The sequence below is a fragment of the Zingiber officinale genome, chromosome 2B, assembly GCF_018446385.1.
Source record: "Zingiber officinale cultivar Zhangliang chromosome 2B, Zo_v1.1, whole genome shotgun sequence".
In the NCBI taxonomy this organism is placed as follows: domain Eukaryota; kingdom Viridiplantae; phylum Streptophyta; class Magnoliopsida; order Zingiberales; family Zingiberaceae; genus Zingiber; species Zingiber officinale.
The window spans coordinates 90,811,580-90,882,492 of record NC_055989.1 but is presented as its reverse complement, the minus strand read 5'-3'; the positions used below and the strand labels follow the sequence as shown (position 1 = coordinate 90,882,492).

The following is a 70,913-nucleotide window of genomic DNA, read 5'->3' as shown; positions in this document are numbered from 1 at the left end:
CCAATCGATCCACTGATCGATTGGGAGAAGGTTTGTCACGGGGACTCACCTAATCGATCAGCCGATCGATTGGGCATGAGCCAATCGATCGGCTGATCGATCCAGCTCCTGTTTATGCCCAAAACCGAGTCCAAAGTCCCCTAAACCAACATCTGGTCAACCGTGACCTGTTGATACATTATGCCTAGCATCCGGTCACCCTTGACCTGCCAGGACTCCCTCACCAAGTGTATGGTCAATCCCTTTGACCCACTTGGACTTTTCTCCTTGTGGCAAGTGTCCGGTCCTCCATGACCCACTTGGACTTTCATTAGATGTCTGGTCAACCCTCGACCCATCTGGATTTCCTCGTGCCAAGTATTCGGTCAATCCCTTTGACCTACTTGGACTTCCCAACTGTCTAGCTTCACTCACCAGGTCTTTCCTTATTACCTAGCTTCACTCACTAGGTCTTTCCAACTGTCTAGCTTCACTCACTGGGTCTTTCACCTGGCTTCACTCACCAGGACTTTCCAGTCTGCCTAACCTCCTAGTTAGGACTTTTACCTGGCTTCACTTACCAGGATTTTCAAACTGCCTAGCTTCACTCACTAGGTCTTTTACCTGACTTCATTCACCAGGATTTTCAAACTGCATAGCTTCACTCACTAGATCTTTTACATGGCTTCACTCATCAGGATTTTCTTCTGCCTAGCTTCACTCACCAGGACTTTCACCTGGCTTCACTCACCAGGATTTTTCAGTCAAGTATCTAGTCAACCTTGACCTTCTTGACTCTCCTTCACAATCTCCCCACATGAACAATCTCACCTACAATCTCCATGTGTTGTCTACATGTATTGTCAAACATCGAAACTCAAACATCAAGACTCGAGCTTGAACCAATTCAAGCTCAGTCAACCAGGTCAACCTTGACCTAGGGAATATTGCACCAACAATCTTCCCCTTTTTAATGTTTGACAATACCTTTAAGTTAGGCTAATCTCATAGCCTCAACTCTCCTTCATGTCAATGTAAGAATGATGGTTTCCTTCATTCTCCCCCTTTCCTAGAGGGCAAACTCCCTCTTTAGGTAATGAAGGTCTAACTTAACCACACATCCTCCCCCTATTGGCACACATCAAAAACTCTCCCCCTGAAGAGTTATCCAACGTTGTTTACAACTTCACTCATTGTTCACGACACAATAACGAAGGTCCCATACCCTTCATTATTCTTAACGCTCATCCTTGAGCATATACCACTTGGTATATTCACACACGATTCAAATGAAGGTCTCATACCCTCCATTTCCATCAAATGCTCATCCGTGAGCATACACCACTTGAATAATGAAGATATCCACTCTCCATTATATTCAAATGCCCAACCATGAGCATTTTCGCTAAAGAAAGTTAACCACCTTCCAAGGTGTATGAAAAATATATTTTCATGTCCTTAAAGAGTAACTCCCTCTAAAGACATGCACGTAACTTCTGTCATTGCACCAACAATGACTTGGAATCCCTAAACCTTTAGGAAATCCAAATTTTGAAGTTTTGAGGTTCAAAAATTTAATATTGAAACCAAACCTCAACCTAAACCTCTACTTAGTCTTCCTTAACCAATCCATCCTTGTTTTCATCATGAAAACTCCCCCTAGATATATATAAATGTGTTTTGAGGGGTTAGGAAAGGTTTTATAGACTAAAAATGGTTTAGAATGTTGAAATCAAGCTTTCCCAGCCAAAATCAGCATTCCCAATCGATTGGAGTTGGGTCTCAATCGATTGAACCCAGCTGAATCGATCCACTGATCGATTCAGACTGCATGGATCGATTGGTGGATCGATCCATTGAGCTTCCATTCGCGAGAAGCTCACTCTCAATCGATCGCCTGATCGATTGAGACCCTTCAATCGATCGGGTGATCGATTGAAGTTCTGAAGTTGCTGAAATTCCATTTCAGTCAACTTCAGAAACCCCTAGAAAATTCTACAAAATTCTAAAAATTATGAAAATTCATGTAGACATTATTTAGGATATATATTATCAAGAAAAAATAGTTTTCTATGAAAATACTTTCTATTTTCTAAGATTGACACAAATTTAAAAACTTGTAAAAACTTTAGTATTTTCTTCTAGTTTGTGCCTAACTTTTCAATGATGATTACTATCAAAAGATAGTCTTTACCAAGGTTTTCCAAAAGTATTTTAAAATTATTTTCAAAACCAATATCCAACCATATTTTTTGAGCTCAATGCACATGACTTGTACATTAGTTTTCCCAATGATTGGAAAACACATAACTATGTGTTTTGATGAACCTAAAACTCAAAGGAATGCAGTAAATTAACATCTTGAGTTTTGTTCATCATCCTAACATCTCACTTGCATCTAATGTGTACGAAAACATATACAAGTCACCTTATAGTTCTTTGTGAGATGTAAAATTTTGGTTTTGCCCTAATCTAGGGATCATGCATATCTATCTAGACATTTTGAGGTTATGAACATCCACCAAGGATGTTACTTGTTTATAAATGTCATTTATCCTTAATTTCAAGGAATGTTAAAAATTATGCATGATGCGATATGACATACATCAAAGATAAATAATTTTCAAAAGAAAAACTTCCTAGAACTACATGATGTATGTATGACATGACATGGTATTTTTGTGTTTTTTATAATAAATCATGAGTGCAAGAATAAATATGATGTCATGACATATGATGGGCAAACAAAGCGTGGCAAATTAGCATAAATAGAATACCTAGGTTAACTATCTAAGTATCCTTAAACCTTAGCTAATCTTAAAATTTTAAACTTAGATTGCCCAATATTTCCAAGAGAATGCCAAAACCCAATTTTGACATTTCCTTTGCTTTTCCTATATTGTGTCAATTTAAATTAAGCATATTCCTCAAATTTTGGCACACATTACTCTTTTAAAGAGTAACAAACATTAAACAAGGCTTAGATTTGCCTTTAACTTCCTAAGAACATACCAAAATCTCAACTTGATAGTTCTTATGATTTTCCCAATTTGTGTCACTTAAAATTACATCCAATTTCTCAAAATATGACACATTTTACTCTCTCCAAGAGTAACCGTCAATCCTTATCATTTTCAAAGATTAACAATAACCTTGAAAATACTCTTAGAGTGTCAACTTCATCATGATTGGGTTAACTACCCTTTCAATTAAAGTTGACACTCTCTAACCCATCTAAGGAGTAGAGAAAATGCTCCTAGGAACCCAAAACCTATTGGTGCTTCTTGGATGCTTTAGGTATTCACTAGGAATAGTCTCCCTAGATACCTTCTTAGTGACCTTGTTAGGCTTCTTAGAAGCCTTGGTCACATTTTCTAGATCAACTCTAGGGGTTTCTTCCCTTGTGACCTTCTTTGTGACTTTCTTGGACTTCTTAGAAGTCTTAGTCACTTTTGTTGCACAAATACTCTTAGGAATAACCTTCCTAGTATTTTTGACTTGACCATTTGACCTAAGATTGGTTCCATAATTAATGGAACCATGTGATAGAAGGCACGTCCATTTTAGTTTTAGGTTTGTATCCCAAACCCCTAAGGCCCTTGGATAACCCTTGTTGTGCTAAACCTAGATTTTGCTCATTTTGCCCTTTTAGGATACTTTCCATCCTTTTTAGGGTCTTTTTCATTTTATCAATCCTTGACCTCAAGACTTGATTTTCCTCCCATAACTTCCTAGATTTAGATTTTTCTTTAAATCCTTGAGCATTTTTATTTCTAGGCTTATAACTATGGTCTTTAGGGTGCGTTTGGTTCAAGTTATTATGTATAACCTTGGTTATGTGATTACCAGATAATCACATAACCAAGGTTATGGGGAATATAACATAACCAAATGTTGTTTGGTTCAACCTAGGTAATGCAACAAAAACTTGTTTGTTTGAAGGTTTTAATGAATACTCTAGTTTAATATTTTACCATATTACCCTCAGTTACAAAACCAACTATACATAATATTATTATTATTATTATTTATTTTTTTTATGTTTCTTACTTTTCTTTTTCCTGTATATTTTTTTACTTTTTTATCTTTTTTTTATTTTTTTAATGTTTTTATATTTTTTATATTATTTATTATTTATTATTTATTATTTATTTTTTTACATTTTTTAATTTTAATTTTAATTTATTTATTTTATTTTTAAATTTTTTATTTTTAAAATTTTTAAATTTTTTTTTATTTTTAAAATTTTTAAATTTTTTATTTTTAAAATTTATATTTTTTAAAATTATTTATTTTTTTTTTAAAATAAATTTTTAAATTTTAAACCATTTTAAACATTTTTTTTATTTTTTTACATTTTTTTAGTATTTTTTACATTTTTTCTCTTTTTTTCATGTTTTTTCTTATCGGAGGGTATTTTTGGAAAAAAAAATTCGTTAACCCCGGAATCAAGAAAAACCTTAGTTTTTTGAGGTTTTCCGATTCCGGGCTGCATGACCCTTTTGCTAACGTGTCGGGCATAGAACATTACTTGGGAATTATCGAATACCTGAACCAAACAAGGTTTTTATTGATAACCTTGGATGGATAACCAAGGTTATCAAGAATAACCCCGAACCAAACGCATCCTTAGTGTTATTGCCTAACCTTTTTCCTATCTTCCTAACCCTAGGTGTAGTAGTCTTAGCATGGAGAGCCATATGTTTTTCTTTAATGCTATCATGCTCCCTATTTTTATGGTAAATAGCATTAAAATGATAAAAATTTGAATTAGCATGCTTCTTACCATAATTTAAAGGAGTAGGCTCAATAAATGATACATTTCGTTTTACCTAGGAGACTTCCCCTTTACTCATGCTTCCTCCCTTAGACTTGACTGTCTTCTTCCCCTTAGGACATTGACTTCTATAATGTCCTCTTTGGTTGCACAAAAAGCACATAATGTGCTCCTTGTTCTTCTTTGTTGTGGGGACGGTCTCCTTGGGCTTCTCCTTGCCCTTTGGTGCCACTTGGCCCTTCTTCTTGGCCAATTTAGGGCAGTTGCTCTTGTAGTGCTCATGTTCCCTACATTCAAAATATATGATATGATCTTTATTTTTAAATGAAATATTTATACCTTCACATGTAGGGATAACACTTGATCCTCCATTTGATGTCTCTTGATTTTTGGAGGATACATCATCTTCTTCTCCTTTTGACCCGGATGTAGAAGCTTCTCCTTCTTCTTGATCCGGCGTCACCGAAAGTCACTCCCCCTCAATCCTAGAGGTGGAGACTTCTTCATCTTCATCTTGTATATGGAACAAAGAGTATGCTCCCTCTTTACCCTTTTCATCGTATTCCTTTGAAGATGAGGCTTCTTGGACTTCTTCTTCGGAAGTTGAGCATCTCTCAACTTCAGAGTACACTTCCTCTTGATCTTGACTCACGGAGTCGTCCTCTTTGGATTCTTCTTGAATTAGTACAGTGGAGGAGATCTCATGAATGGTTGTCAATTTGCTCCAAAGCTCCTTGACATCTTTGAATTCTCTGACTTGATCCAAAATATTGCTTGCCAATAAATTGACCAATAGCTTGGTCACTTTGTCATTTGCCTCGCTCCTTTGAATTTGCTCTTGGCTCCATTTTCTCTTCTTTAAGATCTTGTCTTTTGAATTCTTTGGAGCTTCGAAGCCTTCCATTAGAGCAAACCATTGCTCTATCTCCACCATCAAGAAATTCTCGATCCTTGATCTCCAAAGATCGAAGCTCATCATTGTGAATGGTGGAGGCACCCTCGTGTTGAATCCGAGTCCATCTCGGAATTCCATCTTGAAGATGAGCTTCTTGAATTCTTTGTCTTTGATGAATTTGCTTCAACTTCTTCACCCTCTAGCTTGTTGCCCCTTCCGGCGATGATTCCGGTGAAGAGCGACCTCGCTCTGATACCACTTGTTGGGACCGAAATATAGCTAGAGGGGGGTGAATAGCTCGGCGCAATATCGTGCTCGTCGTTTCTTGCTTCTTGTGATGAAATGTAACGGAAAATACAAAGAAACAAATACACAACGCTAACACTAGGGATTTACTTGGTATTCACCTCAAGAAGAGGTGACTAATCCAAGGATCCACACACTCACGCACCTCCACTATGAAAACGCTCCTTTTCGGTAACTACCGAAGGCGGAGAAGTCCTACAAGCTCATAGTACAAGAAGAAAGGAAAAGGGAAATACAATACAAGCAAAAGCTTACAAGATATGCACAAGAAACCCTAACCCTAGCTTCTTCCTCGCCTCATGACTTGGACGTGCACCAGCACAAGCCTCCAAGAACCTTCAAGATCTGGCGTGAGAGTTGTGGAGAAGTCGCTGTGGTTGTTGTTATCGCTGGAGAAGAAAGCCGAGAGAGTATTCTGTCGAGAGAAATACTCGCCAACAGCTAAATACGACGCCAACGGTCGAATCTCAATCGATTGTATTGCTCCCAATCGATTGGGGAGGCTTTGGATCGATCGGCCAATTGATCCAGAGCACCTCTGTGCTCTCGGGAATTGCCTGGATCGATCGGCCGATCGATCCAGGGCTTATCGCGTGAAAACACACCTCCCAATCGATCGCCCGATCGATTGGAGGCTCCCAATCGATCGAGTGATCGATTGGAGGCTCCCAATCGATCGAGTGATAGATTGGGAGGCTTTTTGTTCACGCGACACTTCTCCCCAATTGATCCACTGATCGATTGGGAGAAGGTTTGTCACGGGGACTCACCCAATCGATCAGCCGATCGATTGGGCATGAGCTAATCGATCGGCTGATCGATCCAGCTCCTGTTTATGCCCAAAACCGAGTCCAAAGTCCCCTAAACCAACATCTGGTCAACCGTGACCTGTTGGTACATCATGCCTAGCATCCGGTCACCCTTGACCTGCCAGGACTCCCTCACCAAGTGTCTGGTCAATCCCTTTGACCCACTTGGACTTTTCTCCTCGTGGCAAGTGTTCGGTCCTCCATGACCCACTTGGACTTTTACTAGATGTCCGGTCAACCCTCGACTCATCTGGATTTCCTCGTGCCAAGTATTTAGTCAATCCCTTTGACCTACTTGGACTTCCCAACTGTCTAGCTTCACTCACCAGGTCTTTCCTTACTGCCTAGCTTCACTCACTAGGTCTTTCTAACTGCCTAGCTTCACTCACTAGGTCTTTCACTTGGCTTCACTCACCAGGACTTTCCAATCTACCTAACCTCCTAGTTAGGACTTTTACCTGGCTTCACTTACCAGAATTTTCAAACTGCCTAGCTTCACTCACTAGGTCTTTTACCTGGCTTCACTCACCAGGATTTTCAAACTGCATAGCTTCACTCACTAGGTCTTTTACCTGGCTTCACTCACCAGGATTTTCTTCTGCCTAGCTTCACTCACCAGGACTTTCACTTGGCTTCACTCACCAGGATTTTCCAGTCAAGTATCCAGTCAACCTTGACCTTCTTGACTCTCCTTCACAATCTCCCCACATGAACAATCTCACCTGCAATCTTCATGTGTTGTCTACATGTATTGTCAAACATCGAAACTCAAACATCAAGACTCGAGCTTGAACCAATTCAAGCTCAGTCAACCAGGTCAACCTTGACCTAGGGAATATTGCACCAACAAATAATGCCCGATGACTTGTGAACTTTGGTGCAAGGTAACATGATGGTTGAAAATCAAACACAATTTCAAATCCTTTGAGTAGTTATATCATATTTTTAGAAGGCATTACAAGGGTGGTGGCCGGAAGATGAAGGACTGACATCTAGGCATCTCCAGCTCAATCCACAATGTGTGGGAAGCCAAAAATAGGTGTCGGTACCAAGACATTACACCGGACGTGGATTGGTTATTTCGGAAAGTCCAAATACATGTCCACAGATTTGTGAACCTGAAACCTCCATAGTATTTAACACTTGCAAATTGAAGGACCGACCAGGACATGAATCACTGACCGGGCATGTATGGATAATTGACATGTGACTATGTGTGTGCAGTGTAACATACCGGGCAACTAATACCCGACCGAGACATGGATGACCGACTGTGACATATAGCCGACTGGTACATGAATGATCAGCGAATGGCCGACCGAGACATATAGCTGACTAGGACATGAATGACCGGTCGGGACGCAAATGGCAGACTTGGGCATGAATGGTTGGCCGGGACATAGATGGTGGATTTGGACATGAATGGTCGACCGGGATATGATGATGTGCATGCAGCGAAACAAGTCAGGTTGCTAATACTCGACCGGGAAATACAGCTGAAGGATTGTAGACTTGGGCACGTATGGCCGGCCGGGACATAGATGGTGGACTTGGACATGAATAGCCGACCAGGATATGATAGTGTGCGTGCAGCAAAACAAGCCGAGCTGCTAATACCCGGTCAAGAAATACAGTTGAAGGAGTTGGCCGGGTAATGGAAAATTGGGTCTTCCGCAATGTTTTTATGAGATGTTCTATAAACATCACAATGGGCGGATTGTGGTCATGCAATGCATGATGGTGTTTAGTTTGCATGAGATTGCAAGAATAGTAAACGGTGATCAAGGAGTTTACCTCAACTGTAGAGAATACTCCTAGCCACCATGTATGGTTTGACATTTGGTTTGGGAGACTTACCTCCCAAATCAGATTTTATACATATACCTATTTCTGTGAATACTGAATAATACGTACTTTCATCGATATATGGACCCCCCTTTTATATAGTACTACAATGGACGACGTACACGCTCCTCAAGGTGTGGGCACGTTCTCAAAGCTATCCTATGAAAGGATATATCAAAAAAGTGTCTCTAGCACCATATCCTAACAGGGCATGCAAATCCCTAATGAGACAGTAGAAGCTTCCGTCGTATGATCTGCCTATTGACCATGTATTATTGTCGGCGGCATTATCTCCCAAAGAGATATGAGAGGGGTCACATTGTTTGGCCGAGTGGGGGCCGAGTGGGGGAGCCGCTCGGCCATGGATCCCTGCCCGGTCAACCTCAGCCGATCTTTTCCGTAATCCCTTAGCTCAGTTGATTATTTCCGTCCGACCGGACCAACGCTCCGGTCGTCTTAGCATTCCTCCAATCCTTAACGAGCATCTAATGTTCTTATCGTAATACTCCTTGCCAGATAGGCGATCCGCTCAGACAAATCGCTTGGCAGATCGAACACTACAGGCTCGATCGACGACTAGAGTCAATTTCCGTTCGACCAATTTGGATGGGACCGTTGACCACATTGAGCGCCTAGACTTTAACTTTCACATCGATTGTTATCTCTGTACTTGACCCATACTTGATGGGCCACCTTTATAGCCTCACCAATTTATTTACACAATATATCATTTAAACATTTTATTTTTACTTTATCTTCTATGGATTGCATGAATTTTTTTATGTATTTAATTAGTTTTTTAATATATCATTTTTTATTTTGTAGAGAGTATTAATAAATTAATAAAAATATTTTAATATTATTTTTTAAATTTAACGGTCAAATATATTTTGACCGATAAGTTAATTAAAATTAGAGTCAAATATATATTTATATTTATAAAAAAACTAATCAAATATATTGGTTATTATTTTTTTTAAAAAATAATAACTTAATATCTATTTGGTCAGTATTTTTAAAAGTTTATCAACCATTTATTTTAAAAAATCACTAGTCAAATTTATGTTTGACCGTTATTTTTTAAATAATTATCCACCATTTATTTGACCGGTATTTTTTTTTAAAATATCAACTAAAATAATGACGGGAAAAAATACTTGTTATGGAACGATTATTGACCAAGTCCTCATGAAATTTTTTTGGCAGATAACATGTGATCCTATCTGGAATCGGAGTCAAACGAAAGTTGACTGAGATGTCGTCGGTGTTGACGGAGAGACGACTGCGACACACCTAGCGTATGTGCCCAGGAAAATGGACCCCCCATGTGGGACTAAAGGACAGCGGTGATGAAACCAGCGGTACTTAGACTCTACGCACACTCAGACAAGCACACAAAAAGTTAGAGACTAAGAAACCAGGGAAAAAGTCCTCCGACGCTCAAGTCAGATACTTTTTCCCCAGAAGAACAGCGTACGGAGGAAAAAGAAATGTAGAAGACGAGTGTGAATGTGCGCATACCTGCTCAGGAGAGAGGACCTCCCTTTTTATATGACACTGCGCACCTCTGGAGCCTGACCGATATTAGAGAATGTCAGATGTCAAGGTATGTTGGGTGATAGAGGGCACGTGATTCCCTCTTATTCATTGAAAGAAAGTTCCATTCCCTGAGAATGGCCGACCACTAGAATATTCCCTGGTTGATGACAACTATTCTCTAACAGACAGTTACGATTCTCTGACACTATTGTCCTTTAGTGTTGTTTGTTCCTGCTCAGGTTGAGCTGCGGCCTGCCCGAGAAAATACTTGGCTAAGCTATCGTGTTGGGGCATTAAGTAAGGAAGATGAGCTGAATCATGTGAATTGAACAATGTAAACCTCAAGCGGATAAGAAATGATCGGTCAGTGACAAGCTAGAAACTATTCGATCTTGTGTCTCAACTCTAGATACCTGACCTGCCATTGACCGACCGGGATTTATGAATCAGGTAAGGCGGGGTGATCTAATCATCTTCCTCTTTTGACTGTCATATCTCCTTGACTTCTGACTATCGTGTCTGCTTAACTTCTGACTGTCACGTCCATATGGGACCCTTACTTATATGCTGTATGGACATGTATTACTAGCTAAAAAACAGATATTATAGTCATTTCTATCGGACTTTTGTTTCATAGTGGAGGTGGACTCGACTTTAGGTATGAAAGGAGGGGTTTTAGTGGATTAAGTAAAATATTTACCTAACTAATTCTTTGGTTAGAGCCCAGAAGCAAGATTCGTCTTTATCTCTCTGATCATCTCAACTTCAAAGAAAAAAAAGTTTTTGTATTTTCCCAAAGGTGAATCTAATTTTCTAAATTTATGAAAGGATACACTATACTTTGATTTTCTAAATATTGCACTGGCTAATATTATTTTAAACTTATTTTTATTATTTAATATCTAACTACAAGAAAATAAGGAAATGTCAAATAAAATTAATACAATAGGAATAAAATAAAATAATATTTTTATTATTTTTTTAGAGAGGACGACCTTAAAAATCTAGAATTTATGTCAAATTAGCATTATTAACTTGGAATAACCTCTTTAATTATTTATATAGTTTTTTAAAAAATAATTTTTTAAAATTCAGTTTTGATCAAAAGTTATTGTTGATTTTAAAATTTTAATTTAATTTTAAATTTAGGCTGTTACATCCATGATGGTCCTCTAAATTTGTCCATATTTTATTTTCAATTTTGGAATCTTAATAAAAATTTTAAAATTACACAAGCATGTTAATAAAAGTAAAAAAAAAAAAAAAGAATTTTCTCTATTTTTAAAATTTTCTATCTTTTTTTAATAGCTAATTATAAGAGAAAAAAATGAAACAAAATTTAAAAAGAAAAATAAAATTTGAAAATTTGAAAAATAAAAATAAAGTTAAAGCATTACTACCTTAGTGTTGTTTTGGTTAAACAACAACCCTTTAGTATTGATTTTCTCAAAGTATCAATACATTGGTACTATTTTGGTCAAAACAACCTCATTTTGGTACTGATTTAGTCAAAAATCACCATCTTAGTGCTTTAATGATGGAATATAACGAGATTTAATCTAATGGGTTCCTTTTATTCTTTTGGAGTCTTACATGCTAACAAACTCTTAGATTCATTATTACTCTTATTAGTTTCGAGAAATTATTCAAAAAAGTCAGTTTTTTTTTTTGGCACAATATCGCATCTAAATCTATACGCCTCTAATTTATTCTACGACTGTAATAATGATTTTCTTGCACTCTCCTAATGTTGTATATGCTAAAATTTCAAAATTTCAAAAACTTCTATGTTATTAATGAGTTTAACCAACAATCTAGATGAGTTAGTTTCAGTTCAAATCTTATCCAATATATTTGTTTCACTCTCCTGAGTTTCACTATGCTAAAAAAATTTCTAGATTTTGTTGAATATATATGAATGAAGAAGAGGTGGAAGAGAAAAAAAAACTCCATTGTGAATGAGATTTTAGTTTCATATTGGGAGTTTTAGAACATATTGGTTTGTTTATATTGATTCACATGCATTAATGATGTGAACAAATGCATGGGGTGCTAGCACGACCTGCGCGCACGTAATGGATGATCAATCGGGGTAAAATTTGCTCGACATATGTTGCTCATTGGTTTCCTATATAAGGTGGCTATGATCACAAGTAAAATATACTCCACCAATACTTAGTAGAAAATATTAGTGGAATCACGGTTAACCGACCACTCTGTCATATGACCTATGCATCTTTGGAGTACCAAGATGATGATATTTTGACGAAAATAATCTGCTGACGGAGATTTACGAGGTATTCGATGAATTTAACTACACCGAATTAAATTCACTTATCTGTTGAAATGACCTGAGCTGATAATCTCAAGCTGTCAGCAAGGGCTGGTGTCTACCAAGTGCTGAACGCAGGCTTGCAGTGGGCGACCGGGCGAAATAGGCTAAGGTCGACCGAAAGTAGAGGCTTAGACCGATCGAGCGAAACTTAAGGTCGACCGAGCGAAGAGGTCGACCGAGTGAAGAGGTCGACCGAGTGAAGAGGTCGACCGAGCGAAATAGCTGTCGACCAAGCGAAGAACCTGATCGAGTGAATTAGCTGCTGGCTAAGCGAAGCTTAAGGCTGACCAAGCGATTCGAAGGCTTCTGCCGAGCGAGTTGCTACCGAGCAACAGAGCGAAGCAAACAACAGGGCGAAGCCTAGAAAGCAGTCAGATGAGTGAACTGAGGGAACTGAGGCCTGCGATGAACGCAGTTTCCCCCAGCTCTGGCTATGGTTCGAGGCCTTCTGAGTCGTCTGTTTCCCAGGATACAAAGGTGAACCGTGATTCTCCCCAAACACTGAGGGTCACGGCGGAATGAATACTCAATTTTATCATGAATACTCCGCCAAGCAAGAGATGCACCGATAGAGGAGAAGGGGAACGTAGGTGGAGAGTTCAAGACCAAATTTAATATTTCTTTAATGCATCCGTTACACAAGCAGCAAAATGAGTTACGTGGCAAAATATTGGTTGTTCTGTTTAGGCAAATTTTACCCCTGGTCGGTCCTGCATTCAACGTGTGCAAGTCATGCTCGCACATGAGTCAACATAATTCAATGGAATTCAAGTCCTTGATTTTCCCAAGTGGAGTAGAAAGCAAACAAAGGCTCTCCATTTTTTCCCTCCTCCTCTGTCGTCCAACTCATGTTCGGCCGAGTGCCCGTGATAGCAATCAGGTATCGTTCAATTCGTCGTGACCATCAGTGCTTGGTCGGATTCACGGTCGATCGTTGTATCTTGGGAGGCAGACGACCCTTCTAAGCCTCAAAGCACAGCTAGAGGTGGGCGAATCTATTTCAAGGAAACTGCGACTCTCACAGGCCTCGGTCAGTTTTCCCAGTCGGTCTCTTCATCCGCCCGGTCGGCCAGTCTACTCGTCCGGTCTGTCTTTTGGCAGATCAAGACCTGGTCTGTCAAGATTGCCCTATTGATCTGGTCTGCCGCTTTGGTCTACTGCCCTGCCGCTCTGGTCTACCGCCCTGCAGACCTACCATGCCACTCTGGTTTGTCGCTCTGGTCTACCGCTCTGCAGACCTGCCCTGTTGATCTGGTCTGTCGCTCTAGTCTACTGCCCTGCAGACCTACCCTGCCGCTCTAGTTTGTCGCTCTGATCTACCGCTCTGCAGACCTGCCCTGTTGATCTGGTCTGCCGCTCTGCAGACCTGCCCTGCCGCTCTGATCTATCGATTTGATCTGTCGCTCTGCAGACCTGCCCTGTCGATCTGGTCAGCCCACTCGGTGAATTAATCTGATCTTCTGCACGTTACAGAAACTAGCCTCTGCTGGCAACCTGAGATTATCCGCTCAGGTCATTTCGACTGTAAGTTGAGTTTAATTTAGTGTAGCTTAAATTCAACTAATATCCGTAAATCTCCGATAACAAATTGTTTGTGTACCAACATTTTGTATATTTAGAATAAAATTAAATTTTAAATTTTAATAAATTAATCTAGATTAAAGAATTTCAAATTAATTAAGGAGGAAAACGAGTGATATTAATGTTAATGTAAGGTTTATTATCGTTATATAAATAAAGAATCAATTTACCATTTATTTTTCTCCATATTCTTGACGAGGAATTTGTGCCATTAATTGTTTCATTCTAATGTGGCTCAGTTTGGATTCCTTTTCGTTCTAATTCAGTTAACTAGCTTATATTTGCACTTTTGAATTCTTGATTAGTTTAGTTTTATTTTTATATAAGTTGATTTTTGTATATATTTGAATTACGAACTTGTATAAGTTGATCGAGACAAATTTAAAATTACAAAGACTTTTCCATGGATTGGAATCACTTGGAATTGGACATTAGTTTCACTTTTACTACAATATTGTTGGAGGAATCAGATGAAGGATGCAACTATATATAAGAAACGCATCCCCGCATGGAATATGGCAAACTATAAACTTGTATAAAATTTACAACACCACCTACCACTTAGTGACCTTATGCTTGATTCGACCAAGTATCAAGCATTGCTACTGAGAAGGCAATGCACTTAAAAAGTAAAGTTATTTGAATAATAATTAGATATTGTTGCTTGCTGGGCAGACATCCTAAGACATCCATGACATTGTTAAACAAGTTTAGAGAAGAAGCAGTTCAAATTGAAATTACAGATAGATCAAATCAAATTTATATGTTGAGTTGACCTGATTTGATAGTCTTAGACTGTCAAGTAAGGAAGGAAAAGTTGTTTGGGAGGATTGAGCTGAGTAAAAAATTAGGGTATCTTGTATGTCCGAATGCAAACTCCCGACTGTCAAGTCCGAGTGCAGACTCCCGATTTCGGAGTCCGAGTGTAGACTCTCGACTATTGAGTGCATACTCCCGACTCTTGAGACTAAGTGTAGACTCCCGACTACAGATTCCTGATTCCCGAGTTTGAGTGTAGACCCCCGACTCCCAACTCCCAACTCCAAGTGTAGACTTCCGACTCCAAGCGTGCAGGAAGGAAGATGCCAAGGCCCGCTTTCAAGCATTTTTCTTAAAATAAATTTGTCCTCCTCCGGCTATGCTTTGAGGTTATAATGAACGTTTGGTTTCTAGAATTCAATGGTAGAACCACGTACACAACTAAGCACTGATTGTTCATGGCAAACTAAGAAAGTACCCGATTGCTATCACGAACAAACCATTGAGCGAAAATGCATGATGGAGAGAAAATTTGGGAGAACAACTGTGGAGGAAAATCTTTGCTATTAGCTCTTTTTTTGCTCTTGGTCACAATCTCCTTATATAGGAGCTTATACCCTTACTGTATTCATTGTCCGAATTAAAGTCATTTAACGCCCATTAACCCGTCTAGCTCATATGTATGGAGGTTACAGATTCTTCATTAATTATTGATTAATGTATATGTTACATTTGAGCAACAAGTAAAAATATTCAGGTGATAAAATGTTGGTTCATTCGCTTGGGCAAATTTTGCCCTGACTGGTCCAGCATTCAACACGCGTACAGGTTGTGCTCGCGCACGAGTCAACTTGGTTCAATGTAATTAGGACCTAGATTTGAACTCCTGCATACTCACGTGTAAGAGAGAGTCTCTCCTCATTCATTTGTTCACAACTACAATGCTTGTGAAACAATATAAACCAATCAATATATCTTAAAACAGTTGGATTGTAAAGATGCTAGGGGGGTGAATAGTGATTGTCCCTTTTTCAGAAAATCGAGAGTAAGCAACGGATAAAAAGATAGCGAGAAGGAAGCTAGAAGGAAGAAGACAAGCACGCGCTAACACAAGTAATTTTTTACTTAGTTCAGAACCTTCGATGACTCCTACTCCAAGGCCCGCACTTGTCGAGTGTTTTCTTTGAACAATTCACTAATAGTTCAAAAAGTTACAATAATGAAGTACAAGAACTATAACGAAAGGTTACCAACAACAAAGAAAACTAAGTAGAGCTTGATGTATGGTTGTTGGTGGAGCATTATAGCATTGCAGGAGCTTTTTCAGAGTAGCGCGTAGAAATGAAAGTTGTAGTAGATGATGTTCTGAAGCTGCTAGTCGAAAACCTTTATATAGGCTCATTCCGGGAGCTTGGAACTTAATCCGTCAAGTTTATCCACCTTCAGGCGCCTGGACCGTTGACGTGTGATAGGCCAGTCGTCGCGCTCCAACTCAGCTTCTGGATGATTTTTGTGGTCTGGGCGCATGGATCAACTCTGGGACCCCCGGACCGCCCGGGAGCCTGGACAAGCACCCACCCGGCAAAGCTGGTTCGGGTGCCCGGACCACTTTTTGTCTCTTTTCTTTCCTGTAATGAAAAGTTAGTCCAAGCATAAAAATTATCCTGCAAAATAAAGTTAGCACAACACAATAAAGTGGTAGTAGTAATTAGATATTGTCTCCTCAAGACCAGGATCTAGTCAAGATCCCAGCTTAGATTTTCCAAATGGACTTAAGTTGGACTGACCCCCACAGTTCCCTCAATCGGGAACGTGTCTTCACTAGATCTCTCCTCTAGTCGCTTACCTTTTACTTACTAGTTGCAGTCGCTTAACTTACCTTTAGCCCACCAGGTCTTCCCGCTAGTTGTCAGGTCCCCAGACCCAACTGGACTTCGGCCGGTTGTCAGGTCTCATGGACCCAACTGGATCTCCTGCCAGATATTGAGTCTCGTGGACCTATATGGACTTCGTATTAGCTATCGGGTCCCGCGGACCTAGCTAGATTTCAGCCTGGTGTCAAGTCCTTCAGACCTGTCAACTCTTGCACACTTGGTAAAGTATTTAGACCATAAACACTCTAACTTTAATCCACTTGTCATTTATCAAAATATGAGTTAGATCATTAGTGCAAATTGCATCAATAATCTACCCCTTTTTGATAAAATGACAACTTGGGTTAAAGTTAGAAAAGATAATATTGAAAGACAATATGAAAAATGCAAACATTGATCTAAGTTAATTTTGAATTTGATTTACTTATCAAATTTATTTGTTCTTTTTCTACATTAACCCTTATCCTCCCCCTTTGGCATTCATTAAAAAAAAAGATAAAAGAAAGACAAGCATAACATGTGATAAGTAATCCCATATTTTAATATAACTGAAAGTAAATGCTTTGTATGTGTCAGACTTAGAGAGAGGTTTGAACAAAAGTTCAGTTTGGTAAAAAAAAATTGCAAATATTTTTAAAAGCATTTTCTAAGTAAAGTTTTGTAAAATTTGTTTTCTAAATAGAGGTTTGTCAAAGACTTTTTCAAGTAAACTTTCACAAAGTTTTCTATGTAATCTTTTTCAAAGTAAGGATTTTCAAAAATAATTGTAAAAAAAATTCTAATTAAATATTTACAAAGGAATGATATTCTTAGTAAATATTTTCTAATAATTTTCTAAGTAAAGATTTTCATAGTAAGTTACAAAATAACTTGCTAAGTTAAACAAATATTTTTTAAGAAAGATTTTCAAAGTAAAGAAAAAATTTCTTAAGAAAGATTTTCAATGAAAAATTGTCAAAGTAATTTTAAAGATTTTTTTTAAAGAAAAATGCTTTCAAAATTTTTAGGTAAACATTTCTAAAAAAAATTTAGTAAAATGTTTTAAAAAATTTTCAAGTAAGAAATATTTTTAAAATAATTTTTCAAGTTTTAAAAATGATTTAAATTTTTAAAACTTTCTTAATTATGTATTTTTCAAAGAAAATAATTTTTCCAAGATACGTTGAAGGTAAGTAGTTCAAAGCAAATTTTGAAAAGGGGTTTCAAATCAATGTTTCAAAGAAATTCAATAAATTAAATTTTAAAATATTTTCAAAATATATTTCAGAACAAAATGAAAATATTTTTCAAAGTATTTGAATCATTTCTCCACTTAAGTTAACACTCCCCTTAATTTGTACTAAGATTTGGGTATGTTAAATAGTGCAACATATTTTCAAGGTCCTTTCTCCTGTTAGTACCCCAAGATAATTTTGATATGATCAACCAAGTCAGGTTAGGTCCTGTTGGTATTTAACCCTTGTGTCTAAGTGTGCAGGAAGTTAGGAGCACAGGAAGTCGAGCGAAAGACGCAGCTAGCGAGAAGGACGGCACGAGAGAGAGTTGACAGGCTCGGTGCGTCTAAAGGACGAGGTACTGTGGAAGAGTACACGGGCTGACAAGAAGGAGGCGTATGACATTTCGAGGGACGAGAAGTCAGAGCGAAAGTTTGCTCAAGAAGGCCGGAAGTTGTGCTCAGGCGAGCCCCATTCTGGATGGCTGAAATCACCTAAGCGAGTGGAACCGGAGCAAAAGATCCGGACCAATGCGAGTGGAACCGGAGCAGAAGACCAGGATTGAAAAAGTCAATACCAAGTTGACTTTTTTTCTAAGCGGTCGGACTTGGTTTGGGCGCCTGGACCCCCGGGATCCCCCGAGGGTGCCTCTGTTGAGCGGCTTCGCGGAGCGGGTTTAACCTGATCCGGGCACCCGGAATTGGTCTAGGCGCCCGGACCGAAAAAGTTATCGACACGACAGGTGTTGTGAACCGTTGCGATGCGGATAAAATTCTATCCATGTCCAGGCACCTTGAACCCTTCCAGCCACCCCGAACAGGGCTATAAATACAACCTTGATACAAGAAGCTAAAAATAACACTTGTAATTAATTCTCTTTCTGTTTAGCTTTGTAATTGAGTGCTTTGAATGTTGTAAGAGGTTTCTCCGTCTGAAGGAGACATTAGTGAGTTGTTCATCTTCCTTGGATTAACAACCTCCCCGGTTGTAACCAAGTAAAATCTCTGAGCCTCTTCATTTTTTGTTAGTTTTCTTTTGTACAAGTGTTTATGTGAATATAACTATAAAGTCGAGAAGAGATTTTTGTTTGTTTTTATTGTGTAGGCTATTAACCCCTTCTAGCCAGTCGTCAAGGGACCAACAAGTGTTATTAGAGCCCAACAGCTTCAGGGGGACTAACCTCTGAACGAAGCATAAGAGATAGCTAGACCGAGCATCAAACCATCGAAGTTCAAGGGGGAATTCGCGAGCTGAAAGAAAAAGATGGAGGTATTCTTTAAGATAGATTTATATTTACTTTTAATAATGAAATTTAGTTTTATAGCACTTGAGGGTAAAGAAGAATACCAATGGACGAAGAAAGAGCAAGCCGACTTCGTGACAAATGGTAAAACAGAGTTTCATCTACTGAGTGTTTCACCGCCACAAGAAGTCAACCGGATCGGAGCCTACGAGTCTGCCAAGGAGCTCTGGGAGAAATTTCTAGAGCTACACGAAGGAACCTCTAAGGCAAAACTCATAAGACGGGATATGCTCAAGAACCAAATCAACAACATCAAATTAGAAGAAGGAGAAACCGTTGCACACCTTCACTCAAGAATAAAGGAACTAATCACCGGACTCACGAATCTCGAAGAAAAGGTAAGCAAGTGAGATTCGCTAAGGTACGCGCTTAACCCATTTCCTAAGACTACTGAATGGACATCATTAGTAGATGTTTATTATATATCTAAGGATCTAGAATTAAGTACTTTAGAAGAATTATTTTTAATATTTGAAGTCCATGAAACAAGATGTGCAGATCTGAAAAAGGAGTCAAAGCACAGCATTGTCTTAAAGGCAAAAATAGACGAACGAGATTCTGAATCTTCTCTCGATGATGACGAAACGACACTCATGGTAAGAAAATTTAAAAAGTTATTTAAAACTAAAAAATTTAATTAAGTACAGGGTACAAAAAGAAAAAGAAAAGTAAGATGCTACCACTATAATAAAGAAGGGCATAAAAGATAACTGCCCAAAATTGATGAGCAAGGACAAGGACAAGGACAAGGAAAAGGACAAGAAGTCAGCTCAAACAGACAAGTATAGAAATCTAAAGGCGATGTGGGACGAAACGTCGTCCGAATTGGAGATAGAAGCCCTCGCCGGACTTGCGCTAGTGGCAAGTCACCAAGAAGATGAAGACGAAGCAAGCTCGTCCGAAATGAGCATCGAGAGCATCAATGAAGGGGGAGTGACATCGAAAGAAATGAGCACTTCAAGGGAGCTTCAGATTATGAGATCGAAGTCAGGTACGGTCTCTTCCTCCTGACAAGGTATTTCAGTTCATAAAAATATTATCAAAAAATTACTGTAAGTTAGAAAAAGAAAATAAAGAGTTAAAATCAACCTTAGCTATATCTTGTCATTAGAAGATCTTGATAAAATAAAAATTAAAAATTAAAAACAAAAATAGAATATTTGAAAGATCATTAGTTCAAAATATTAGAGGGTATAATGGTTTAAATTGGCATTATAAATACCATAACGACCAAATTAGAAAAATATCACAGAAATATATCCTTAAGAAATTTTTAATTAACCCAGTAAGTATGAACATATATTGGGTTCCAAAAACATGCTTAAATTAAACTGTTATGTTTTAAAATTAGACCTAGGGCTTTTAGAAAGAAAATTAAATGTTTATTTTCTTTAAAATGTTTTATCTAGAAGTGGTTGTCGTTCCAATAACTAAAAAGACCTACTACCTCGCCACAGCCTGGAAGCCAATTACTGAAATAAATATTTAATTGACTAACTGTTAAGCATTTAATTAAAAATGATATAATGCTTTCAAACAAACTTTTGTCAAAATTTCTATTAAAAATTATTTAGAAGTTAATTTTTAGCTGTAAAAAATTTTAAAATGCTTTCTATTAATTTTTTTTCTTCGCGGAGTTGTTTTCAAACTTCATATTTCTGTTAAAAATTATCATCTTCCAAAAAAAATGTTTTGTCTGCTCAACCCTTAGTAACATTTTTTATATCTTTCAAATTTCGTTATAATATTCTAGATTTTTCAAAAAAAATTGTAATTCTCTGAAAAATAGTGTTTCCCTTAGACTTTATTTTAAATTTATTTTTTTTAAAGGATTTTAAAGTTCCTTATTTTTAATATGATCAAAGGGGAAGAAGTAAAGAATAAGTCTAGGGGGAGGGTATCATTAATTTAATTTTTGCCATTAATTTTTGTAATTTTTTGTACATTATTGTTTGCAAAATTTATCTTGTTATTATTTGTTTATGGTTGTTTTACCCTAACTTAACTTGAGTTGTTCACATCAAAAAGGGGGAGATTGTTAGTACCCCAAGATAGTTTTGATGTGATCAACCAAGTCAGGTTAAGTCCTGTTGGTATTTAACCCTTGTGTCTAAGCGTATAGAAACTTAGGAGGACAGCAAGTCGAGCGAAAGACACAGCTAGCGAGAAGAAAGGCATGGGAGAGAGTCAATGGGCTCTGTGCGTCTGAGGAACGAGGTACTGCGGAAGAGTACGCGGGCGGATGAGAAGGAGGCGTGCGGTATTTCTGAGGGAAGAGAAGCCGGAGCGGAAGCTTACTCGAGAAAGATGGAAGTTGGGTTCGGGTGAGCCCTATTCCGGATGGTCAAAATCACCTAAACAAGTGGAACCAAAGCAGAAGAGATCTTGATTAATGCGAGTGAAACTGGAGCAGAAGATTGGAACCAAAAAAATCAACACCAAGTTGACTTTCTGGTCTAGGCGCCCGGACCCCCGCGATCCCCCGGGGGTGTCTCAACTGAGTGGCTTTGCGGAGCGGGTTTAACCCGGTTCCAGGTGCCCAAATCAAAAAAGTTATCGACACGACAGGTGTCACGAGCCGTTGCAATGCGGATAAAATTCTATCCGCGTTCAGGCGCCTAGAACTCTTCTAGGCGCCCCAAATAGGGCTAAAAATACATCCCTAATGCAAGAAGCTAAAAATAACACTTATAATCAATTCTCTTTCTGTTTAGCCTTGTAATTGAGTGCTTTGAATGTTGTAAGAGACTTCTCTGCCTGAAGGAGACATTAGTCGGCTTTTCATCTTCCTTGGATTAACAACCTCCTCGGTTGTAACCAAGTAAAATCTCTAAGCCTCTTATTTCTTTGATTAGTTTTCTTTTATACAAGTGTTTATGTGAATATAGCTATAAAGTCGAGAAGGGATTTTGTTTGTTTTTATTGTGCAGGATATTCACCCCCTCTAGCCGATCACCAAGGGACCGACACCTCCCCCTTAACCTAGCACCTTCTAATTATCTTTGTTAGCTATAAGAAGTTCTACCTAAGTGTTTAGGGGATTTAGAGAATATATAACACTTATTTTCAACAAATATATTATTTACATAAGTATGTTCTATATACCTATTATAATTGTTAAGTTTGATTAATTAAAATAAGTTTATTTAAATTAATCATTAATTAATTATTCTTAAAAAAAATAACCTTGGATTAAGTTAATTAAGTTAAAATTAAGTTTCAGGTTAAATGAAATGATTTGTTACTAACTCAGTAATAGTTAATCATTATCAATAGTTTATTGATGAACTTTTACTTAACTTAATTCACTTATTTGATTAATCAACTTAAATTTTGTATTAATTGATTGATTAATGAGAGTATTAGTTTTAATTTTAATTTACTTCATCTTTAAGTTTGATTAGATTTAACTTAAGTAAAATTATTAATTAAAGTTAATTTAAATTAGGATTAACTAAGTTTAGAGTTAGTTTGCAAGTTTGAATAAGTTATAATTATTTACTTATTAATTGTTTAATGAAGTTTAATATTTAATTTAATTTAATTTTAATTTATTTATTTATTTAATTAGGATTTAAGTTTTAAGTTAACTAATTTTATTTAATTATTTAATTTAAATTTAAATTTATTTTAAATTTTTAATTTATTTATCTCACTCAATCTAAGTTTTTAGACAGAGGGATCCTATGGTTTTGTAAGATGAGTTAAGTTGAATTTCAATGTATGGTTTAACTTGTGTTAGATTCAAGTTTAATTTTGGGTTCAACAAGCAGGTATTAACCATGCCTTCTAAATTTAGTCCTACCCACTGAATTCAGTACAAAATTTTGGTCTAACCAGCTAGGATTAATAAGATGTAGCTTCAGTTAGTTTCAATAAGTTAAATGTACCAGATCGAAGTCATATCTTTCTAGACATGCATAGACAGAGTTTCCCTAACCTACTATCATCCAAAACTTCTCTAGCATTGTTTGTCAAGTTAAATATTTGTCCTTAATTAACCTGGTCCAAATTACCCAGCCGGGTAAGTTATTATTTTGAAGGTGCCAATTAATTTGATGTCTTCCCTGAATTATTGATTTTACTTTTAAGTTTTTGTAAAATTAAGGTTAATTTTAGTTAAGATTTCATATTTAATTAATTATAATTTAAGTTTAAGTTTTAAATTTTAAATTAATTAATTTAGTTAAATTGTCCTTTTTTAAAGGAGTGTATTTAAAATTTAAGATTTTTTTTTTTAAATTTATTAAATTATCTTTCTTTAAAAGATTATATTTGATATTTAAGTTTTTATTAATTCTTAATTTTGAATTGGATTATTTATTTGAATTATTTTTCTTTAAAGGTTTATTTAATTTTGAATATGTTAGATTTAGTTTTAAAGTGTTTGATTCCACCCTTATATTTTCTTTATCTTTTAAATTTATATTATCTGAATTTGTTAAATTAGTTTTATCTACAGATTTAATAAGATTTAAATATTTATTTATTAAATTATTTTTATTTTGGATAGAAATTTCTAGATTGACATTATCTAGATTATTAAATATTTTATTAAGGTATGTATTATTTTAATCTATTTCTTTATTTTTAAGCTTTGAATTTATCTTAATGTTTGAATTAATTAATTTATTTGAATTGATTTGGTCATGATTCTTTTGACCAATTCAATATTAATGTGATAAAAATCTTTATTGACTTTATCAAAATCTAGATTATTTTATAGTTCTGAATTTTTAATTAAATTTGAATTATGTAAATCTAGATTATTAAATATTTTATTAAGAAATTTATTGATTTTATACGGATGTGACTTTGTTATTTCTATCATTTGAATTTTCAAATCTATTTAAGTTTAAATCTTTGTTATCATTTGAATTTTTAAGATAATTAATTAATTAATTTGAATTCAAATTCAAATTTGGTGAATTAATTGAGTCAAATTTTTATTATTTAAGTTATTTAATTTTAGATTTTCTAATCTAATTAAATCTAAATTATTTAATATGTTTACAGGAGTATTTTCATAAATATTTAAATTATTGTGTAGATTTATAGAAAAATTTTCTAAATTATTGTGTAGATTTATAGAAAATTTTTCTAAATTATTGTGTACAATATTTAAATTACTACTAGAAGGGGTATTTTGATAAATATTACTAACTTTAAGCGTGACCTCTAATTTTGTAAGATTCTTCGTTGCATTGAATTCGAGCCTGGATTAATTTTTGTCTTGTTCCTCCAGCTTCAACAGCTCCTCATGAAGCTTGGTCAGGTGGGTCCAAAACTCATGGGCATATTTAACCTTTCCTATCCTGAATGTAATTTTGTTAGGTAATAAATTTGAAATTAACTTTATTACCTTTTGGTTTGCTTCAGAGTTCTGAGAAGACCGCTTCAGCGCCATGCCACCATTGAAGTCGTTCATCAGGACAAAGCTTTCTATTTACATCCTCCATAAATTTAATTCGTCCTTCTTGTATATCTCATATAGAGGAGGTTGGTTGATGTTTCGCCCAAACATCTCTTTGTACTCCATTTCACTTACACAACACAATTTCACAGAGAAATTCTAAGACTAGGTCATGGGGTAAGTAATGTGGGAGGAAAAATGAATAAAGACGGGCTCGAATGGTGTTGCGTCAATTTCGAGAAAAATTAATAAAATAATAATAAAAATATTATGTCAAATTTTGTTAGCAGGGATATTTCACTAATTCTGATTAATGGTGAAAAAATAAAAATGAAAAAAGGTGTAAAAATATTTTTTAATCAAAAACGGTATATATATATATATATATTAAAAAAAAAGGAACCTCTGCTTGATTGGTGGTTTCACCAATTCAAAGAAGTCTCGCTCTGATATCACTTGTTGGATCGTAAAGATACTAAAGGGGGGTGAATAGCGGTTGCTTTTTTGAAAAATTGAGAGTAAGTAGCGGATAAAAAGATAGCGAGAAAGAAGCTAGAAGGAAGAAGACAACCACACGCTAACACAAGTAATTTTTTACTTGATTCGGAATCTTCAACGACTCCTACTCCAAGGCTTTGCACTCGTTGAGCACTTTCGTTGGGCAATTCACTAATAGTTTGAAAAGTTACAATAATGAAGTATAAGAACTATAATGAAATATTACCAACAATAGAGAAAACTAAGTATCGCTTAATGCCCGGTTGTCGGTGGAGTGTTACAACATCATATGAGCTTTTTCAAAGTAGCGCGTAGGAACGAAAGTTGTAGCAGATGATGTTCGGAAGCTATTGGTCGAAGGTCTTTATATAAGCCCATTTCAGGTGCCTGGAACCCCTCTGGGCACCTGACCGTTGCTGACATGGCAATCTCTCATCGAAACTTAATCCATCAAGTTTATCCCCCTTTGGGCACTTGGACCCCCTCTGAGCGCCTAGACTGTTGACGTGGGTTCGACCAGTCATCGCGTTCCAACTCAGCTTCTGGATAATTTTTGTGGTCCAGGAGCTTGGACCAGCTCCGGGCGCCTGGACCAGCTCCTCGCGCCTGGACCGCCCGAGTGACTGGCTAGGCACTCACCCGACAAAGCTGGTCCGGGCACCCTGGTGCCTAGCCAGGCACTCACCCGATAAAGTTGGTCTAGGCACCCAGAGTCTAGGCACCCGGACTACTTTTTGTCTCTTTTTTTTCCTGTAACAAAAAGTTAGTCTAACCATAAAAATTATCCTGCAAAATAAAGTTAGTATAATACAATAAAATAGTAGTATGATAACTCATTTATTTGGCATATTCTTTTTGGTTGATATTGGGCTTATTGAATTTAGTTGCATGTGTTAATATACAATTTTTATCATGTTTATACGTGGATGATTGTTTTGAGCTAAGTACATTTCTCTTCTAATTCATGATATTTCCTCATGATTTGATTCTTGTTTTGTAGGACACTTAAATTGACTCCAAGTGGTGCATGATCAAGGGTCAACAAGCTTGGTTCATACAGCAAATGGAGAAGCTCAAATCCTACTCGATTCAACCCATCCCAAGGAGCTCAACCCGAGTCCAATCCTTCCACCAAATCCTTAATTCAATTTAACCTAAACCCCCAAATAAGCCATTGTTCACCCGGTTCAAAACTGGGTATTTAAACCCAGTTTCTCGTGGATGAATAGTGACTCAGCTTGGCTACTGTTCATCCATGATTTCTTCGATCTACAACCCCCGATTCCAGATCCGATCATCTTCTCAGGGACGACCTCAGTGGGGAGCTTCAAGATATAATTCCCTATCAACTAGAGCCACCGACAATTGTTCTCCTGGTGGTACTCTACTTTCTGCGATTTTCTGAATCACCACAGATTTGGAGGTGTTCCTCCGATCTGTGGTTTCACTTCCCATCAGCAACATTTGGAGGTGTTCTTTCGGTGTTACTGAGCTCCTTCCGACGACCATCTACCATCCACGACCTCCATCCAAATTCAGAGAGTCGGTTTCAGAATTCCAGATTTTTTATCCATTGACAAGTTCCAGAGTGTTTCCATCTTGCCAGAGGCGTTCTGCGGGTAGCTGAGCAATACTGGACTAATCTGCAGCTGAGGGTTCTTCACTGATGATTGGGTTGAGGGTTTCATCTCCGGCCTCTTGTGTGACGGCAAGAGGGTTGATTGTAGAGTTGGTTGCAAGCTGGATCGGTTTCCTTCATCTTTATTTAATGTTTCCGTAGTTTAGAACAAATTTAGTTTGATGTTTGTTGAGTTTAATTCCATAGTTAGATTTCATATGTGTCATGTTATTGCATTTCTTATTTTATTCACTGCTTTTAGAGTAGATTTTATTTGAGTCTTGCTATTTCATTACTTAATTTAATTGTGTTGATGGTAAAATGCATAGTGTAGAGTGACAATGCATTGTGGATTAACTGTTGGCACTTAGTTCTTTGTATTTGTTAGACTTAGAATCAAAATCCAAAACCCCCATTTCAATAATAAAAACCCCAAAAATAGAAATAATATACAATCCTAGATTATCATCCTACTATTAGTTTCCTCGAGAGATTCGACCCTGGGCTCTTTATTGCAACATCATTGTGTAGTTAAGGGGTTCATTGAATATAAAACATGTTAATTTGATAAGTCCACACGTGACAATCAATTTGAACATTATCAAATTTTAGCACCATTGCCGGGGACATATACGATGTTTGGTGATCTTAGGATTATTTTACTATTTTGATTGGCGCCTTTATACTTATTTGTTTTATATATCCATGTGTTTGTTATTTTGAGCTTCTTGTGTCTGGTGATTTTGTTTGTATCATTGTTTCAGGTGAGACCAAGATATGTATTCAGTAGCCATGGATCCATTTGAAGCTTTGACGATGGAGGGAGCTGAACTTGACGATATTGATCACATGAAGAAGAAGCTCACTACCATTAAGTGTATTCCACTTCCGTGTTGGCTCCTATTACTGAACCGTATTCAACCACAAGAAATTCAAGGGAGTTTGTTCCATTCCACCTTTAATTTGTTATTATAGACATCAAGTTTTTACTTTGATGCATGAATAATCTCTTAGTTGATTTTAACAATCTTGTTGGTTGTTGAGTTATCTTGTAGGTTTTGTAAATAGTCTTTTTAGTTTTCAAAAATTAAATGTACCCCTTACATTTCTTTATATCATTTTAGAGAATTTTTAAAGCTAGTAAATTTGATTGTTAAGTTTTAAAATTTATTGTCATGATTGAATTCTTGGATTACATGAGGTTGCTACCTAATGATGGATTCTAAATTGATGAATTGAGATGATAATTTGAATACCTAGTGAGGATTAAGCTTTATTGCATGATGCACTTGTGTTAGTGTCACTCTAGAACTTGCTTTGATTCTTTCAAACCTATAATATCATAAATTGAATCATTCTTATGAAGGTGAATCTATTTGTTTCTCTTTCTTCCACACAATTTCTTGCTAATCTTCTTGTTAATCATCATATCATTTCATCTTCTCTCATTTCTTAATTTTTTGGGATGTGAATACTTTGAATGTTATATGATAATTTTCTTTTGTCCGGGATGGACAAAGGATTAAGTGTGGGGGAGATGTGTAGTGTTTTTGAATGTTTAGATGCATTTTCTAATGGCCAGAATTTTGGATGTTCAAAGTTATATTTGAGTGCAATGGACGTTAATGTTAGAGGCTATGGAGTTTGAATTCTGTGCAATTTAGGAATGGTTCAAGGTTTGGATAATGGTTGAGCAATGGCTGGTTTTGTGAGGTGTTTCTTGTGCAAAAAATACTGAAAAATCTATTGTAAATGAATGACTCTTAATATTCTGTGCTAAACTTAACCATTACCTGAGCTTGATCATGTCAAGAGCAAGCTCTCATAGGTTTAAATTTTGGAATTTGATATTTTGGTGATACACTCAAAACACTAGGAGACATATTTTGGGAGAAGGTTTTGAAATGCTGAAATCTGGGTATAACAGAAGTGCATTCTGTACCAAGCTATTTGAAGCTGTTCTATAGCCTTTAGATAATGTGTTTATCAGTGATCTTTATTGAGATAAAAGATGTGAAGTAAGGAAGCAAAAAGGTAAACTGCTTTGAAGAAACAAGGTGTAAAATTCAAGCTTTGGACATTGAGTGCTAAATGAAATCAATCCCTGAATTCTATCTTTTATGAACCAATCTGAAAGTGTTTTGAAATTTAGGAATTGATACTTATTTGGTTGCTGAATTTTGTGTACAACAGAATTACATAAAGGAGAGGCTGAAAAGAGCTCATAGGGATACTGTAGTGAAGATTTATGACTTGTTGAATTTAGACGTTGATGTTTAGCAGTTATACATGTGAAATGCATAGATGAATTTAAGACTTACTGCTGATCCAGAATTGGACATTGCTGTTGTACAGAAATTGCAGAATTTATGGGACTGTGAGTGTTTGGCTGGTTCAAGAACAACAATTTTAAAGTAGAGAAAGTTAAGAACGGTGTTTATATCAGCGACTAGGAAGTGAAGCATGGTGGAATCTGATCTTTGTAGGAATTCATTATCAGAAATGCAGGAAAGGAATTTAAGAATGTTGTGTAGAAATGCAGAAGTTACAAGATTTGGAAATTAAGTAGAAATGCAGTAAGTTGATGTGCAGGAATGTACTAGAGTATGTAATGAACTTTTCGATTGAAAGGAATTGAAGGGCAAGCTAATTGTGACTGAATGTTAAGAAGATAGTCTTTTGGAGGTTAAAGCTTAAATCTTTGGCCGGAAATTCCAAGAAGATCAGAAAAGAAGGAAATGCAGAAATTTCCACTATGAAGCATTTTTGTGTCATTTTAGAAAATCAGTTATAACAAGCTAGAGTTGCTAAAACCTGAAAATTTTTGGAGGATGAATTGATAAGGATCTTAAGAATCTAGATGAAATGGAATTGGAATTTTTGGTGGCTAAACGATGACGAGTTGATACAAAGTCAAGAAATTATGCAGAAGATGTTAAAATCTGCACCTTACTGTGTGAAATGGAGTTTAAAGCTATTTGTTCATGGAAAAAATTGAAATCCAGCTGTTGTTTTAGTGTTGATAAATGTTGATCTTGCTTCTCCAGAGTTTACCTGATTTTTAGATTGAAAATTGAAGACAAATCAGACACAAGCTGGAACTGGAAACTTAACACCCAATTCTGCAGTTTGGAGTTTGGTTACTGAAATTGTAGCTATGGGAAGTTCAAATTCGAGCTGAATTTTTATGCCATTGCAAGGGAAGTGGTTAAATCTTGCTGCAGGTCAAGTGTAAAAGAGGATGTAAAGAAAGAAAAAAAATGAAAGAGAGAAGTCGAGCTTGAATCCTGATTTCAAATTAGTTCAGTTTTGTGCCAAAAGTAATTTGCTGTTTTGATCCAAATTTCTTCTATTTATGATCTAAAATGAATGGAATTCAAATCCCTCTTGATTCAGTATCAAATGAATTATTTGTAAAACTTCACTTGCTGACAATTTTTGCTGAAATGTCATTGTAGCAGAATTTGGAAACTAAAGGACAGATAAACACAGAAACTGTGCCGGATCTGTGTGGCTTTAGAAACTAGATGTTTTGCTCTATCGAGTGTTTTGGTTGATTCTTGATGAGTTTATGTGTGCAATACGGACAAAATTTTAAGTGTGGGGAAGATAAGTAAAGATAAGTGAATGGTGAAACTGTGCATAAAGAGGTTGAAACTGTGCATATCAAAAAGCTGAAATTTAAGCAAGTTGTGTTTCAGTTTTGGAATTAATTTGGATAAAATTTATAATCTGATTCTGGAGTTATGGATTATTTGTAAAGATTGAAAAGGCTGCTATGATGTAAACTCCATCATTTTCGAGCTGCATAAAGAATGAAAATAGAAATGCATAAAATTTGTTTGTAAATCTATTTGAATAACTAAGCTGTACCAAAATTGTTTTTAGAGTGATCTTTGAGAGTTGAAGCATAATGGAAATCAAGCCTTTATTGAGTAAATGTTGAATGAGAGAATTTATAGCGATTAAATGTAAAATCTTGATCAGGAAATAGTTTGCTCAGAAATGAGACTGATTTCAAAATCCAGAAATTCAGCTTAGTGAACTCCAAATCAAATTGTTCTCTGACATTCACAAAATGAAGACATCTCTCAGTTAATCAATAAACAAGTGTTAGATATAAGTGAAGAAATAAATTGCAAAGGCTATCATTGGGAATTAGCTTCGGAGATGGAGACAACGCAGCAAGACCAGACAGAACACTTAACCTGCTGAATCTGTTCATTAACAAAAATAGTTCTAGTTTATGTTGAATTGAATTTCTGATTTCAAATTCATAATAATACAAACCTTTATTTGTTGAAGACTCAAAGAGTTAATCTATAGAGCTTAAACTACAAGGCTTGGATCCAAAGAGAAATCAGAACTGAAGATGATAGAAACTGTGAAGATTCAAAGGTTGGATTTGGATTCATTTGTGCTAAATTGAGAAAAAGTATTTTGAAAGATAGAAGGAAATATATGTTCATGAGTTAATGATCAATGGAAGCAGGTGGAAAAGAATTTACAAGAACAAAATAATAATTGAAATGCAAGGTTGCAGAAAACTGTCATTGTGCAGAAATTGTGTGCCAATTTTTAAAGTGATTCTGATCAACAATGAAGTTAGTGAAGCTAATTCAATTGAATGCTAAATGAAACTGTTACCTAAGCTCAAATCTGCAAGATTCAAACCAAAGCACTTCACCATTCATAATTCCAAAACATAAAGTGAAAAAAAAAAATCAGGTTCACTCTTTGAGTTTTGAGATTTTTCAAACTGATATGGATTGAATAGGAAGCTTACATTTGGAAATAGTTGTGTTGCATTGAGAAGTAAGATCAAGAAGAAAAGAAAAGAGGGAAGGATGACCGGAATTCATCTATATAGCATTCTTTGGTTTTCATGTCTTCCACCATCATTTGAATAATATTGTCTCTTTTCCTTGTCCTAACACTCACACTCGAATTTGATCTGATCCATGCTTTCCTTTTTATCATTATAACCTTCATAATTGTGTATTCTAATGCTTAGGCTAGTGGTGAAGAGTAGAAGATAAGCAAGCATATGGTAGTGCATGAAACATGAGTAGCTTGAGTGTGCTCCACCTTTTACATGAATTTGAGATTAGGATTGAGAGCCATTCAAAAAATTTCCTTGTGAGGATTAGTTTGTTGATATCATTCTCAATTTATTCATATTGGATTAAAATCATTATGTTGTTAACCAAGGTAAGAATTGAGTCCATGAATGTTTAAGTTGTTGAAACTTGACAATCCTAGGTAACTAATGAGAATTGTTAGGAGGTACAACATTAGGTTTTGTTTACTTGCACGAGACACGCAAGAATAAGTGTGGGGGATTTGATAACTCATTTATTTGGCATATTATTTTTGGTTGATATTGGGCTTATTGGATTTAATTGCATGTGTTAATATATAATTTTTATCATGTTTATATGTGGATGATTGTTTTGAGCTTAAGTGCATTTCTCTTCTAATTCATGATATTTCCTCATGATTTGATTCTTGTTTTGTAGGACACTTAAATTGACTCCAAGTGGTGCATGATCAAGGGTCAACAAGCTTAGTTCATACAACAAATGGAGAAGCTCAAATCCTACTCGATTCAACCCATCCCAAGGAGCTAAACCCAAGTCCAATCCTTCCACCAAATCCCTAATTCAATTTAACCTAAACCCCCAAATAAGCCACTGTTCACCCGGTTCAAAAATGGGTATTTAAACCCAATTTCTCACAGATGAATAGTGACTCAGCTGGGTTTCTGTTGATCCACGATTTCTTCTATCTACAACCCCCGATTCCAGATCCGATCATCTTCTCAGGGACACCCTCAGTGGGGGGCTTCAAGACAGCTACTGGACATAATTCCCTATCAACTAGAGCCGTCAGCGATTGTTCTCCTGGTGGTACTCTACTTTCTGCGATTTTTTGAATCGCCACATATTTGGAGGCGTTCCTCCGATTTGTGGTTAAACTTCCCATCAACAACATTTGGAGGAGTTCTTTCGGTGTTACTGAGCTCCTTCCGACGATCATCCACCATCCACGACCTCCATCCAAATTCAGAGAACCAGTTTCAGAATTCCAGAATTTTTATCCATTGACAAGTTCCAGAGTGTTTCCAGCTTGCCGGAGGCATTCTGCCAGAGTAGCTGAGCAATACTGGACTGATCTACAACTGAGGGTTCTTCACTGACGACTGGGGTTGAGGGTTTCATCTCTGGCCTCTTGTGTGACGGCAAGAGGGTTGATTGTAGAGTTGGTTGCAAGCTGGATCGGTTCCCTTCATCTTTATTTAATGTTTCCGTAGTTTAGAACAAATTTAGTTTGATGTTTGTTGAGTTTAATTCCATAGTTAGATTTCTTATGTGTCTTGTTATTGCATTTCTTATTTTATTCACTGCTTTTAGAGTAGATTTTATTTGAGTCTTGCTATTTCATTGCTTAATTTAATTGTGTTGATGGTGAAATGCATAGGTAGAGTAATAATGCGTTGTGGATTAATTGTTGGCACTTAGTTAGATTTCATTTTAGCATTAGATTAGTTTCCTACTTGCTTTTCTTTGCATTTGTTAGACTTAGAATCAAAATCCAAAACCCCTCATTTCCACAATAAAAACCCCAAAAATAGGAATAATATACAATCATAGATTATCATCCTACTATTAGTTTCCTCGAGAGATTCGACCCCGAGCTCTTTATTGCAATATCATTGTGTAATTAAGGGGTTCATTGAAAATAAAACATGTTAATTTAATAAGTCCACACGTGACATTCAATTTGGACATTATCATAGTAGTAATTAGATCTTGTCTCCTCGAGTTCAGAATCTAGTCAAGGTCTCAGTTTAGGTTTCCCAAATGAACTTAAGTTGGACCGACGCCTACAATTCTCTCAACCGGGAATGTATCCTCACTGGATCTTTCCTCCAGTCGCTTACCTTTTACTTACCAGTTGCAGTTGCTTGACTTGCCTTTGACCCAGCAGGTATTTTCGTCAATTGTCAGTTCCACAGACTCAACTGGATTTCGGCCGGTTGTCAGATCTCGTGAACCTAACAGGACTTCCCGTCAGATATCGGATCCCGTGGACCTATTTAGACTTCGCACCAGTTATCGGGTCCCACGGACCTATCTAGATTTCAACCTGGTGTCAGGTCCTTTAGATACGTCAACTTCTGCATATTTAGTAAAACAATTAGACTATAAATACTCTAATTTTAATTTACTTGTCATTTATCAAAACCTGAATTAGATCATTGTACAAATTATACCTACAAAAACTTCTAATATAAAACTAAAAAACCTTATTCACAATTCCTTTCCACCTCTTTTCATATCCAACAAACACAACTTTGTAAAAAAAAAGGTCAAAGCCTCCAGCAAGTAACGCATGTATGCGGACTTGCCTTGGCCAACATATCAATTAACGCAAATATGCAGACAAGCCAAAGTCTTTGTTGTTTGCTTGGTGGGCATCCATATATTCATGATACAACGTTGTTAAAGGTGAAAGCCTTCTGCAAGCAACGTATATATGCAGACTTGCCGAGAAGTAATTGATATGGTGGTGGGCATCAATTAAAGAACTGATAGCTTTAAGCTTCCTTGGGAGCTTAACTTGAATGCATAGCCCATACATATACACAGAACAAGAGAAGCTCTGTGCATCCACCAAAAGTAGATAGCAAGATGCATATGGAGGCAGCAGCGCAATTGAGGCACATACTGATGAAGATCTTGCTGGCGCCCGAGATGGTGGCACTGAGGAAGGCATTCCACATCTCAAATCACTTGGAGATGATTCGGGACAGCCTTTGGGTCATCAATTCCTTTGTCATGGATGGTGCTCTTTGCGCACTTGAGCAGTCTGATATGGCAGAATGGATGAAGGAAATGGGCGTGACCGTTGAGAATGTTCACAACCTACTCGAAAGGATCCTGGACTACTAGAAGCCGAGCAATGAAGATGAAGCAGAAAGGAAGAAGAAGAAGAAGAAGATGAGCAACTTCTTTCAATCGACGTGCAGCCGCCGATCCATCCTACTAGAGCCCCAAAAGACAGTTTGCACGTTGAATTACCTAGCCAATAGGGGGGCTAGTTTTGGCCTCTGGGTGGAGATGATGGTTTCCATGGATCCAAACCATGATGACTACGCCGCTATTAGGAGGCGATGGGAAGTTACGAAGAAACTGTCATAAAGCTCCTTCAAGAACAACGCCATTGGAGTAACGTGACATGATTGCCATAAGAGGTGATGAATACTCTGGAAAGACAACCTTGGCTCGAAAAGTCTACCATCACCCCTCGGTGTGCCGACATCATGTTTCGACAGAGAGATATGAGTCAGTGGCAAGAACTAGCTAATGAGCTGTCCATCCGGCATTACCCTTCAGCATCCCGGCATTTTAGTTTGATGCAGTTACATTATTGGCCATTTGAGAGGATATGGAGTTTTCTTTATGAGTTAATGTTTGGAGGATCTTCAGTTCCAGGTAATGATGAAGATGTGCTCCAGATATTGGTTGCTGAAGGCACTCTAACATATTATTGGCACAAGAGGAACATTGAATTCATGCCATTGGAGTACGGTGTAAATCTATGCTTCTTTAGAATGAAGGAAGGTTAGGGGAGGTTCACGGATACCACCGCAATGCTGCCATTTGTATTTACCTATTGATTCTGAAAATATTTCCAAATTCAAAAAAGACATTGAAGTGACTAGAGTAGCCAGGAAGCTGAGAACATTGGTTTTACACAGGGAAGAGAAAAATGAACATATTTGTCAGATTGAGACAGAGATACTTGAAAGTATGTTTTCAAGTCTCATGAGTTTATGTATGTTAGATATGAAAGCAATCATGATTCAAGACCTTCCTAGAGCAGTTGTTCCATTGCGTTGTTTGAGATACCTCAGCCTCGCGGAGAACAAGATAGAAACACTACCTGAATCCATCTGCAACCTTTATAACTTATGTGTTCTAAATTTATCTAGTTGCAAAAAGCTCAAGGAGCTTCCAATAAAAATCCGCAAGCTTAGGAAATTGTAGATTTTGAAACTGTCTTACTGCCTAAGGATTCAGAAGTTGCCGGAGTCAATCAATCATTTGCCTTGTAAATTTGAATGAATTAGATATTGGAGGTTGTTGTAGGCTTTCTGAGTTGCCTGATGATTTGAGCGGCACGAAGAACTTGATGCAGCTTAACATGGCAGTATGCACAGCATTGACTAGAATGCCTAGTGGAATTAGGCAATGGATAAACTTGCAATCTCTGAGGGGAATTGATGCCGTGGATGGCCAAGGAAATATCATGTTGTCAGAGTTGCAAGATCTTAGAAATCTTGAGTCCCTGCATATACAACACCTTGAAAGATTAGAATTAGATGAATTAAAGAGTGCTACTCTACCTACTTATTTACTGAAAGATCAAGATCTATATGAGTTGGTGCTGCATTGGGAACGGTGGAATGATATGGCTACTAAGGGAACTTCCAATCCCATGGTGCAGCTGTTGGAAGGATTCTTACGTAGCCTACGAGAGTTGAAGGTCTTGCAGATCATTTCATACATGAGCAAGAGACTCCCAACTTGGCTGATGCTCGAGCCCAGGTTGATTGTTCTCAAAAAGTTGAAAAGAGTCGAACTTGTTAATCTTAGGAGGTGTGCGACGCTACCACCACTTGGAGTATTACCTCAGCTTGAGGAAGTTACAATAAGTGGTTTTGATTCAGTTAAGAGTAATAGATGATGAATTCTATGGGGAGGATAGAAAACCATTTGTATTTCCTGAGTTGAGGAAACTCACATTCTCTGAAATGCCTAGGCTAGAGATGTGGCTAGGCATGAAGAGCAAGAATAGGCTAGAGAAGGGCCTAGGCTTGAAGAGCATGCCTAGGCTAGAGAAGTGGCTAGGCATGAAGAGCATAAGACGTCATGGTCTTTTTGCCAAACTTGAGGAATTGACCCTAATTTAGTGCCCAAAGCTCATGGTATTCCTTGTGCAATTTCCAACATCTTCTCAATTGAAGTTGAAATTGTGGTTGAGCAACGAGATGCTAATGCCTACTTCCAAATTCAATTCTTGGTCGAACCTGGAGGAATCAATATGTTGCAGATATTTGGGTGCCAAGAGCTGAGAAATCTACCAAATGATATAAGGAACATTCACAACCTCTAAAGACGTTGACAATAATGAATTGCAACAAATTGGAGGCTTTGCCAATTTGGCTTGAACAATCATGTTTGGAGTCCCTGTGCGTACATGGTTGTCAGGTGCTATCATTCATTCCAGAGGAATTGAAAGTCAAGAGTATACTGAAAAATCTAGTTGTTGAAGCATTTCCCAAACTGCAGATCCAGGTACGTTCTTCACTTTGCTGCATGTAACAACTTGGGTTTTAACTTGCTTTTAGTTATTACTTCAAATATTTGATTTATTTTTTTAGTTATTACTTCAACTTGGATGCCTATATGTACTAGTTATGCATCCCTTGGTTTCTTTTAAAGAAAATTACAAGAACAAGTTGATATGAGCATCAGAGTTCTGCACCTACATTTCGAAGTGTTATATGATTTCTTGGGTTGCATTGTTCATTGCAATAAAATAAGAAATTGAATGACTTTAGTGAAACTTGGTGTGTTCTACTTCCTATGATGTTCTAATTTCTTTTCTTGTATTTATTTTTAAAGATTCATAAAGACGAACCTTATGTAATGATACACTATCTTTATTAAGAAGGTAATGCTTTATAAATTTCATCACGATTAGTCTCAAAGTTGTATGTGGCATGCATCTTTGTTGGACTTTTTATCTAGTTTGGATTCTTGGAGACAATGTAATCAGTAATTTTTCTCTCATGCTATTTTCACTTCCAAATTTAAGTAGATGTATAATTCATTCCCTTGCCTTCAGAAACTTCACAGCATCAAACTCTATTCTATTTAATTGACTGCTTCATCAGTGAGCACCAATATAATTGCCTTATCCACAATACATTAAGGGCTAAAAGATTAGCATCTTATGCATAAAAATATCTAAATCTGATCCCTTTCATGAATCATGATACGCAAATGTTTGCACGAGACAACAAATTAAATATCCTGGATTATAATTGTTTTGAGACAAAGTAAATGATGATACAAATTTAAGAAAATGCAATGTGAAAGTTGTTGGAACAGAACAAAAGAAATAATTCTTTGTAGTTTTGCAATTTTAATGGATGTAGCAACTATTAGTAATGAATGGTAAAGTTAGTGATGGGAGGAATAATTTTACCATTAAAAACGAAAAGATTAAAAACCAAAAAGGTAAAAATAATTTGTTTGATGGAAGAGGTTGTGAGGGGTAATGTGGATCCCACGTAAATCGGCCTGTGATCCATCCACCGTTGAAAACGGGCGGGTGTACTTGCTCTGTGAAACCAGCCTGGACCGGTGCCCTCCGCACTATGAACCGGAAGAACCAGATCTTCATCCCATTTTAACAATTCACTGTCAACTTGGATCGGGCAGGCCAACAATTATACATTGAATTCACGTATCAGAACTCATTTCCATCATCCAAATCATTCATTGCCTCCGCTTGGATCACAAACTGGCGCCACCCAGCTCGGCGGTAAAGAGACAAACGACAAATCATATACCGGCTTGATGCAATGTGAATTTAACGATGTGGGACTAAGAGAGCTCGTTTACAGAATTTGAATTGATAAAGGTCGTTTACAGTAGAAAATCAGTACTGCATAATTGTAATTATTTGTAGCCCTTGGTTCCCTCTTGTTTAAGTGCTTATACAAGTATCTCGTCTGTTGGTTCCTTTCGTCAGAAAAAAACTCTGTAGGTCTCGGGCTCCTGCCTACCCAATGAATTCTATATCGAACAGAAGAGTTGAATCCGGAGGAATAATGCAAGAGCCTGATCAATTATAGAAAGCAACAGCATTGAGTTAGTTGACATCAAATATTCACATAAGATCAACTGTGAAGTACTGGCGGAGATGTGGTGACAATCTGAAAACAGTGAAGGAAAGCTGACCTCCTCTGCAGCCTGCTCCTCTCGCCCCATAACCAAGCTCGGGAGGAAGCTTCAATGTACGCTTGCCACCTACGGTTTAAAGGCCACACGACCAACACAATAAGAAGCACAGATTATGAATCGAAAAACAAAACAAAAAATGGGGGGGAGATCATGTAGAATTTTGCTGCATACCGAGGAGCATTGGTGGAATTCCATCTACGCCTAGAATCCCTTGATCCCATCCTTTGATCACCTAAAGACGTTATCGTCGTAATAAGTTGAAACGGATTTGTTTTTTGTTTTTTGTTTTTTTTGTTTTTTGAGGGGAAATTGAGCGAGTTTTACCTCCCCGACGCCGACCCTGAATGAGAGAGGTCGCCCGCGGCTGTAGCTGCTGTCGAACACCTTGCCGTTCTCCAATTTCCCGACGTAATGCGCCTTCGGAGTTTCGAATCATCGCGCAAGAAACGAACTTTAGGGGAAATCCGTGGTTAAGTAGGCAGAGGAGTACGTAAAAGAGGGTTCGTTACCTTGATGAGCTGGCCCTTGGTGGCGACGGGGCCGGTGCCGACGACGGTGTCGCAGAACGCGAGGCCGGAGGAGGCGACGGCGAGGGTGCAGTTCGTCTGGTCGGAGGAGGCGCCAGCGGGGGGGTCGAGGAGGAAGAGGAGGAGAGAGAGAGAGAGGGAGAGGGCGGCCTCCCGCCGGCGGATGGGAAGGGGAAGGGGAAGGGGCACGGGGGATGGGGACGGAGCGAGAACTGGGTCGGTGAGTGCTCGGAAGTTGGGGGAGAAAGAGCGGCGATAGGAGAAGCGGTGGTCGGGTCGAGGGGTGGCGCGGAGTAGGGTGAGGATGGTCGGAGACGGGAAGGGGGAGGCGCAGAAGGCGGCCATGCCAGGGGAGAGCTCGCAGCCAAATCTCTATCGAGTGGCCGTAGAAATATATATTTTAAAAGGTTTTTTTAAATTTAGTTAAATATAAAAAAGTAAAAAAAAAAATATGGAGGTGCGGGGAATCGAACCCCGTGCCTCTCGCATGCGAAGCGAGCGCTCTACCATATGAGCTACACCCCCAATTGTTTTTAAACAATATTTTACTGATTATATATAATTATACTTTAATGACGCTTTTGGATGGCTGCGTCGTATTGGCTGTCGGATGGAAGCTGATGGAATATCGACCGTCCAATGTTCGATAAACTCCACCACAAATCTCTCACCACCGCCGTCCTCTGCCTCCCTCGTGCTCCCCTTTTGGCGAAACCCTAATTCAACCTCCGAAGGCAAATGGCGAAGTCGCTGCGTTCGAAGAAGAAGAGGAGATTACGGACATTGAGGAGGGAGATCGTGGAGCCCTTCTACGATAAGAAAGAGGTGGCCAAACTTGCTGCCCAGGAGGCTGCCCTCGCCGCCCCAAAGCTCGCCGTCATAACTCCCACCTCCATCGATGAAGAACCCGCCGCTTTGACCTCTGCTTCTATGGGTGAGCCTCAATGCTCCTTCTCTTTGATTCCTCGATGCTTACGTTTCCTTTCATTGGCAGCTTTGGCATATATTTTGTTTCAGGCTTCAAAATATGATTTTTTTTTTTTGTTTTACAAATTTGATGTTAGAGATATGCAACTGTGTTATAGGTGAGCTTATAACGATAAGGAAAAACAAGGTGAACTTTTCTAAGTCGATTTTTTTTTCTCGCGAGTGGTGGGTGGATATCTGAACATTTATTGTTAAAATATTGATCGACTAAAATGTTATCGTTTTTTAGAAGAAAAAATAATTAATTTTCATTTTTTCATTATCCTTCAAAATGAGGCTTTGTGTCAACATCTTTAATCTCATCAATTCTGAAATTTATGTACATGCTACGTTTATTAAATTTAAGTCATCTCTTGATTAGTTAGTATACAATATTTTTGTGACAATCAGATTAGTTTGATAAATTGCATCAATAAGATTGATCCCTGCCAATGCCATCAACATAATTTAGAAGAATGTGAAAATGTTTATAGCATCTATAGCTCAAGGATGTTTGATATTTTTTTTTTTTCATGAACTTATTTCTGAAGTGGATGCATGGCTGAGATGTTTATCTTGCTTCCATTTGAATAACTAACAGATGCTCTTACGTTTATGTGAATATTAATTTTGGTTCACGAACAATCTAGTGAAAATTTTTATTCTGTAAGTCTCTTAAAGATGGTATATAGTTTGTTGTAGGCGAATGTGTTTTAAGATAATTGGAATAACTTTTTGTCATCTTCAAGTGTTTCTCCGCGGATCAAATTAATTGTATTGTTGGTAGTTGGATGGAGCAGTGTTCATACATGATTTTTATACCTCCAGCATCCCCCTCCTTCGTTATGTGGCTCAGTGTTTTTTTTTCCTTTTAAATTGTGCATTTTGCCTTCAGTACTCATTGTGTATTAAGATACAAGATCTAATTGGAGTTGGAAAAAAGTGTTTAAATAAGTGGAACTGATACTTGATAACAATCTGTGATTTATTTACTGCACTTGATGCCCGTTAAAAATGGTTAACAATGTAACTAGTATGCAAATGCAAAGGTAATTAAGACATTATAGTTGTTCGTGCCACATTATGCCAAGACAATGCTAGTAAATCCCCATCTTTAATGTCGCATAATCCTGGTGTAAGCTGTGTGATAGTTTTCTAGATCACTGCTTATCATGTTTTTCTTTTCAATAATCTATATTAGCCTAATGCTCACTGCAGTGTAATCGCTCAAGCTATGTATATAGCCTTTGAGGTTGAAAATGAGCATATGCATTTTCTAGCTGCAAGTTCTATTTGATTTGTGATTTTATAACATGATGAAACATGAAACTCATTGGGTGAAGACTAGTTACAAAAGATTGACAGTTATTATATGGCAATCCGTTGGGCTTTTTGAATCTTGCACTAGGCGGTAGCATTCTATTTTTATATTCTAAAATTCCATTTTGCGCTTCTTTGTAACATAGAATAGTTGCCTAACTATGTATCACCACCATCATTTGTAATTCATTCCACATGATTGCTCTTGAACAGATGTGGATATGGCTGATGAGCAACCAAACACATTTTTGAAGCCTGTTGGTGGAATAGGCAAGAAAAAGCTGAAACTAAAGATGAACCGCAAGAAGCGAGGGAAAGGAAAGGGAAAAGGAAAAGGAAACGGAAAGGCACGAAGACTCAGGGTATAACCGAAGACTCGGAACGGTGGAGCTCATTTCGTGTTTGTATCTTTTGTTTCGACCATGGCTTTTAACACTAGCATTATGCTTAAAATCTAGTTGCTTGTTAAATTGTGTAATGACTGTTCTAGTTCTTATTCCGGATATCCTAAGAATGAATAGTTAGTTTCATCATTATTATAATATTTTAGGTCAATTAATTAATTTCGTATAATTTTGACAGATTACTTGAAGCTTAATATTAGTTAGTATCTTTGTGATTTTTCCCTCTAAAATAAGCACTTATGAACAAAAAGATTTTTAAAAAAAATAAAAATGTTTTCTAATACCGCTTCTGTTTCGGGCATCGTGGCAAGGCGTCATGGAGGAACTACTCAGCATGGGCTTCTCTGAGGATCTCGCCGCCCAAGCGCTCGCTGCCGCCGGCGGATCCCCCCTTGCTGCTGCCGACTGGATTCTCTCTCGATCTTCCTCCTCCGTCGTCACCGGGTCTTCGTCCCCTCCTCCTCCTCCTCCTCCTCCTCCTCTCCCTCTCTCCCAACCCGCCTCCAGCCAACCCTGCCTCGAGCGCTTCTTCGCTTCCTCCTCTAACCCTAAAACCAGCAATCCTGTCTCATCCGCTAAACCACCACCTGTTCCTTCCTCGTCTTCGCTCCCGGCCAAGCGCCGCCACCCCTCCTCCGCCGCCCCTTTGTCGGACCGTATGCGCCCTAGCACTCTCGACGCCGTCCTTGGCCAGGATCACCTCCTCGGTTCTACCTCCATCATTCGCTCCTCCTGCATCCCTTCCATTGTCCTCTGGGGTCCGCCGGGATCTGGGAAGACCACTATCGCTCGCGCCCTCTCCTCCGCTCTCCCGGCCTCCCTATACGCCTTCGTCAGCCTCTCCGCCGTTTCCTCTGGCGTAAAAGAGCTCCGTGAGGCTATCGACGGCGCCCGCCGCGCCCGATCTCATGGCCGCCGCACTGTCCTCTTTGTCGACGAGATCCACCGGTTCTCCAAGTCCCAGCAAGACTCCTTCCTCCCCGCCATCGAAGACGGTTCCATCGTTCTCATTGGTGCCACCACCGAGAACCCCTCTTTCCAGCTCACTACTCCGCTCCTCTCCCGCTGCCGCGTCCTCGCTCTCCAGCCCCTCAAACCGCAGCACATCGAGGGTTTACTCCGCCGAGCCATCTCGGATGCCGAGAGGGGCCTACAGTTCACAACTCAATGTCCAGTGTCGGCTGCGCAAGAGGCCATCGACTTCCTATCTCTGCATTGCGATGGCGATGCTCGAGTGGCACTCAACGCTCTGGATATTGCATCGACAATAGCATCAGGTCGCAACGTAGACGGAAGCAATGGGGAATTGAAAGTGACTCTTGATCATGTGAAAGAGGCAATGCAATGCAAGCACTTGGCGTACGACCGTGCTGGAGAGGAACACTACAATCTGATAAGTGCCCTTCACAAATCAATTAGAGGAAGTGATGCTGATGCTGCAATTTACTGGCTTGCGAGAATGCTGGAAGGAGGGGAGGAACCACTGTACATTGCTCGTCGGCTTGTTAGGTTGGCAAGTGAGGATATAGGATTGGCAGATCCTGCTGCACTACCTCAGGCTGTATCATGCTACCAGGCATGCCATTTTATTGGAATGCCTGAATGTGATGTCTGTTTGGCGCAGTGTGTCTCTTACTTAGCTCTGGCACCAAAATCAGTTGCTGTCTATCGAGCATACAAGGAAGCCAAGAGGGTGATAAAAGAGTCAGCAGGGGGCAATGAGGGGGTGCCATTGCATTTAAGGAATGCACCGACGAAGCTGATGAAGGATATGGGATATGGCAAAGATTACATGTATCCTCCTGATCACAATGATTGCTCATCACAGACATATTTGCCCCTGTCACTTCTTGGGCACAAGTTTCTTGATTGGCCTCCAAATGATGGAAAGCAAGAGTGAAGCAGGGTACGCCTAGAATTGCACCTTTTCCATAGATTTAAAATTTTGGTTTATAGATAGCTTTTGGAATCTGCTATAGATTATGTTCATTTTGCTGGAAAGATCTGATGCCAACATTTTCTTTGACTGGGAACTCAGGGTCCTTCACTTGGTTTGGGTTTAAATAGTGACCCATCCTAGTTGTTATACTGCTTTTGTGGCTACTCAAAATTACCACTAGTAGGAGAAACAACTTCCTAATGCTAGGTCCTCCTCTCCTAATGAGTAGTTTGTGATAAGATTACAAAACAGTTATCGAGTATAGCAATCTGGTTATATGATAAAAGTAAAATAGATTGTTCTCTTCTTATATTAAGTAACGTGGATGGATGCTCCCATGGCAGTTGCTTTCTGATTGATTCTTGAAAGAGTTCTTGGTGTGATTTTTTAATTTGAATATACCACCATAACATAGTTCTATTTCGAAGCTCATTATATAAGAACTTACAAACCTGTATGATAGAGGGCAACAACCTTATCTTTGGTATTTAACATTTATTAGTTCTTGTCTTAAAATCACATAAATTTCCCATTTCGGATGCACTATTAAATGCACATGGATAGGATGGAGTGGTATGAGCATGGATTGCTAATTGCTTCAACAGTCCAAAGAAAAGAGGCAAAGATAAATTATTTTTAGGCTGGGGGTTCCACCCATTTGGCTTACTCTTGATTATTTTTAGATAATTTATTAAATATCTTATAAGTTTTATACATTTTAATAAATTTATTATGAATTTTTAAAACTAAAAATCCAAAATTTACCAAATCTATTATCACTTAACTAACTTGTCCTGAAGTTGACTATCCACTTGGCTGTGAATATAGATAAAGAATAATCCTAGCCCATATATTATAGGGCCACAGAGCTGTTGTGGATGTTCATAATCACCACAAGCATTATGACAATGTCTTGATTTCTTTATTGGTTAAGTAGAATGGGATCCTCTACATAGTTTGATAAGATCATAAAACAAATATCAAGTATAGGAATCTGGTTAGATGATAGAGGTAAAAATACATTTTTCTCTTATATCAAGCAATGCTGATGGATTCTCCCTTAGCAGCTGTTTTCTGATTGATTCTTTAAACCATTCTCAGTGTGAATCTCTGTTTTGAATAGACCAACTTAACTAGATGGCAATGGCCTAATTTGTTCTATTCTATCCCCTATTTCTGATTTCTGATTTTATATCATTGGCTGCCATGGTGTTAACTTAGTTGCTATCTCTGTGTTTTTTATTCAGAAAGAACACAGTTGAGGTCATATACCTCCCTGTAGATTTTTTTCAGCATTGCAAAGAACACAGTTAAGATCTGTAAGCTCCAACCCCTTTCTGGCTAATATGAAGTTTCTCATATTTCTGGTGGTAAAATTTGTTTTTATTTATTAATGGCCACTTGTTGCTTCCTTTGAAAAATATAGCTGACTTCATCTCCATGAAGTGTCTGATGAGTTCACCAAATAGGGAGGCACCAGAAATAGGGAGTAGAAAACACTAAGGATGTGCTTAGTTGGGGTTATCCGTGAGAATCTTGTTATCCATCTAAAGTTATCAACGAAAATCTTAATGATTCTAGAGTAATGTTTTATGCCTAACGTGTCAGCAAAAGAGGCATGCAACTCGGAATCGGAAAACTTCAAAAAATTGAGGTTTTTCTTGATTCCGGATTAAGGAATTTTTTTTTTATCAAAAATATCCTTCGATAAGACAAACATATGAAAAAAAAACTTAAAGAAAAAACTAAAAAACATAAAAAAAAAAAAAATAGAATAAAAAAAAAACTTAGGAAAACAGGAAAAAGATGTAAAGAAATTTTAAAAAAAACATAAAAAATGCAAAAAAAAAAAAAATAGAAAAAACGTAAAAAAAATTTAAAAAATAAAAAACGTAAAAAATATATAAAAATTAAAATATGGAAAAAATATAAATAACATATAAAAACAAAAAAAATTTAAAAATAAATAAAAAAACCATAAAAATTTAAAAAACCATAAAAATTTAAAAAACCGTAAAAAATTAAAAAAAATATATAAAAAATTAAAAAAAAAAACTAAAAATGTAAAAAAATTAAAAAGTGTAAAAAAATTTAAAAAACGAAAATAAAATTAAAAAATGTAAAGAAATAAAAAATAACATATAAAAACTTAAAAAATGTAAAAAAAATTAAAAACCCCATAAAAATGCAAAGTTTAATAATAATAATAATAATAATAATAATAATAATAATAATAATATTATTATTATTATTATTATGTATAGTTGATTTTGTAACTAAGGGTAATACATTAAAATATTAAATTAGGTTATTCATTAAAACATTCAAACAAATAAGTTTTTGTTACATTACTTAGGTTGAACTAAACAACATTTGATTATATTTTATTCCCCAAAATCTTGATTATGTAATTCTTAGGTAATCACATAACCAATATTATATTTGATAACTTGAATCAAACACATCCTAAGGAGGATCGATTTTATTCTCCAGAACATAAGAACATGGTAGGTCATCATCATCAACTTGGTCATCCATTTATTTTTCTAATATTTTTCCACAAGTTATTAAGCTTATGATAATCATACATTTGTTCTATCTTGCCCTACTAAATGCTCAATTGATTTTGTTAGCGATTTCTATTGACTTGACTCAGGTTCACCCCCATTGACTCTGTCAATTGCCAGTGGCCCCTTCATATGGATCGACTTGACTCAGTTTATTGACTCTGTCAAATGCTATGTGGAACCTTTAATATCACTACTTAGCTTATCCCTCTAGATGCTCAATTAATATTGATTTGATGATCCACAAATTAGTTATTTTAGGATGAAATAAACCTTATCTCAATTGAATATCATGCCCTACGTAATGGTAAAGTATTTAAGAAATAAATAAGAACATCAGAATTCGAAATTACATATAAATTATATTTTGAATTTATCCGTTGGGTGAATAAAGGGAGGCTTATCTATTTTTAGAATTAATTTATAAAAAAAATAGAGATTCAACTCCGCAAGTCAACCATGTTTTATGGCTTTCTTAATGCATACAATTTCAACGTGGAATACAAAGAAGCTAGTGACACCCGACAACGGCAGCCTGGAACCCTAGGTTTAGAGATCGTGGGCTCGCATTTATATTTGGTCGGACATGACTTGTGGCCTTGTGGAGGGGTATAATCGAATCGAACTGAGTTGAATTTTTGGATATTTGATTTTGATTTATTTATAATCGAGTCGAGCTCGAGCTTTATTTAACGAATATATTCATGATTCACGAGTTTTTATCGAACATAAATGAGCTTAATAAATATAAATTATAAATTTAAATATTTATTAAAAATTAAATTATATATTTTAAAAAAATTATAATATTCTTGTTAAAAATTATAATTTTATTTTAATAAATAAATTTAATATATTTGTTTATGTTTTTCATAAGTAGAGTGTAAAATCTATAAATTCAATATCAAAATTATTATTTTTTTATTTAAAAGTTGATTTATGAGTTTAACGAACATGTTCACGAGCTAACGAGCCGAATATTGTGAAGCTTAAGATTGGTTTGTTTATTTTAACGAGTCTCATTAAACGAGCTCAAACGAGCTTTTATCGAATCGAGCTTCGAATAGCTCACGAGCGACTTGGCTCATTTACACCCCTAGCCTTGTGGGATGAGTTTGATCTATACATTATAAAAATAAAATATATATATTTATTTTTTTATAATATATTGATTTTTAATATAATTTTCATAAATTTTTATATTTGATCATTATTACTTATTTTTTTTATTAAACTAACTGTTGAGGCTTGAGCTCGGGTTGGCTTAGGCACTGGCCGATTGTGTTCGTGTCCCAGCGTCAATTGAAAATTTGATCGGGTTATAAGTCGACTCCACATCGTCAACGCCTAAACGCAGACGACCGGCCAACTTGTCTCGCACTCAATGGGAGACCAACTTGTCTCGCACTCAATGGGAGACCATTGACTTAATAATTACTAAACTATACATGACCGAGTACACGCTGTACCTTTCTCCTTTCTTTTCTATTTTTTTTAAAAAAAAATCAATAAAATTATGTTTTCCTATCTTATTCAGACATTAACTCCAACTATTTCTCTGGAAAATAAAAAAAACATTTTATATATAATGAAATAGTAAATGATGTCACTGGATTAAAAAAAAAAGTGTAGTTGACTTTTAAAAAATTCCATTAGCGCACCTCAAATATTTAACAGTGGCAGAAATCAGACAGTGAAATATCGGTAATTTTAAAAAACATCAGGACGGAAATAAAAAAAAAATCATGTTAGATTTTTCAACGGGTAACTGTCACTTTCACCTCGAGCCCAGTTCTTCCCTCTGGTTTGGCGGTTGGTTGGCTGTTCAACTCATCTCTTCTTCATGTCCTGATCCTCTTTCCATAAGTAGACACGCCAATCTCTGCTCCTCCCCCTCTAAATTCTCCTACCCAAAATTGCAGATTTTTCATATTGATCCTTAGTTCGGACGAAGGAAGAAGGATGGGGAGTCTCCGGCTCGCCGCCGCCGTCGCCGCGGTCTTATCCTGGGTGCTGATGCCGCCGGCGTCGGGGAGGTTCGTGGTGGAGAAGGAGAGCATCAGCGTGGTCTCTCCCGAGTCGATCAAGGGGCGTCACGACGCCTCCATCGCTAACTTCGGCGTGCCCAACTACGGCGGCACCTTGACCGGCGTCGTCATCTACCCCTCCCGGGGTCGGACCGGCTGCAACGCCTTCGAAGACGGCCCGTTCCAGTCCAAGTCCAAGCGCCCCGTCGTTCTCCTCGTCGATCGCGGAGGTAATCGATCGATCGTGTGTGCTCTGTTCTTTTTTTTTTCTTCTTCTTCTTTCTGTCCATCAATTCCTTTCTGTGAAAATCGTTCAATTCTCCAGATTGCTACTTCGCTCTGAAGGCATACAACGGGCAGCAGGCCGGCGCTGCGGCGGTCCTCGTCGCCGACACCATAGACGAGCCCCTCCTGACCATGGACGCCCCCGAAGAAAGCGACAACGAATTCGTCGAAAAGATCACCCTCCCCTCCGCCCTCATCACCCGATCTATGGGCGCGGCGCTCAAGGACGCCATCGCGAAGGGCGACGAGGAGGTGGTGGTCAAGCTGGACTGGCGGGAGTCGATGCCGCACCCCGACGAGCGGGTCGAGTACGAGTTCTGGACCAACAGCAACGACGAGTGCGGCGACCGATGCGACGAGCAGGTGAAGTTCGTCGGCGACTTCAGGGGCAACGCCCAGATCCTCGAGAAGGGAGGCTTCGCCCTCTTCACCCCGCACTACATCACCTGGTACTGCCCGGAGGCCTTCCGGGCAAGCAAGGAGTGCAAGGCGCAGTGCATCAACAACGGCCGCTACTGCGCCCCCGACCCCGAGACGGACTTCGAAGAGGGATACGACGGTAAGGACATCGTCGTCGAGAACCTCCGGCAGCTCTGCGTCCACCGAGTCGCCAACGAGAGCGGGAGGCCGTGGGCCTGGTGGGACTTCGTGACCGACTACCAGGCGAGGTGCTCCATGAAGGAGAAGAAGTACAGCAAGTCCTGCGCAGAGGCTGTCGTCTCTTCCCTGGGTAAGAAGTTTTTAGAGCCGGCTCGAAAAAAAATATTTAATTTGAACCGAACTCGAGTTCAAATTTTATTTAAATCAAGCTCGAGTTAAAATTATTTATATTTTTAAGCTTCAAATCGAATTTGAATATAGCTCAAACTTTGAGTTCGAAGCAGATTGATGCAATCTAATGTGGTTCATCAGGATTGTCTTTGGACAAGGTGACAAAGTGTATGGGAGACCCCGAAGCCGACGCTGATAACGAAGTCCTGAACATCGAGCAAGAACTTCAGGTTCCTGATTTTTCAGATTCCTTCAGTCGAGAGGCACAAATGGTTAGTCAGGCATACAACTTACGATACCGTCTTCTTCGTTCTTGTAGGTCGGCCACGGCAATCGCGGAGATGTTACTATCCTGCCCACCTTGATGATAAACAACGTTCAGTATCGAGGTTTAGATTTACATTGTTGATTCTGTCATGTTCTTACCACCCTCTTTCAAGGCTTTCTGCTGATAAAAAAAAGAACTTGTGGAAATTTCAGGGAAATTAGAGAGGACTGCTGTGCTGAAGGCAATCTGTGCAGGATTCAAAGAGTCTACTGAGCCTGTTGTTTGCTTAAACCCAGGTCAACTGATTTTGCACCTATTTTTGCCGGTTTAAAAGTTGACTAAGCATCATGTTCTTCGGCCAGTTGACTTTGCTGTGTTTTTCAGATATTGAGACGAATGAGTGTCTCACTTCGAATGGAGGTTGCTGGAAGAACACACAGCTGAATATCACTGCTTGCAAAGTACAACTAATTACCTTAGCTGAGGCATTTGAGATTTTTCTTCCTCTTGTTAGGAAGGAAGATCAGCTGATATATCTATTTTTTTTCATTTTATTTAGGATACTTTTAGGGGAAGAATCTGCGAGTGCCCTGTAGTAAACAACGTCCAATTCAGTGGAGATGGCTATAATTCTTGCATAGGTATCTGTTTTTCACAAGCGATTCTTTGTTAGAGATCTAAATTTAGGATCTTCTATATCATATCAATATAATAAACAATAATATATTTGAAAGAATCCGTAAGATAGAAATCTTAAAGACCATATGCATCTTCCTATTTTAGAATTTTATGATGATTAAGATGGTAAACAAGTTAAATCATGTCAATGTTTAAACTTATTTGATAAAGTAACCGAGCTAAATCAAATTGAGTCCAAAATGAACTAAGCTGTTAAAATGATTGTTCAAGTTTAACTTGAGCTTAGTTTGTTTATATATATTATCGAGTTCTCAATTCAAATTTGTTTGATTGTTTAAAATTTTATATACCTTATTTGATTGATTGTTGAACTTACAATACAAGATTGTTTATTCATTTTAAAATTTTTGTATTTATTTACTAGATTGATAAGAATTTTATTTATGAACATGACAAACTTTGTTCATGAATATTATTTACGGACAGTTCACAATCTAATATTAATGAGCTAAATATAAATATGTTCAAACTTATTCATTTTATTAACCTTGTAAACGAATATTTGATTCATTTACCACCCTAATGAATGATGGAATATAGTAAAATTATATGAACTGGAAACCTCAGCCCCTATTTATAACATGTACTGAATCCATTGTTTATACATGTTGGGTTTCAGCTGTGGGTCCTGGAAGATGTGCAATTGATAATGGAGGTTGCTGGAATGCTACCAGGGATAACCAGACATTCTCAGCTTGTTCAGTTCTGTCAAATTCCTTTTCTTGATCATATCATCACCATTTCAGTCCATTTTTCACCCTCAATTCATCCTTTTTCCAGTAACTTATGGATCAACTGATTCATCAAAATGCATACAGGATTCACTGCTGACGGGTTGTCGCTGCCCATATGGATTCTCTGGTGATGGCTATGAATGCCAAGGTAATTATTCCCTCTTGAATTGTAGTGATTATTGAGTGAAATCCCTATGTTAAAGTCCATCTTATCATAATTTTTCAGATATTGACGAGTGCAAGGGGAAGCTTGCTTGCAGTTGTCCTGAATGCTCCTGCAAGAACACATGGGGAGGGTATGACTGCAAGTGCAGAGGTGACCTTGTGTACATAAAGTCTGAGGACGCGTGCATCGGTAAGGAAAACATTTCGGTATTGATCAAATTCTCTTTCAAATAGGTTTGTGATTTTTTATCCTGTGCCTAAATGCAGCTAAGAATGACTCAAAGTTCTCTTTGTTTATAACACTCTTTGTGCTAGCAATTGTGGTCAGTGCTGCAATAGCAGCTTATGTATTCTACAAATACAGACTCAGGGTCAGTTTCCTAATCTCCAACAACAAACTTACTTTGAATACCTGAATTTTTTTATTCTAATACAACAGTATTTATCTTCTCTTTTTGTAGTCTTACATGGATTCTGAGATCATGGCCATCATGTCGCAGTACATGCCTCTTGACAACCACCAAAATGGGGCACAACCCTTGAGAGAAGACACAACAATATAATGAGGGTTTAGTTTGCATGGTTGTGCCTTAATTCTGCATCATCAGTCATTCTTGTTTGATTCACAGAAGTAGATATCAATGTAGATTCACAGGTTGAGCTGAAATATATCAGACGATAGATCCTGGCCAAAAGTTTTCATGTTTCATGTTTAGAAATTAATTTTGATCGTGCAGTCAACTTTCAAAGCTGATGCACGGTTGAGGATAAAAAGGTTTGTAAAAGAAACTTGCATTGGCTTTGTAGTGGGGGAGTTGCATATAGTTTTACAGGTTTGGATTTGTTGGTGGAATAATTGTGGAAGATGAAGAAACAAGGTAGTAACAAGAGGATAAGCAAATGATTGTTGTAGATCAAGCTTCGAGATCGACTACAACTCTTGTTCTTTGATAAAACACTCCTTGCAAATTATTACATTCACTCATAGTCTCTCCCACACGTCTTATAAGTCTTTGAAGCCCTAGATGTTTCAGGCTCTTGAGTCCACTTTGTTGGCCTTTAATCACTCAGATGCCCCAACCTTTCTAAGCTGACTTTATGCCATCTTTCACCTTGTCTTCAAGTCTACTATGGTGGCTTTGAAGCCATTGAACAATTAATAGCTACATGCTCCACTTTAAAGACATGGAACAATTAATAGCTACATGCTCCACTTAGGAAGTCTTTAGTTTAGATTGCGAGCGTTGTATGTTGGAAATCCTAGTTGTTAGTTGGAGAACTATGTTGGAAATCCTAGTTGTTGGTTAGAGAACACAATATCGGCATGGTCCAAGGGGAGTGTTGTTGTTAAAGCTATAAAGAACAGCCCGGTACACGAAGTTCCCGCCATACGGGGTCCTAAGGAAGGATCCATTGTACGCAACCTTACCCTGCTTTTTGCAAGAGACTGTTTCCAGGTTGTTGTTAAAGCTATATATATCCAAATTTGGTCGGCGATTAGATTTGGATAAAGTATCCTAATAGTAAATCCACAAATTGTCTCTTACCTTCAGTTTTTTTGTCTTTGTTGTATTCGGGGAGACATGTATGTAGACGGTCAATAGATGATCCAGCTATATGATATAAAACTTGATTAACAATAATAAATTAATATAAAATTTATTTAAATATAAATGATAATAATAACATAAAATGATCCATATAGCCGATCCCACCTAGTGGGATAAAACTCGGTTGTTGTTATTGCAACATTCCATTGCAACAAAGTCATTCACCATCAGATATAAAATAAACTGACCACTTATAGCAGATATAAAAAAGTATATAAATGGTTATTATTTTCTGAAAAAGAAAACAAAAATGAAAAGATAGAAAAAAAAAAAAAAAAAAAGTACCAGAGGCTTCCTCTCTAATAGTCCACCATAAATGTGCTTCACGTAGCTGATGAGTAAGATATTCAGCTTTGACACTTGCATCACCAGCTTTCAATGCAGCAAGCTTTTATCTGCTACACAGTTGCAACATTTTCCTCTGAAAATTAGGAAAACAATACAAAGCGGGTTGTGTGTCTTCAAATCTTACTGATGCTGGAGTTTTGCCGCAAAACTAAGCACATTGCATGAGATGCACCGATTGCAACTGATATCGCATGGTGTGGGCCCAATGCCTCATCCTCCATCAGGAACTTCACTTCCACGGGCACCGGCTGCACTTCTGGGAGGCCTGGAATGCCCAATTGGCAATCCCTTGCGTTTCCCCACATGTACAATTTCCCTTTATCTGGAGTTTCCAAGTTCGCCGACATGTTAGGTGATCAAAGTGAAAAAATGGAAGCAGAATGTAGGAGACAACCAGTCACCTGTAATAGCAGCTGAGGATGACCCTCCGCATGCAATCTGGACTACGTGCTCATCGGCCAAAGCCTCGATAACAAGTGGTACTTTCTGATTCTGAACAGAGGGATGGCCCAACTGACTGTGACCACCATAACCCCATGAAAGAACTTTCCCAGTGTCTGAGAAGGTCCAAAACAATAAGATAGCAATTTATGTACATAGTTTCCCTACATTAGGGTCCAATATGGACCGGACCGCCAGGTTGCTCTGGTGATTCAGACATTGCTAAATTTGGCAAAAGTCAGCAGTTTAATCCACAATATATGTGCTTTTTGTGCAAAACTGGCAATTCAGATCATTTCTTAGAATGAATAATAAATATAAATTTCAAAGACGAAAGAAAGAAAACAGGATGCCATGGCTTCATTGTACTTCAAGAGTATGAATGAACAGTAGATAAGAGAAGAGAATACATACACTGATTTACCTGTCAACGCTAAAGAATGGTAACCACCAGCTGCTATCTGAACTATTTGATGTTCGTCAATGCCTGGAATAGGATGTGGTCTCCAATCACTTAAGTTATTTCCTCTACCAAGCTCACAATTTGAATTTGCTGCAGAAAAAGATCAGGGTGATTCTTCTTCAAAGTCACAGGAAGAAAAAAAATGCAAAAAGCAAATATGAAGGAAATAGTTTGAGCATCTTTCAGTGAAAACGATGGCAAAACCAATGAGAATGCAAGCTCAAAGCTGAGTGTATATCAACCAACACACTACCAATCAAAGAAACCACAAAAATATCATACAAACATTCAAAATTCCAAATAATATCCAAGCTATCAGATGCACCGCAGTGGTGAGATTAATACCCATTCTTCCTTCTTGAGCCAATTTCAATAGCTAGATGTCTAAGGGCTCATATAACAGAAGATTAAAAAACAATCAAAATTTTATCTAAAATTGTACATAATTATTTGAATTATTCTCAGCGAGTCTTTCTTTGATTTGTGTTTAGTAAAAGTCAGAGTCAACTATGGCATGAGTGAAAAATACTCATATATCAGTACAAAACCCTTACCTCCCCAGTTCCATATATGACCATCTGAAGTAAGTGCCATTGTGAAAAAACCACCACAGCAAACCGCTGCAACAGGGACAGGCAGTGCGTTTACTCTAGAAGGAATGCTAAGAGAACCAGCTTCACCAGGACCTCCACCGCTTCCAAGGCCTAGCCTACCTTCTCCTTCATCACGGCCCCAAGTAAAAAGCTCACCTGTACTCATGCATAGCAAAACAAAATTAAATAGATGAAAATCCGGGAGAAGGTTTGGCAAGCTAAAAGAAAATTAATTTTCCTATGATTTATGTACCCCCATAATATGTTCCACTGTCTCATTACACTTTTTTTTGCAATTTAGCGACTTAGTATGTTCCAAATAGTCATCTCGGTTTTCACTAGCAACCCCTTTATTAAATCTAGAATATGACACCAAAACATTCTGAAAGGCTGCAAATAAGACTCACCCGCATTACCATTGAAGAGAAATTTGACAAATTGCATATCTGCTATTTAAGAAATTTATTTACTCATTACATGAAAATACGGATAAAGCAACAAGCCAAGAGTGTCTAGAATGACCCAGTATCAATGGAGTGAACCACCATCAACGGCCAAAGGATTCCATTATGTCAAAATGTGAGAATGAAAAATATAAATAAAAAAACACATAAAAATCGCCATATTTTATACATTTATAATCCATCAAAGATATTGGACTCAGTATAAGGCATCTTTGCTTGAATCCCCCCAACTTCATCAAGCCCATGGGTATCATTGCATGCTCTTTAGAGTATTCAATTAGTAAGTCTCATCAGATTTAATTTTTTAGAATATTGACCTATGTCATGATACGAAAGAGAAAATTGAAGTCATTTCAAAACCAAATAGTTCACCTGTTCAACCTTGGAACCAGGGGCAAACTAGTCTAGTATGATGCAGGAGAAAACCAGGATGGACTGAATTTTGGCCTCAGTACAACAAGAAAACCAGGGAACCAGCAGAACCACTGGTTCACAGGCTGGTTCCATTTTAAAAGCACTAGAGAATGGACAAAAGATAACGGTGATAAGAAAGGCAAATGTCTGCTTATATATCAAGAGACAAGGATTAGAATCTTCAACTCTGAAAGCAAGTACAACTGCAAATGCTAGTGTGGCAATGATAATAACAAGAACTTTAATAAGACATAAGCACAAAGTAAATAAGACAGCAGTAAGTAATTGGGGGAATTAAAATTGTCATCCTCTACAAAACACTGAAACAATCAGATGCAATCACAATAACAGGGCATTGCATTTCAAAGCTTAACAACACACAACTCTATCCTTGTCAAGCAAATTGAGTTGTAAAACATATCTCCAAAAATATTTTAAATCACATGAGACTATTTACTCCAATTAGATGTGCAATTCAACATGGATAGTTGCGAGATGACTTGCAATTCAACATAGAATAGTTGTTGAGACGACAAAGAAATATTGTAACAACAGCCATTTTCCAGGGTAAAACTTTTAATGAATACTGCAAGGAAGGATCCTATTTTTAAATAACTTTTACTGCAGATAGCTTCGAAAGGGAAAGTTAAAGAGTTCTTGGCTTCCTATATGCACTTATCACTCTCCAAACCACAGGGAAGGTACAGGTCATTGAGACAGAAAAACAAGAAAGTTAAGACAGACATTATGAAACAGCATATTCCATGATGGAAAAAAAAAAAATCAGGGCTTAAGCCTGCTAGGAAACATGTTACATAATGGAAGTCTGGAGGAAGAGAAAGTACAAGAACTGGATGACTCAGAACTCTTTAAAAAATGAAAGAGAGATAAAGGTTTTTACCTGAACTAGTAATAGCTGCCGTATGGGCTCCACTAGTAGCAAGATGAGATATTTTTTCTGTCCAAGGAGCTTTTATGAGTCTCGGAAGCAATTCACTATGATAGACTGAATGCCCAAGAGCTCCAAACCCACCATAACCCCTGAAAACTTCACCCAATTAAGAAGCAGCGTCACTCTGCTAATCCAGCAGATTAATACAGTGGATTCGTGAATAGTCATCCAAATAAAAGATACCATAAATAGAGCAAATACTAAAATTCATACCTAGGACCATGAATTTTATACTATTAATGTAGGATGAAAGAGAAGAAAAATTGAAATAAAAGGAGAATGTAGAAAATGGAGAAAGAGTAATAAATTGAGAACTCAATGTAGACAACACAATTAATCAACTGAAAAATAGATATATTTGTTTTTCAATGAAATAACACCTATATATATTCCACGAACTCATCTAGAACTTATCCAAGTGCTAGGAATTAGGGATAACATCGGCCCACTAAAATGTATCCAATGTTAGGGAATAGCAATAACATAGACCTACAAACTTGTGGAATGCTAGAACTAGTGATACTTATCCATTGGTAAGAAAAAATGGAATAAACATCGATACTGACCACGTGAAGACCTCTCCAGACCGTGTAAGGGCGGTGGAATGGATCCCTCCAAGGGCAATACTCCGAACATCTTCGAGGTTAGGGTTCAAGGAAGGTACGAACAGAGATATCTCATCGCCGAAGCCGAGTCTCCCACCGTCGCCCTTCCCCCAAATCCAAAACTTCCCATCAACGAGCAATGCGGAATGGAAGAGCCCGCACGAGATCCCCACTTCGACGTTGGCGTCAGGGTCGGAGCTGCTCTGTGAAGGAAGGCAGCCTTGGATAGGTGCGAGGTGGAAGTTGGAAGGAAGACGGAGAGTGGCCACGGGGGACGGATAGAAGCGGACCTCCTCCTTTCCGCCGCCAAGCTGGCCGGAACTGCCGCGGCCCCACGAGAGGACCTGCACGATCGACGATGGCGCACAGGATTCAACGTCGGTGTGGCTCCACAAAAGAGGTCCTGCTGCGGAAACGCCCTCGGCAGCGGTGGACAGGTAGCGGAAAGAGCGGAGGAAGGAGATGGAGCGGAAGAGGGCCGCCGCCATTGGGGGGTGGGGGCGGGCGGCGGCGGCGGGTTGGCTGACAGAGAGGGTTTGAGAGAGGTTTCAACCGCTGTTGTCAAGAATGTCCTAACTTTACAAAATTGCCCTCTAAATATGATTATAATTCATTCAACGGCCATTATATAATATCATTAAGAAAGGCACTGTTACACCATTCACATATCCAAAATTTAAAATTTAAGATAAAAAAATTATTTTATTAGATTTAGATATTTATTTTTCACTACATGATACATCAATTTTCCTATAATTTATCATATATTTATTTTTTATTATTTTTTTTCTTTTCTTCATATTTTTTATTATTAGATGGAGGAAAGAGATAGAGGGGAGAGAAATTTTTTATTTATAAAGGAAGGAGAGAGAAATTTTTTATTATTAGAGGGAGGAGAGAGAAATAATATTTTAATGTTTAGAAAATGGAATCTATTCCCTAAATTTAAAAAATTGCTATTCATAAAATGTATATTTAGGGTATGAGTAGGGTACCTGATGTGGATATTTTTTTAATGTAAAATGTAAAATTTAAAGTAAAAATTTAATTTAGGATAATTGATGTGAATGTAATTGGTAGATTTTTTTAATATATATAATTTCGATTTTCATCTGATTAATTTTGAAAATAACAACATTCTTTCGTACTTCACTAACGGCTAAATATAGCATTAGGTCACCAGGTCAAATTTGATATGTCTTCGTTTCCTTTATATTTTTATCATACTAGTTAATAATCATTTGTAATTTACATCTTCTGTATCTAGAAATAAATTGACAAAAATACTAGAACAAGTAAATCATCTTTTACCATACTAATAACTAAATATAGACTCCTAAGACATAATTATGTTGGTTATAATATGAATAATTCATAAAATTGAACTGCTAGTGTGATGGTCAACTTTATTTTTTTATTTATTCCTCCTCAATGAGACAGTCGTGGATGAACCGCTAGTGTAATGGATTTCACCATTTTTACAAAACTATAGGCTAAATATAGGATGATATTTAAAAAAATAACCTCTAAAATATTTGTCCCATTTAAAATTTAAATTAGTCATTCTATTATTTTTTAAAAAAATATTTTACTACCACGTCATATTTATAAAAAAAAAATAGAATCATTTTATTAGTACCTGGATTGAATGAATGCATTATCTTAGAGAAAAGGCAATACTAAAATTTGTCATTTACAACAAACATGATAAAATGCGATAGTCTTTAATTATTATAATGAATATTATAAATAACTATAATGCATATTGTAATAACTATAACAATAGTTACTTCATTAATATTAGAATAAAAAATTTTAAGATATATATATATATATATATATATATATATATATATATATATATATATATATATATATATATATATATATATTTATTTATTTATTTATGAATTTGTTACGTTGCGGACCTTCCAATACGGACTCGTTCGGACATGACTCGAGACACCTCCAATGCATTGGAGGCATCTTCGTCATTTTTTTTTCATAGTGTTAGGCGCCTCGATGAAATTGGAGACGCCTTTGTCATTTTTTTTATAGTGTTGAGACGCCTAGATTTCATCTAGGCGCGTCAATTCAATATAGTGTATATATTTTATTATTTTTTTATTTTTTTTAACTTGGGGATTAAGTCAATTAGATTTTATCTAGGATTTAAGAATTGAGTTATAACATTCAAATTTTTAAAAAAATAAAATTAAAAAAATTTATATGCTCATGGGTCACTATAAGAAAAAAGTTAAAAAGACAACGCAACATTTTTTTTATGTATTGTCTATATAGTTTAAAAAAAAAACATTGTTAAAAACACTATTATTAAAAGTCCGTTTAAAAACAACGCTTAAAAAATATGATCATTTTTTGTAAAGACATTGCTTTTGCAATGCCTAAAAAACATTGTGATTTTTTTACAAAGACAATAAATTTACAATGCTTAAAAAGGATTGTCTTTTTAAAATATAATTTTTTTAATAAAAGATCAATCTATTTACAAAACCGTTATCTACTATATTTACATCATGAATTACTTAATTAAACTCTTATAGATAATACCAATTAAAATACCATAAATCAATTTTTTTACTATTGAACCATAAATGTGTCATACAATTCAAACAAAAAATATGTAAATATAATTCACAAACTTTGGATCCATATTAAATGTATATAAAAGCAAAAACCCTACATACTAGACATGCATATTAGTTCCAATATATCATGCTTCTTAGGGCATCTCCAATAATTAAACCTCTTCGTAAGCTTTTTTTAGTTTCCAATATGCCACATCAATACCACATCAAAAATAGAAAAACCTGTTATTCTCTCCACAATCAAAAAACCTCCATACAACTTTTTTTGTGGGTCCTACATTACAAATCATACATCTTTATTTTTATTTTTCCATTTAATATCTCTATATAATTTTTACTTAATATTTTATTTAATTCTGATCCTGTCCGAGCGCTGAATCAACGGACGCTGGGGACGTGACACTCCCTGTTGTCTCCTCATATGCTCCGGTGATCCTGCAGCAAAACCGAGCCGGGTGGGGTTTCCCGGCGACGGCCCTCCGACGATCAAGTCAGGCAAAGGGGAAACAAGGAGGTGGCTCCGAAGATCCAAGATTGCATACTTCCGGCGAAGTCTGAGGGCTCTTATATAGAGTTATGGTGAGCTTGGTGCACACACATCGAGACGTACACGTGTCCTGCACCATACTTCAGTATGGGCTTGTCAGAAGAGCGTGTCTGACGCCATACTACTACAGTCCAAGCACCTCCTTGATGGGACAGAAGAACCTTCCATCGTACGATTCTGCGTATGGCATGGTCATCGAACATGCCTGTTGTCAGCGACAGAGGTTACTAGGATGACGTCCCTACTGTCCCGTGTCTTTTGGTTTCATCCTCTCGAGCCAAGCGTCCAGCTGCTCGGCGACTTCTTATCTTCGACCCGTCGTAGATGTTGGTCCGTCCGGGGGAGATTCATGGTCCCCTGCTCGGACGAACACTCTTGTCTTGTTGCCTGACTCCTTGGCCGAGCGGACAGACCGCTCGGCCTTGTACCCTTGCCTTGGGCCACGGCCGAGCGGACCACCCGCTCGGCAATATAGCCTTTTTACCTTGGCGTCTGAAACCCGGGCTCATGGCCGGGTTACAGTTCCTTCTGCTGGAGGGCATGGCCGGGCGATCAGCATAGGGTGCCCGCTCGGCGAGCCCACGGGGTTGACTCCCCTTGACTCCTGACCCCTACGTATCGTTGACCCTTTGCCCATGAGGACCCCTCGGCCTTATCACCGGATCACTTGCATTCCCCTCAAGTCTAGTCGAAGGAGGCGCTAAGTCCGACTGACTGGACTTCCGGTCTGACTGAGTAACGGCGCTCGGACGACCCGTGGAATGCTCGTCCGTTCGGCTTACATTCTTCACCACGCCCGTTCGGCGCTATTAACGGATGGACGGTCAACGCTGATGCCTTTGGGATCCCCTCGGAATGCGTGCCAAATCCTTCCCATTAAAGCCGAGCACGCGCGCTATGCGCGGTAATGGTGCTCATTAAATATGCCACAGGCGGTAGCGCCACGTGGCGTCTCTGATGCCGTCAGCGTACGGCGGCGGCGTTACCTCCGATGGGACAGCCGATGTTTGGAATGGACAGTTAGATGCGGGCATTGATTCGCATGACCTGCATCTAACGGCTTAGGCCGCTCGGGCCTGCCCCTATAAAGTCCCTCCTTCTCCCCCTGCCGCATTTCTACCTTCGCGTGTTTCACAGCTCTCCTTCCTCCGGCGACCTTGTTTTTCTGCCTCCCGACGATCTCCAGCGCCCTCGCAGCCCACTTTTCCGATCGTCATCTCCCATGTAAGCTCTGCTCTCCTGTTATTCCGTCATTCCTCCGCGTCTTTCCTTAGTTGTTCCTCCTTCTGCTTTATTTCAAGTATTCGCCGTCTGTTTCCTCGCTTCTTTCCGTCTTTTATTTCTCTTACTCTTCCGACCATGGCGAGCACTTCACAACCGCCTACCTCCGCCCCTTGTCTTTGGTATATGGCCACGGAGAGCCGGTTTGATGAGGAAGATGCCCTACGCCTCGTTCGTACTTATGAGTCCCCCACTGACCTTGAAATAATATTAGCCACTCCTTCCGACCGGCCCAATAACCCGCCGTCCGGCACTGTTTGCTTTTTCTGGGATCAATTTTTGGCTGGCCTGCGGTGTCCTCTACATCGCTTCATCTTGCAAATATGTAATTACTTCTGCCTCCCGCTCGGCCAACTCGTTCCGAACTCCATTAGGCTGCTGTACAAGGTGGTGATTCTTTTCAAGCTGAACGACATCCCCCTGGACCCCAAAATCTTCCATTACTTCTACTATCCAAAACAATCCGAGTGGGGCACCTTCATTTTCCAAACTAGGATTGGTTTTATTCTTTTTAGCAATATGCCGAGCACCAACAAGCACTGGAAGGAATACTTTTTCTATGTGTGTTTCCCCGAGCCGCCACCTTTCCGAACCAAGTGGCAGACTACGGTGCCGACCCAACCAGAGCTCGGCAAATACAAGAGCGATCCGGCCTACCTCCATGCAGCTAACCGCCTGGTCGGCCAACGATACGGCATTGATAAGCTGCTCCTTAAGGGAGTGATGTACTTGTTCGGCTTATCTCCCGTTCGGGCTGGCATTCCCTGCAACATGGGTAAGGATTACTCTTTACCTTTCTCCTTTGCTCTAACTGATTTATTTTTCTTTTCTGCAGCCGAGATCATGTGGCGTGCTAAAGCTACCGAGCGCCTGAAGTTGAGAGCCGCTGAGATTGAGGCGGCTACTGAAAAGGAGGTCGCTGCACGGGGGCTTGTCCCAGCCAGCTCGGGGGCTGAAGGGACACAGTCCGCCCCTAAAGTATCAGTCGCTCGGGCCCCCGTACACGAAGCCGTGGGTGACGCTACTTCATCTACCCTGGTCGGGGTGGAGATTCTTCCTATTGATGACGCTCCACTAAGGACCCGGAAGAAGCGCCGGACGGACCCACCGCCACCATCGGTCCCTTCTGGTAAACAGTTTTCTGAGCGTAGTGGTATTCCTCCCGAGCGGGAAGAAGGGGCTCCAGCGTCCGTTGAGGCGCTCTCTTTGGATCGAACACCCTCCCAGTTTGGCTTGCCCGCGGCGCTCCCCGAAGTGGAACCTACTGATTCTCTCCCCCGCACCCGCCGTCGCCTTAGGCGCTTGGGTGACCTTTCTACTATTGGAGGGCCTTCCGGCCAGGCCGCTGAGACCCAGGATGATCCGAGCGGCCTTCGGGTGATCAAGACCGTTCTGCGCTTTCCCTCAGAGGAACACCTTTTGGCGGTCGATCGGCCCGCGAGCCCCGAGCAACAAATTACGCTAACAGGGCCTCTTGCCAAAGTTTGGGAGGATGTCCGGCTTCGCGTCGCGCTCATGACTCCCAGTTAGTTGGGAGACAACAATCTACAGCAGGCCACCGGGGTATGTTCTCTCTCCCCTGGTGTTCCTTTTTAATCAATCTTTGACATCCCTTCTTCTGCGCAGACCTGGGTAGAACAGATTGCAATTAGCAATCGCCTGGCTGAGCTGGAAAACGAGCTGAAAAAGCTCAAACTCTCGGGGGAAAGTCAAGGGCAGTCATCCGCCGAGCTGGAGAAAACTAAAAAACTTTTGGAATCCGAGCGGCAAAAGTCCTCCGAGCTGACGGCGGAGGTGACTCGGCTTGAAGCTGTGGTCAAGAAGCGCGACCACAATATAAAGCTTGCGACCAACCAGAAGCTTCAGGTCATCTCAGACCTGGATATTATGAAAGTGGAGAATCGGGGATTGAATCAACGCGTCAAAGACTTAGAAGCCCTCTTGTCCACCGAACGGGATGACCGCTCGGCTGAGCGCACCAAATTTGAGGGGGATCTAAAACGTCTCCAAGGCTCCGTAGAAGCCTCCCGCACTGCCTTGAAAGAATATAAGGATGGAGAATCGAGCCGTTTGGCCGCGGCGTGGCAAGCCTTCGTCCGCTCGGATGAGTTCGGCGATAAGTTCAACAACAAGTTGGCCCTAACGTTCGAGGAAGCCATGAAGGTTGTTGTTGCTCATTTGAAGACGAAGGGTCATATTCCTGCCGAGCTATCCATTCCCCCTGAAGAACTGGCTGTCTTGATGGACGCAATCCCGGATGCCCTTTTCAATTTCGAGGATAGTGAGTGAGGAGTCTTTGAAATCTCCTTTAAGTGTCTTTTGCTACTTTTTGTTTGGCCGCGTTCAGCGTAAACTCTTTATGTAATGAACTTTGTTTTTGTTTGTCATTTGTTGATCGACCAATACTCATCCCCTTACCTTCGTTTCAGCCAGAATTTTTTCGCGCAAGCACTTTTTATAACTCGGTCGTTCAGCCTAACACCTCCATATTTCTAACTTGAGTTTGAGCCGATTGTCCGTAAAATGCCTCTTAATTCGACCGTGTGGCCGTTCGGAACGCGAACAGTGCTCGTTCACGCGTTCTCACCTTTTATTCTCGTTGATCGTCTTCCGTCCGGGGGGTTTATAGTCGTCGGTCCGACTCTCGATATTTAACGTCGGAGCTCGACGATCTTCCGTCCGGCGGGTTTATAGTCGCCGGTCCGACTCTCGATATTTAACGTCGGAGCTCGACGGTCTTCCGCCCGGGGGGTTTATAGTCGCCGGTCCGACTCTCGATATTTAACGTCGGAACTCGACGGTCTTCCGTCCGGGGGGTTTATAGTCGCCGGTCCGACTCTCGATATTTAACGGCGGAGCTCGACGGTCTTCCGTCCGGGGGTTTTATAGTCGCCGGTCCGACTCTAGATATTTAACGTCGGAGCTCGACGGTCTTCCGGCCGAAGGGTTTATAGTCGCCGGCGTGACTCTTGATTTTTAACGTCGGAGCTCGACGGTCTTCCGGTTCGGCTGATGATGCCTCATACTTGCGCTAATTTTCCGATTTTTTACTCCTGCATTTCAAATATATCGCCGAACGGAAAAGATACAGCATACATTACATTGGCGCACCTTTCACGCCGCCCGGTAAGGCTGAAGGTGGTTCGCGCTCCATGGTCGACCCAGTTGCCGTCCATCTTCATCCTCCAGATAATAGGCACCCGAGCGGAGCTTTTCGATGACTTTGAAGGGGCCTGCCCAAGGAGCTTCCAGCTTACCAACGTCCCCGACCGGCTTTACTTTCTTCCACACTAAGTCGCTGACCTGGAACGATCTAGGGATCACGCGCCGGTTGTAGTTCTGCTTCATTCTCTGTCGATACGCCATCAGCCGGACGGACGCCTTGGCTCGCTCTTCGTCGATCAAATCCAATTCCAGCTGTCTCCACTCCGCATTGTCATCATCATAGTTCTGGATCCGGACGGACTCTATGCCGACTTCAACTGGGATAACTGCTTCGCTGCCGTACACTAAATGAAATGGCGTGACGCCCGTTCCTTCCTTTGGGGCCGTGCGGATAGCCCATAAGACGCCCGGCAGCTCGTCCACCCAGCTTCCTCCCATATGGTCGAGCCAAGCTCGAAGAATGTGAAGAATCTCTCGGTTGGCTACTTCGGCTTGACCATTGCTCTGGGGATACGCAACGGAAGTAAAATGTTGTTCGATGTCATAACTTTTGCACCATTCTTCAAGCTGCTTCCCGGCGAACTGTCGTCCGTTATCAGATACGAGCCGGCGAGGAATGCCGAACCGACAGATTATATGCTGCCAGATAAACCTTTTGACTATCTGCTCGGTGATCTTGGTCAGTGGCTCGGTTTCCACCCATTTGGAAAAGTAGTCGACCGCCACTAGAAGAAACTTCCGCTGACCGGTTGTCATAGGGAACGGACCCAGGATATCCATTCCCCACTGATCGAACGGACAGGAGACAGTAGATGCCTTCATCTCCTCCGCTGGTCGGTGGGAGACGTTGTGGTACTTCTGGCAGGAGAGGCACGATGTGACGGTCCGAGCGGCGTCTGCTTGCAGTGTTGGCCAGAAATATCCGGCCAGCAGGATCTTCCTGGCCAGCGATCGTCCACCTGGATGTCCTCCGCACGATCCTTGGTGCACTTCCTGGAGGATGTACTCCGCGTCTTCCGAGCTCACACACTTCAAAAGTGGGCGGGAGAAAGCCTTCTTGTAAAGTTGGTCTCCAACGAGTGTAAACCGACCGGCTCTCCTCCTCAATAGCTGGTCTTCCTATCGATCGGAAGGTGTAGCACCTGAGCGGAGAAACTCCATGATGGTTGTCCTCCAATCATTAGGAAATGTGAGGTCTTCCATCCGGTCAATGTGCGCCACCAAGGATACTTGCTCAATTGGCTGCTGGATGACGACCGGTGATATTGAACTTGCGAGCTTGGATAACTCATCTGCCGCTTGGTTCTCCGCTCGGGGTATCTTCTGGATAATAACTTCTCTGAAGTGGGTCTTGAGCTTTTTGAAGGCCTCAGCGTAGAGCTTGAGCCGAGCGTTGTTAATCTCAAAAGTGCCCGAGAGCTGCTGAGCGGCCAATTGAGAGTCTAAATGGATTGTTACCCGACCAGCTCCCACATGCCGGGCTGCCTGCAAGCCGGCTATGAGGGCCTCTCATACTCCGCTTCATTATTGGTGGCTTTGTAGTCTAGCCGAACGGATAGGTGCATCCGTTCTTCTTGGGGAGAAAGTAATAGCACACCAATCATGCTCCCGAGCCGAGTAGACGATCCGTCCACAAATATTTTCCACATAGCTTCGGGCTCGGGATTTTACACTTCGGTAACAAAATCTGCTAAGGACTGCGCCTTTATCGTCGATCGGGGTTTATATTGAATGTCAAATTCGCTTAATTCCGTTGTCCATTTGATGAGCCGTCCGGACGCTTCTGGGTTCAGCAGCACTATTCCCAATGGGTTATTTGTCCGGACGATGATTGTATGTGCTAGGAAATAAGGACGAAGTCTCCGAGCGGCGAGGACCAAAGCAAAAGCCAGCTTCTCAAGTCCAGTGTAGCGAGATTCAGCGTCTTTTAGAATATGGCTCAAGAAGTACACGGGTTGTTCTTCACCGCTCGTCCTCACTAATGCCGAGCCCACTGCCCGCTCGGTTGAAGATAAATAAATACAGAGCGGCTCACCTGCAGCTGGCTTAGCTAGCACAGGCAAGGAATTCAGGTAGGTCTTCAGCTCCTCAAACGCCCGGTCGCATTACTCGTCCCAATGAAACTTAGTAGCTTTGCGCAGGATCTTGAAAAAAGGGAGGCTCCGGTCGGCAGTCTTGGAGATGAATCTTGACAACGCAGTTATCCGACCGGTCAGGCGTTGTACTTCCCTCAGATTTCTCGGAGGCGGCATATCTTGCAACGCTTTTACCTTGCTGGGATTTGCCTCTATGCCCCGCTCGATCACTATATAGCCCAAGAAACACCCGCCTTTTGCTTCGAACAGACATTTCTGAGGATTCAGCTTGACTCCATACTTCCTCAGCGTTCGGAAGGTCTCCTCCATGTCCGCAAAAAGATCAGCCGCTCGGACGGACTTGATGAGAATATCATCCACGTACACTTCTAAATTGCGTTCGATCTGCTCTTTGAATACTTTGTTCATCAAGCGCTGGTAAGTTGCACCTGCGTTCTTCAATCCGAACGACATTACATTGTAGCAGTAAGTGTCGTCGGCTGTGACGAAACTAACCTTTTCTTGATCTTCTCGGGCGAGCGGCACCTGATGGTAGCCTTGATAGGCGTCTAGCATGCATATTAACTCGCACCCGGCTGTGGAGTCCACCAGTTGATCAATCCGGGGTAGAGGGTAGAAATCCTTTGGGCATGCTTTGTTGAGATCCCTGAAATCGATGCAACCCCTCCACTTGTTGCCCAGCTTGGAGACTAGCACTACATTTGCGAGCCAGCTCGGGAACTGAACCTCCCTTATATGGCCGACCTCCAAGAGCTTCTCAACCTCCGCTCGGATTATGACGTTCTGTTCGGCGCTGAAGTCCCTCTTCCTTTGCTTCACCGGCCGAGCGTCCGGTCGGACGTGAAGCTCATGCTGTGCTATACCCAGTGAAATTCCCGGCAGCTCATGCGTCGACCAAACGAAGACGTCGCAGTTTCTCTGGAGACATTTGATCACCTCCTTTTTCTGGCTTGCCTCCAGATCGGCCGCAACGAACGTGGTAGCCTCCGATCGGGTCAGGTGGATCTGCACCTCCACTTTTTCTTCATAGACCAAAGAGGGTGGTTTTTCGATTATGGCGTTCACCTCGATCCGTGGCGTCTTCTGCGCGGAAGCAGTTTCCGCTCGGACCATTTCGACGTAGCATTGTCGAGCCGCCAGCTGGTCTCCTCGCACTTCTCCAACTTTATCTTCAACCGGGAACTTGATTTTCTGGTAGAAGGTGGAGACGGCCGATCGGAACTCACTGAGCGTCGGTCGCCCCAGAATAACATTATATGTTGAGGGAGAGTCGACCACGACGAAGTTGGCGGTCCGCGTCCTTCTGAGCGGCTCTTCTCCCATTGAAATAGCCAGTCGGACTTGTCCGACCGGTAGAACTTCATTGCCCGTAAACCCGTAGAGGGGGGTTGTCATGGGCAACAACTCGGCTCGATCGATTTGCAGTTGGTCGAAAGCCTTTTTGAATATGATGTTGACCGAACTGCCTGTATCAATGAAAATGTGGTGAATAGTATAATTAGCTATTACCGCTTTGATAATGAGGGCGTCGTCATGTGGCACTTCGACTCCCTCAAGGTCCCTGGGCCCGAAGCTGATTTCGGGCCCGCTCGCCCGTTCTTGACTGCAGCCGACCGCATGGATCTGGAGCTACCTTACACTCGCCTTCCTTGCTCTGTTGGAGTCACCTCCGATCGGTCCGCCAGCGATGATATTGATTTCGCCTCGGGACGTGTTGCTCCTATTTTCTTCCTCCCGTGCGGACAGCCTAGGCCGCTCCTTAGACATCCGGGAATTGTCCTCGTGCCTCTGAGGATGATGCCGCTCGGGAGACTGTCGTTGTCGCCTGTCGTCGATCCGCCGATCGGCTTCAGAGTGTCGCTGTCGCCTGTCGGATGATGGCAATCGACGATGGCTACTCCGAGGAGCGGGGTGGGCGATCAAGGGAAGGCTTCGGCAATCTCGTGTGTTATGCGTGTCGATTCGATGGAACGAACAAAACATAGGGGTCCATTCCTTCTTCTTTGGTTTGGGCCGCTCGACAGCTACCTCTTGGACGGCATGGGACCTCGCGTGGTGAGAGCGGATTGCCTCGGCACGCGGTCCTCTGGGCGGTTCCTGGCGAGTGACAGGCTTCCGCTCGGTAGGGGCTAGCCGCTCAGAAGAAACTTCTTTTCTTCGGGCCGCCTGGGCTTCCTCCACATTAATGTACTCATTGGCCCAGTGCAACATATGATCATAGTCTCGGGGCGGCTTTCGAATAAGTGAACGGAAGAAATCACCATCCACGAGGCCTTGCGTGAATGCATTCATCATTGTTTCTGAGGTGGCTGTTGGAATATCCATGGTCACCTGGTTGAATCGCTGGATGTAAGCTCGGAGCGACTCCTTGGGCTCTTGTTTGATGGCGAATAGACTGACACTAGTCTTCTGGTAACGCCGACTGCTTGCGAAATGGTGGAGAAAGGTCGTGCGAAACTCCTTGAAGCTGGTAATGGATCCGTCCGGCAGCCTCCGAAATCACCGTTGCGCCGATCCCGAGAGGGTGGTAAGGAACACCCGACACTTTACTCCATCTGTGTATTGATGTAGGGTAGCTGTGTTGTCGAACTTACCCAGATGGTCGTCCGGGTCAGTGGTTCCGTTGTATTCCCCGATCGCCGGGGGCACATAATGCTTTGGCAGAGGGTCCCGCAGGATGGCCTCTGAAAACTGTCGATTGATCCGCTCGGGGGAGGCGTCCGTTCGGGGAGCCTTGCCTTTTCTGTTATCTCGCCTGGGTGTCTCGTCGGATGAAGATCCTCGATCACGGTTAACTGTTGTAACTTCAGGAGGCGTACGGAATAGGGCACGATGAAATGGAACCGTGGCAGGCGGTGCTTCCGCTCGGCTTGCGCCTTCTGTTTCTGTTACTCCACGAGCTTAACTGCTCTTGCCTCGATGAGAGCGCCGAGCTCCTCCTGGGAGAGCATCACGGTGTGCGGTCGTCCAGCTTCGTCCATCTCTTCCGCTCAAATGCAGGTGTGTTCCCACAGACGGCGCCAATTTGATCATGTCCGAGCGCTGAATCAACGGACGCTGAGGACATGGCGCTCCCTGCTGTCTCCTCGTACGCTCCGGTGATCCTGCAGCAAAACCGAGCCGGGTGGGGTTTCCCAGCGACGGCTCTCCGACGATCAAGTCAGGCAAAGGGGAAACAAGGAGGTGGCTCCGAAGATCCAAGATTGCATACCTCCGGCGAAATCTGAGGGCTCTTATATAGAGCTATGGTGAGCTTGGCGCACACACATCGAGGTGTACACGTGTCCTGCACCATACTTCAGTATGGGCTTGTCAGAAGAGCGTGCCTGACGCCATACTGCTACAGTCCGAGCACCTCCTTGATGGGACAGAAGAACCTTCCATCGTACGATTCTGCGTATGACCTGGTCATCGAACATGCCTGTTGTCAACGACAGAGATTACTAGGATGACGTCCTGTCCCGTATCTTTTGGTTTCATCCTCTCGAGCCAAGCGTTCAGCTGCTCGGCGACTTCTTATCTTCGACCCGTCGTAGATGTTGGTCCGTCCGGGGGAGATTCATGGTCCCCTGCTCGGACGAACACTCTTGTCTTGTTGCCTGACTCCTTGGCCGAGCGGACAGACCGCTCGGCCTTGTACCCTTGCCTTGGGCCACGGTCGAGTGGACCACCCGCTCAGCAATATAGCCTTTTTACCTTGGCGTCTGAAACCCGGGCTCATGGCCGGGTTACAGTTCCTTCGGCTGGAGGGCATGGTCGGGCGATCAGCATAGGGTGCTCGCTCGGCGAGCCCACGGAGTTGACCCCCCTTGACTCCTGACCCCTACGTGTCGTTGACCCTTTGCCCATGAGGACCCCCGGTCTTAT

The 70,913-nt window shown here is 39.7% G+C and overlaps 5 protein-coding genes and 1 non-coding gene across 10 annotated transcripts; 3 read left to right on the top strand and 3 right to left on the bottom strand.

The window, feature by feature from the left end:
* Window positions 1–38,060: 38,060 nt before the first annotated feature.
* Window positions 38,061–39,692, bottom strand: LOC122049279 (peptidyl-prolyl cis-trans isomerase FKBP13, chloroplastic-like). Its single transcript, XM_042610684.1, has 5 exons — window positions 39,296–39,692; window positions 39,111–39,203; window positions 38,958–39,018; window positions 38,784–38,852; window positions 38,061–38,663 (listed from the first exon to the last, which is right to left on the bottom strand). The coding sequence occupies exons 1-5, from the start codon at window positions 39,656–39,658 to the stop codon at window positions 38,605–38,607; spliced, it is 645 nt and encodes a 214-aa protein (XP_042466618.1). The 5' UTR covers window positions 39,659–39,692; the 3' UTR covers window positions 38,061–38,604.
* A 73-nt stretch (window positions 39,693–39,765) lies between these two features.
* TRNAA-CGC lies at window positions 39,766–39,838 on the bottom strand. The gene has a single exon. It is a non-coding gene; the product is annotated as a tRNA-Ala (tRNA).
* Window positions 39,839–39,975: 137 nt separating this feature from the next.
* On the top strand, window positions 39,976–42,141 carry LOC122046330. Its single transcript, XM_042606966.1, has 2 exons — window positions 39,976–40,247; window positions 41,813–42,141. The coding sequence occupies exons 1-2, from the start codon at window positions 40,052–40,054 to the stop codon at window positions 41,965–41,967; spliced, it is 351 nt and encodes a 116-aa protein (XP_042462900.1). The 5' UTR covers window positions 39,976–40,051; the 3' UTR covers window positions 41,968–42,141.
* Window positions 42,142–42,284: 143 nt separating this feature from the next.
* On the top strand, window positions 42,285–44,290 carry LOC122046327 (ATPase WRNIP1-like). The gene has a single exon (XM_042606961.1). It carries the CDS (start codon window positions 42,320–42,322, stop codon window positions 43,901–43,903), a length of 1,584 nt encoding a protein of 527 aa, XP_042462895.1. The 5' UTR covers window positions 42,285–42,319; the 3' UTR covers window positions 43,904–44,290.
* Window positions 44,291–48,354: 4,064 nt separating this feature from the next.
* LOC122046326 (vacuolar-sorting receptor 6-like) lies at window positions 48,355–52,300 on the top strand. Its single transcript, XM_042606960.1, has 12 exons — window positions 48,355–48,766; window positions 48,862–49,551; window positions 49,734–49,822; window positions 49,912–49,981; window positions 50,073–50,156; window positions 50,245–50,321; window positions 50,420–50,501; window positions 51,179–51,261; window positions 51,378–51,441; window positions 51,520–51,648; window positions 51,726–51,829; window positions 51,920–52,300. The coding sequence occupies exons 1-12, from the start codon at window positions 48,472–48,474 to the stop codon at window positions 52,019–52,021; spliced, it is 1,869 nt and encodes a 622-aa protein (XP_042462894.1). The 5' UTR covers window positions 48,355–48,471; the 3' UTR covers window positions 52,022–52,300.
* Window positions 52,301–53,207: 907 nt separating this feature from the next.
* Window positions 53,208–57,943, bottom strand: LOC122046328 (RCC1 domain-containing protein RUG3, mitochondrial-like). 5 transcript variants are annotated; one of them, XM_042606962.1, is made up of 7 exons: window positions 57,310–57,940; window positions 56,693–56,832; window positions 54,875–55,069; window positions 54,282–54,410; window positions 53,818–53,973; window positions 53,541–53,738; window positions 53,208–53,466 (listed from the first exon to the last, which is right to left on the bottom strand). In XM_042606962.1, exons 1-7 carry the CDS (start codon window positions 57,834–57,836, stop codon window positions 53,444–53,446), a joined length of 1,368 nt encoding a protein of 455 aa, XP_042462896.1. In that variant the 5' UTR covers window positions 57,837–57,940; the 3' UTR covers window positions 53,208–53,443. The 5 variants fall into 5 exon arrangements, 4 of the variants coding, with proteins under 4 accessions (XP_042462896.1, XP_042462897.1, XP_042462898.1 ...); XM_042606963.1 differs by having other exon boundaries at window positions 53,208–53,463; XM_042606964.1 differs by having other exon boundaries at window positions 53,212–53,466; window positions 56,693–56,839; window positions 57,310–57,516.
* Between the last annotated feature and the right edge of the window lie 12,970 nt (window positions 57,944–70,913).

What these genes read in the sequence shown, in the direction of transcription:
- LOC122046330 (XM_042606966.1), top strand. Translation starts at nt 40,052, where the DNA reads ATGGCGAAGTCGCTGCGTTCGAAGAAGAAGAGGAGATTACGGACATTG. An exon ending in TTTGACCTCTGCTTCTATGG is followed by an intron (nt 40,248 to 41,812) that starts GTGAGCCTCAAT and finishes GCTCTTGAACAG; the next exon opens with ATGTGGATATGGCTGATGAG.
- LOC122049279 (XM_042610684.1), bottom strand. Translation starts at nt 39,658, where the DNA reads ATGGCCGCCTTCTGCGCCTCCCCCTTCCCGTCTCCGACCATCCTCACC. An exon ending in CCAAGGGCCAGCTCATCAAG is followed by an intron (nt 39,204 to 39,295) that starts GTAACGAACCCT and finishes GAAACTCCGAAG; the next exon opens with GCGCATTACGTCGGGAAATT. An exon ending in AATTCCACCAATGCTCCTCG is followed by an intron (nt 38,853 to 38,957) that starts GTATGCAGCAAA and finishes TTTAAACCGTAG; the next exon opens with GTGGCAAGCGTACATTGAAG.
- LOC122046326 (XM_042606960.1), top strand. Translation starts at nt 48,472, where the DNA reads ATGGGGAGTCTCCGGCTCGCCGCCGCCGTCGCCGCGGTCTTATCCTGG. An exon ending in TGAATATCACTGCTTGCAAA is followed by an intron (nt 50,322 to 50,419) that starts GTACAACTAATT and finishes CATTTTATTTAG; the next exon opens with GATACTTTTAGGGGAAGAAT. An exon ending in TCTACAAATACAGACTCAGG is followed by an intron (nt 51,830 to 51,919) that starts GTCAGTTTCCTA and finishes CTCTTTTTGTAG; the next exon opens with TCTTACATGGATTCTGAGAT.
- LOC122046328 (XM_042606962.1), bottom strand. Translation starts at nt 57,836, where the DNA reads ATGGCGGCGGCCCTCTTCCGCTCCATCTCCTTCCTCCGCTCTTTCCGC. An exon ending in GGCAGCTATTACTAGTTCAG is followed by an intron (nt 55,070 to 56,692) that starts GTAAAAACCTTT and finishes GCATGAGTACAG; the next exon opens with GTGAGCTTTTTACTTGGGGC. An exon ending in GCGGCAAAACTCCAGCATCA is followed by an intron (nt 53,467 to 53,540) that starts GTAAGATTTGAA and finishes GCAACTGTGTAG; the next exon opens with CAGATAAAAGCTTGCTGCAT.
- LOC122046327 (XM_042606961.1), top strand. Translation starts at nt 42,320, where the DNA reads ATGGAGGAACTACTCAGCATGGGCTTCTCTGAGGATCTCGCCGCCCAA.